Source organism: Adiantum capillus-veneris, chromosome 13 (assembly GCF_014529385.1).
Source record: "Adiantum capillus-veneris isolate H3 chromosome 13, ASM1452938v2, whole genome shotgun sequence".
Taxonomy (NCBI): domain Eukaryota; kingdom Viridiplantae; phylum Streptophyta; class Polypodiopsida; order Polypodiales; family Pteridaceae; genus Adiantum; species Adiantum capillus-veneris.
This window is the reverse complement of record NC_140943.1, coordinates 65087721-65159809: the sequence shown is the minus strand read 5'-3', so window position 1 is coordinate 65159809 and position 72089 is coordinate 65087721.

The window sequence follows — 72089 nt, the reverse complement described above, 5'->3', positions numbered from 1 at the left end:
GCAGGGCAGCAAGGCAGCGCGTGGCAAGCAGCGGGCGGGCGGGTAGGCAGCGGGCAGCAGAGGCGGGCAGGCAGGCAGCGCGGGGGCAAGCTGCGCAGTCAGGCAGGCAGGCAGCGGGCAGCGCTAGGGGGGGGGGGGGGGGGGGGGGGGGGGGGGGGGATGCGAAGCAGCAGCAACGAGCCCAGTTCGTCAAAATGACTTTGGAACTACTCCAATAGTAATTCCTTCAAGTCCTTCTTGAAACCATCCTCCAAATGAGCACTAACTCTTACCATCTTTGGATGATCCTCCGTCCCCAAATTCAGATCCTGTAAATCATCCTCCTTAACTCAAGAAACTTTCTTTATCATCTTATCATACAGAGCCTCCGCTCTCTGAATTGCCTCCTTTGGCTCCAACTCCGAATCCTCCATCACGGTTTCTTTTTGGATTTTCCTATCTTCTAAATTTTCCTATTCCACACCATCTGTATTCCTCTCCAACTGATCAATTCCCAAACTGTTCTCTTTCACTACATATTTGACAATGATCCGCTCCACATCAACCTCGAATACCAGAATAATTGTTGGATTTGCTGCTAGGAAATATGCTTCTTCATCGTCCTCCAATCCTTCAGACATGTTAATTGCTTGTGCCAACATCGGCTTCGTCGATTCTGACAATTCCTTCTTTGGTCCCATTGGTAATGTAACTTTTCTCCTTCCTTTCTTAACCGTCACTTCATTTTTTCCCCAACCCTATTTTAACTTAGCCGTGTGAAACCATGGCCTCCCCAACAACATAGAATAAGTATTTTTTGAATCCTTCATCTTGATGACTACAAAGTTTACCATAAACTGCAATCCATGAATGATAATACCCTACCTCCTTAACATGCCCACTGGTTGAACTCTACTCTGATCAGCCATGCGCACTTGAAATGGAGTTGGTTCCAACCTGACATCTTGCATCCTTAGAAATTCCGGTTCCAAAAGTATGTTGACACCTGATCCACCATCCAATAGAACATCAAAAAATTTGCTCTTATTAAATTCCAACGACAGTGTCGGTACTGAAAAATCCACATCCTCCAGGCTAACCTGGCAACTGTGAACTGTCTGCTGCACCTCATTCATACTCGGATCAGTCTTTGACCTCCGCATCACTGTATATAATTTATCCCTGAAAATTGGAACTAATGACAACAACTAATCCAAGGTAAAATGTATAGAGGAATTAGTTAACTCTTCAAAGAAGGCATCCGTCCTTTCTCTTTCCTTCTCCTCCTTTTTTACCCCTTTCTCCTTTGATTTCAGCTTGATCTGTAATTGATCCTTTTCCATCAGATCTTCAGCTACCTCATCACGAATCTCCTTCTGCTCCTCTTAGTCCAATGGAGGTTTCAACCTTGCTTTTGACCTTGTTGTCACTAACACATCTACTTCCTCTTGCAAGCATTTAGAACAGTCACATTCCGGCTGACAATCCATAGCCACTTCATTCACCCCCTGATCCTGAAACGATTCTACTACTATCAAACTACTTCCCGGTTCTTTGTTTGCTTCGGTTGATTGTGCTGGTGGTGCTGGCAACTGCGGCACTTGCCCCCTGGGCTGTTGCTGATTTCCCCCTTGATTATTCCAAACCGGCTGATTCCATCCTTGTGGTTGTGGCTGCCAATGCTGTTGCTGATCCCAATTTCCCCCCCATAGGGGGTCTTGAATTCTGCCATCCACCATATCTTGATCCTCCTCCAAAATTGAAATTTCCTCTAAATGATGGTATCCCTTGATTAAATTGTGTTCTCCACCCAGAATATGGTTGTTGCCTTTGCCAACCTTGATTGTTGAGCATCCTCTGCCTTCCTAATGTCTCTGGAAACACCCCATGAGTTTGAGGTCCTTGTTGCTGAATCTTCTACTGAATCCTTTCTGGTACAACACCCGTGAAATTCGGATTAAAACAACATTCCTTTGTCCAATGCCCATCCTTAACACAAATTTCACAATGAGGGGATTTTGATTCCACAACTTTCTACACTCCCAACTTCTTCAATTTCTTCTCCACCAATTTTTCCACTCTATCATCTTTCCCTTTATCCTTAGACTTTTTCTTCAACTTCTTCTTGATTTTCTTCTTCTTATCCTCATCTCCTTCTGAATCCGAATCATCACTGGAATCCTCTTCACTATCAGAATCCGTTTCCGTATCTGAATCAATATCAGTTTCCGAATCCGAATCGGTGTCTGAATCCGAATCATCTAACCTCTTCTTTTTCTTTGGCCTGCTTTTCTTCTTTTCTTTAGATGACCTCTTGGCTGCTTTTCTATCAGAGACCCCAAACCTTTTCTATGCTCTTTGAGATGTTTCCACTAATGCTTGTAATCCACCCGCAACATCAACTCCAGAAACAACATTCTCAATTCCTTTCTTAATCCGTTCAAAAAATACCCAACAAGCATTTCATCAGTTGGCCTTTCTTGAGCAGTCAGCCTTCTCACATATTGGTTAAACTTTTGTGCATAATCCTCAACAAACATTTTCCTTTGTTTCACTTCCCTAAGCTTGGTCAACACATCATGTGGAGTCTTTTCCCTTCTGAACCTATTCAAAAATGTTGTTTTCAAGCCATCATAATCAGCAAAATGACATGCTGAAAAATTACTAAACCATTGCATAGCCTTCCCATCCAATGTAGCCTCAAACTGGCGCATCTTAGCCTGGGCATCGTACACTCCGGCAAATCATCTGGCCTGCCACCTTGTCTCGTACTGAGATATGTGGCAATTGGGGTCTTCCTTTGACTTTCCCAAAAAGGTCCGGAATTTGACGCGCATATCCTACCTAGCCGCCGCCATATTTGTAAGTCCACCTGGTTGTACAAGATTTTCTGCATTGTTACTTCCCAACGGATCAAAAATCAATCTCCTTCTCACCACTAATGCATGCTGAAAAATTGCAACCGCCCAGTATTCAGACCCACAGTTCAAAGCCATGGTGAACGGAAAATTCAACGATATGCCTACAACGTGAAGTCAACGAAGAGGACTTTTGACTGGACCTTGCGGCATGGGAATCCAGTCCTTCAGCAAAGAATGACAAGGTGTCAAAGTTGTGGAGAAACAATTTTTTTTTAAAGAAAATTTTGAAGAGTCTCCAGAGCCTTAGAAGGCCAGTCGAGGGGGGTAGTGCCATGTGGCACGTTAAATGAACCCATATGTGTTGTATAGGGCTGGTGGCAAAGGATTTAAATCATAATTTGTGGCCCTATATGGAGTATCAAATGGGGAAGGAGCTCGCTTGAGCTCACGAGCTATGGCGTTCATCTTGTGGCTCTACATGCAGCATCACTGACGGGACTAAGTGCCTGTTTTGGTCGATTTTGGTGGAGGGGTAGTGGTCCGGGCCAATGAGTGCCCCTTGATGGAAGATGGGTGGTCATTGGCTACACGCATTGCAGTGATGATGTGGTAGTAGTGACCAAAAGGGGTCGGGTTCACACGGGACCTTGGCCACCCAACTTTTGAAGGAGAAGAGCGAACCACTCCACTAGCAATATCGCTAGTGCTTGGGGTGAGGGAGGGAAGCTCATGTGAGAGAGGATCTTGGGGTCAAGACAGAGAGAGATAATATGGACACATTTAAACACATTTAAAGGGCTCCAAGGCAATTGCAAAGTCGCCCAATACGATCAAAGGGCCACTCAAAGCAAGCCTCGAGAGTTGGACAAGGGAAACTCAAGCGGGTTGCCAAAGTTGAGCAAAAGGGGAAACTCAAAGGTGAAAAGGCGATAAAGAAAAGAAATAAAATGAAATATAAAAAACCAAAAATGCTAGGGGCACTAGTGACATTGCTAGTGCACCCCCCCTCAAGTGCAAAGAGGTGAAGAGCAAAGAGCAAGCGAGAGAGCAAGCAACCGCCTCCCGAAGCTTCCAAATTGAGATTCCAAGTGGACCAATCAGGCAATAGTTTCCAAAGTTAAAGGATCGCCCATGTAGAAGCTATTTTTTAAATCAAATGAAGGGGTTTTTTGTGTCGTTTGAAGCTTGTAGAGTGGAGTTTTTTGACAGAGGCCTTTCAATTTTTCTTTGAAAATGTCCACTGTGATGGCACTGCAATCTTTGCATGTGTCTCTTGAAGTGTAATCAAGCCACTTTTGCTCAGTTCTTGGTGTTGTTTCCCCTTCCATCCTTCTCTTTCTCCTATTCTTGTGTTTCCATGCAGTGGATAGTGTGGATGTGTGCCCCCCTGGATCGGTGGTGCTTTGGGTAAGAGAGTGAGATTGAGCGGCTATGTGCATGTATAAGGGTTGAAATGGACTGTGGCAATGAGTATGAGTTGCATGGTGGTCTTGAGGAGTGTGTGAGCATTGGAAAGTGAGCAAGTGGTGGTTTGCTAGTACAAAGTGCATCTTTTGAAGGTGTTTTCCAAGAGGATAGGCCTGTTGTGAATGCTCTGAGCTATAGAGAGTAATTGTGTTGTGTATTGGGTTTGTTCCCCCATTCCCCCTCTCCAATAGTACAACCACTGGTTTTTGACATTTTTGGCAAAGCAAAATTCTCAAAAATAGAGAGCTCATAACCTTGTCATGAGAACAGTATATCTCAGCCCTAGCTTTGAGCCGACAAGAAATCTAAAATAGAGGATAGTGAAAAAGAAACTTTTGGGGAGATTTTGGAAGAAAAATAGTGTTAACATAGCTCCTCGATGTACTGACACTATTCTCCCTGCTTCACCTTAACACTTTGGCAGCCCATTAAGCCTCTTCTTGGCCATTCCATTGCCACATTGGGTGCTCCCATTGCTGCCCATTATTTCCTCCATCTTCATCTGTATTTCAACCCTTCATTCCTCTCACATGGATGTGCAAATCAGCCCCATATCTACCCCTTGGTGGTCGTCAACAACCCCTTATCTAGGAGGTGTACCTCATCGAGATGGATCCAAAGGTGCATCAAATCAGCCCGCAGGTGCTTCTTTTGGAAGAGTTATGTTGCGGGAGCGAATCACACCACCCATAAAGTGCATGCAACACAACCTAGATCAACATAATTTCAATCGAGGACACAAAAGACACGATAGGTGCACAAAGGAAATCTCTTTAGCTTGTCAAGCTGAGACCATCCCACATATACAACACTCTACAAGGCTAACTAAACCACAATCTGGAATCTTTGTTTTGTTTTAGGAGACCATTTGGCACTCCCGGTCACTCCCCTCATACACCAAAAAAGTGCACAAGAAGAACGACTAGGACTATGCACCTAGGCTCCTAGGGCAGACGCTTTTGAATCTGGAATCTCACTACTCTCAACTACACCACCAACCCACAAACACACAAACAGAAGAAAACTCACTAAACCATACCAAAATCGTACGAAACTTAAGGAACACCATCCCCTCACTAGGATACACCTGTCCAAAGCCTCTACACTCAAAACCGTTGCTCTAAACCCATCTACCAAAAACATGTATAAAGACAAAGCAAAATTTTTGAAATGCCTGAAACTGAAATCTCTGAGTACCTATGTGTAGCTTATGTCGCCAAAATTCTAATGATTATTTGCATGCAGAAAACAGACATATCTCGTGTTGAATGCTTGGTGTTGTCGCGTAGCTCTCCTCGAACCTACAACAATGGTGTAGTCAGATCTCCAATGTGATGAGCAAACCGAGTGTAGCATGAGGATGTAGCTCACACTTACTCTCTTTCTCTCTCACACACACAGTAGACGGTAGCGCAAAACATCAATTATGATTAAGTGTATTTACAAAAGTGTCCTAGGTACCTTATATACTAAGGCTACCTTAGTTTAACCAAAAATAGAGTTTGAGGGGTCAAATGGCTTGGTATTTGCAATATGGAAGTGCCATTGTTCCTCGGCTTCTGCAACTAGACTATGTACTTATTACAAATGATGCCATAATCCTCAACATTCCATAACTCTCAAAAAATAAGGTTTTCTTGAGTTATGTCATGTTGTTGACCTAGCGGTCAACACTCTCCCCTCCAAATTCATGTCGTCCCTTGTCATAAAATATAATATCTAACTTTACCAAATGACTTTCTCATATTAAACTGATCATTTAATATGGGAAGATAAAAGGGAAACAAGAGTTAGTATATAGATATGTGCTTCTAGATCTATCTCAACAGGAGACCAAAAGGAGAAATGGTTGCATCTCAATAGGGGTCCAAAAGGAGATGGTCTACCAAAGAGTAATGTGCAATAAGTACTTCTAGATTTACCTCAGCAAGGGTCCAAGAGGAGAGATGGTTACATCTCAATAGGGGTCCAAAAGGAGGTAGTCTATCAAAGAGAAACGTGCATCTAATGGATCTTAAAAGACCTTAGGGTTAGCTTCAGTAAAGACCTTCAAATGTTAGTGTTAAAAAGTCCTTTGACCTTACACAAGCTAGGGCTAACCTTGAGAAAGGAATCCTACCCAAGCATGAGGTACTAAGATGCTTAAAGTGGTTGTGGGAACCTTGCCCAAATCTTGAGGTGATTTTTATGCTTAAGTGACTAAGGTTTTTTGAACTGTTAAATTCAAAGATAAATTTTGAAGAGGCATGAACCTTTCCCTGCTTGATTGACTAAGCCTTTAAGTATTCAATTCACACATGACTTAAGAAGCATAAAAGACACATGCTTGATTGACTAATTGCTTAAAGTATTCAAATCAAACCAAATGACTTAAGAAGCATAAAAGACACATGTTCAAAAAAATTTCCACATGTGGCTCTCTTGATGTGCTTGAATCTTATTGGATAGGCTTTAACACTAGAATGGTAACCTAACAGGACATAAAAGTGTCATTTCAGGGTTTTGGGAAAAAATTCCAAAACCATAGTAGATCCACTCATTTTGAAAAATCCTTTCATAAGCTTATAGTTCAATAACTACTACATATGGAAAAAATGAGAAACTTGTAATTTTTCTCATCCCTTGGTCACTACAACCCTCCAAAGTTGATGGACCAGTGCATTTTGCCCAAAACAGCAATTTCTTACGGTTGATTGCATATAAATAAGAGTGGAGATTTTTGTAGGACATGAGATAAAATGCCCCGTTAACTTGAATGGGTTGGTGAACAAAAAATATGGTTGCTTTTACCTCACTAATTTTTTTTGGGCAAAAAAAATAGGTACAAAAAAGTTGCATTTTTGCCATTCTGTGGACCTATCATCAAAGTTTCTATAGTCACGCTCAATACAGATACTATATACATGTTTTCTTAGTTCCCTTTGGGCCTCTGGATTCAAAAGGAGCCATGGAGCATGTCAAAAGGATAATGGATCTCTTACAATTGGAACCTTGGGGGCAATGATAAAGTGCTAAATACAGCAAACATGAAAAAACTGGGTTTAGCATTATGACCTCTAGAAACCCATAGACACTACTCAATATCTAGCCAAGTTTGTAGTCTATGATTAGATATGGTACTACCTACAAAATACACACAATTGCCCTAAGAAACTAGCAATATTGAGATAGTTATACTTGCTACTCTAAAATGTATCGTATTCTTCAGCAATCAAAAAACTCAACCATCATCATATACTATGCTATATAGCATATTAGGTCCCCCAAAACTCAAGGAAGATTAGCTTTATGTTATACATTACACTTACACAATCAAAATTGAATCTGGATATCAAGAAAGCCACCAAAAAATCATAAAAGTGCTAATTTTGGCCAAAAAAACAGGATTATGCAATTCTTGTAAATTGGTCATAACTTCCAATTTTAACACTTAGCTCTCCCTACAAGCATCAAAACATGTTTAGAACTATGAAGGCCTAACCTCTAGCCATCTAAACCTCACAAACATGAAGTTTAGAGTGGTATAGTTGCCAAAAATTGAAAAAAAGCCAAAAACAGGACCCGTTTTTTCACAAAGTTTAGGTTCAAAAATGTTGTGCAAGAGTAAGGTTAATGGTGAGATCGATACTAAAAAACAAATGCTAAGTTTTTTTCAGCTCATAAGGCAAATTTGTGGATATATAGCACCTAGAAATTCATTTTCATACTCTTCAAATAATTCAAGCAAAATGGTCACTTAACAGGACATAAAAGTGTCCTGTTACCGTTCTAGTGTTAAAGGTGTCCAATGAGTATTTACATGCATAAAAATAAATAATTAAGTTCTTTCTCTTAAAGAGGAAAAAGTGGACACATGTCCCAAATGATATAATTAAATATTATGAGAGAGAGAGAGAGAGAGGTGGACCAAGCATGAGAGGGGGGTATACTCTCCCCCCCCCCCCCCCCCCCCCCCCCCCTCCACACACACACACGCACATTATCTCATTGTGTGCAGTGCAAAGTGCAAGAGCTCCATTTCCTTATCCAAGCTGGTTGAGAAGTGGAGAGCCTACACCAACAATCTTGGTTATGGAATGCAAATCCAACCAATAGACATGCTTCAATGCTTAAGCTTGCCATCTTCTTCATCTTCATTACTATGCTATTATGCTATGCTAGGCAAGAAGAGTGATGATAAGTGAGGAAATATTTATTTCTCCTATGAATGATTCTTCTTTCTCTTCCCTACCCTCATTCCCCGCTAGCTCTCTCCACCTTCGAAGGTGTTTGAGGCCTTGGGACTCAGATTTAGGATAGTTAATGCTTTTTGCAAAGTTTATGTTATGCTCGTGATGCATGAATCTTTCCATATTCATGGCATCACCAAGGTCACAAGGAACACCAATATTGTATTGTACGGAGTCTCTCTTGATGGGAGAATCTATAATACAAACACCTTTCGAAGGGGGACCGGCTCCAAGTAAATCCGGTCCTCAACTATTGTCATGTTCTCTAATACCCTCTCTCTTGCAAAAGTATTATTCATGCCAAGTTAATTAAGTACTATGTTCATGTTGCTACCATCAATTAAGTTCACCCTCTATGTTCTCAAAGTAAGCTCATAGTAATGCTCACTCTAATTCTCTTAATTCCGCTAGTATTCTCAACGTTCATAGGCCATTCCCATTACATTGGTATCAGAGCATTTGGTTTCTCTTTTCTTGATTAAGAGGAGAGGTCCTTAAGTAGCCTATTAATAATTGATTTTGTTAACTATATTAGGGTAAGTGGGACTTGGATCTATTATTGGTTTTGTCGAGCCCACTATGTGGGATATGGTGCACACCTCGGGAGCTTTGGTCTTAATAAAGGGGTCTTTTTAGGCTTGCCTAAGGCTTTACCATTATTGAGCCATAAGAAGTCCAAAAGGAGCTATCCTCGGCAATTCTTCTATGTTAGACCCACCCTATTACTCTCTATAATTAACCGATTCCAACCGTGGGTGTAGATACTTAAGTGCTTATTTTCAAAGGCTAAGAGGAGTAGCAACTAAGGTTTTGAATTGCCAAAGGATACACTAAGAAAACACATAAGTATAATTACCATGGTTGACAATAACCAAGAGAGTAGAATGAACATTAATAACTTTGATTTTGCACATGAAGGTGCTAATGATGATGCCCCCATGTTTATCAATTATCTTGTTACTAGGTTGCATCAAGCTATGGGCAACACTACCTAGCAAGCCCAAGTTACTCAACAACTTTGTGCTTATGGGATTTCCCTTTCTCTCCAAGAGGAGAGAGAGAGAGTTTAGGAGGCCTCTTGATGAGACTCCCAAAAGAAGACTCTCTCCCATAAGAGAGGAGGAATCCAAAGAACAAGAAAGAAGTGAATCCCTAAGTTCCTCTAAGATGGGGCTCCATGAATATGGCGATGTAGACTATCGCCAACTCCTCCTAAGAGGAAACGGTCAACCCATAGTCCTTCTCCTCATCACTCCAAAAGGGAAGAGAGGAAACAAAGGAAGAAAAAGGAAAGAAAGAGGTCACCCTCTTCTCCTTCTTCTTCACCTTCCTCCTCTTCCGACAAAAGCAATAGTTATTCTCCTAGAGAATACAAGAGGAGAGGACATTGCAAAACTTAACCTCCATGGTGAAGGTCCCAAAAGCTCAAGAAATTGAAAGAGGGAGGAAAGAGCATCTCTTTTCTCACCTATGACGGCACCTTTGGTGCCATTGACAAAGTATTGTCCTTCATCCAACAATTTGATGTGGCCTTTGGAGACGAGGGCTTCACAGAGTCCTCCAAGATACACTATGTAGCTATGCACTTCCAAAAATTTGCTCGTCAATGGTGGGCTAGCCTTCATGGCAATGGCAAAGTCCCAAAGACATAGAAAACTCTACAAGTTTCCATAATAGTGAAGCAATTCCTTGCAAGCAATGCCAAGGACAAAGTGCTCACCAAATGGCAAAGTTTGAAGCTACTCTTAACCGAGTCTATTCACAAATATGTAGAGAAGTTTTGGGATTTACATCTCAAAGCTACAATCTTTCAAAGGATAGACTTCTCCAAACAAAAGCAACAATTTTGTGCGGTATTACCTAAAGAAATGGCCGAGTATGTCAACTCATAACGTCCTACCACTATCACCGAAGTCATCCACCACACTATGGTTGCTTCAAGGATAAATTTCCAACAAGGGGTGAGAAGAAATTTCAATCCCATGGAAAACAAGGATCAAAATGAAGCTAAAGCAAAGAGCAATGCTCAAAACTCTTCCCAAGGCAGGACCAACACCAACAACAACAAAGCCAAGAAGAAAGGATCTTACAAAGGTAAAAATAAGCTCTCTTTCAAATAATTAGAGGCCTTTCATAAAGACCATAAATGCTTTAAGTGTGCGGAGCAAGGACATGGTTATTGTTCTTGCCCCAAAAGAAATGTACACACTGACACTCCTAGAGCTTCCATGGTTGAAGCTCCAAAACAGGATACACATTGCAAAGGCTCATACCACTCCTATGCTTGGGGAAAATTAAGGGAGCATGATGTCCTTATTCTCTTTGACCCTGGATCTACTCACAACTTCATATCAATGGAGTTGGCCACCAAGTTGGAAATTCAAGCTTTCGAGATGGGAGATATTGTAACGGTTGACACAGCTTTCAAGGGACAACAAGCCTCCGTTACTCCCTTGATTGGGAAGTTGAGGCTTCATGTACAAAGCTATGTCAACAAAGAAGAATTTTTTATCTCTCCTCTCCAACATGAGGATGTTATCCTAGGGGCACCATGGTTCAACTGCATGGTTGCCAACATGAAGTTCCCTGAAAGGAGAATCTACTTCAGCTATAGGGAAAAGAGCATGTACATAAATGCTAATGAGTCAAGGAACACCATATCCCAGGTAAATACGCTTGCTTTTATTAAGTCGATGAAAATCTCTATTTTTGCGTATATGATTTTTGTTAGAGAATCTGTAAATGATTCTAATGTTTTCACAAGTAGCAATAAAGGGAATCAAGAGGAATTAGAGTTGTCTAATTTTCTAAATGGATTCCAAGATCTTTTCATAGATGACATCCCTAGTGAGCTGTCTCCAAAACGACGGGATGATGACCATGCAATAGAGCTTCTACTAGGAAGATCACCACCTAATAGACCTCCTTATTGAGTTTCACAAGCTCAACAAGAGGAGATCATGAGGCAAGTGCGTGCATTGGTGGAGAAAGGAATGGTGAGGCCTAGCTCCTCTCCATTCTGTTCACCATTAGTTTTAGTGCAAAAGAAAGATGGAACATATCACATGTGTGTTGACTATAGAGCACTAGTTAGGATCACTATTATAAAAAAAAAATCCCTTTCCACGACTAAAAGATCTATTTGATAAGTTACAAGTTTTGACCTGGAAAATGCTCCAGCCGCATTCAAACTCACAATGGTCAAAAATCTTCAGGCCAGTCAAATTCTCTTGAGGAGTACAAGTGACACTCCAAGTAATCCTTTAAGCTGTGAGAGAGAATATGCTTTTCATTAATCAAAAGAAATGATTTTTTTCTACAAGAGATTCAATATTTAGGTCACATTATCTCTCAAGATCGTATATGTATGAATCCATCAAAGTTGGAGGTAATAAAAGCATGGCCTAAGCCAAGGAATCTACATGAGGTAAGAAGCTTTATTGGTATGTATGGATACTATAGACGCTTCATAGCAAAATTATCTCAAATAGCAGGACCATTGCATGACATAACAAAGAAGAATGCTAAGTACTCATGGGTTGCTTAAGAACAAAATGCTTTTGACAAGCTCAAGGAGAAGCTTACCTCCCAACCAGTCCTTATGCTTCCGGATCTCTCGAAGCCATTTGAAGTCCAATGTGATGCTTGTGGTGATTGACCTAAACCAGTTTTGCTTCAAGAAGGGCATGCCATAGCATATGAGAGTCAAAGGCTCAATACGAATGAACGGGTCTTTGGCATGCTCTACACGCCCTAGACACATGGAGGCACTATCTCTTGGGGGCTCCATTCATCCTCGAATGGATCACAAAGCCTCAAGAAATTCATGATGCAAACTAAGCTCTCCTACAAACAAATGAGGTGGGAAAATTTTCTTTTGCAATTTAAATTTCATATTGCTCTCATTGTTGCAAGCACAACAAGTGGTTGATGCACTTTCACAACGGTCAAGGGTAAATGTGGTGTCTATAGCAACTCACAATGATCTATCTTTTATGATAGATGAGTATGCTATTGACCAAGACTTTAAGTAGGTAATTCTAGCCTTTGCATTAGGGAAGAAAAAAAAAGAACCATTCACCTTGAAGGATGGTTATCTTCCAAACGGCAATAGGCTATGTGTTACTCGCCAATACAATAAGAAAGTCATGTATGAATCCCATGCTTCTCGTTATGCGGGGCAAAGAGGGATTCCAAAATCTACTCTTCAAGGAGTAGAAATGTATTTTTTTTGGTCTACCATGAAAAGTAAACATATAAAAGTATGTTTCAAAATGCATGGTATACCAAAAATTGAAATTTGATCGAGGGAAGCAACTTGGATTGTTTCAATCGACAGGCTTAGAAAGAAAACACACTCTGTGCCTTTCAAACGACTATTAAGGCACATCAAATGGAAATCCTCTTTAGATCTCAAATTTTCAAGTATCATGGCTTGCCAACATCCATAGTGCCGGACAAAGATCCCAGAATGACCATTAATTTCTAGAAAGGTCTCTTTGAGAATCTCGGAATTAGATTAAATTTCTCTTTTGGCCTATCATCCACAAATGGATGACCAAAGTGAAATAACTAATCTAACGATTCTTGAATCTACTAAAAGTCTATGTCATGGAAATAGATCAATGTTCTCAATGAGAGAAGTATCTACCTCTTATAGAGTATGCGTACAATGACAGTGTACATACTTCTATGGAGAAAGCACCTTTCGAGGTTAAAAAGGGAAGATCTAAAAGTCCCTTACTACTTAAAGTACATGGGAAGATCTTCGCTGATGCTGATGAATATAGTCGAGACTCACAAGAATCTTTTCCAAATATTAAAGAGGTTATATCCATCTCAAAGGAAAGGCAAAAAGGTATGCTACTAATAAGCACAGAAGAGCCTTATCCTTTAAGGAAAATGATTGGGTCTTGCTAAAGTTTCTCAAGGCTCGTCTAAGGCATACTACGGGCAAGAAACCTACGGGCCACAAGGAGTATTATGCTAAACTAGCAAAAAGATACTATGGTCCTTTCTTTTAAAATTCTTAAGACAACCAATGAGATGGCTTAGGTTAAAGTTGCAGAGCCATTGGCTCATTCACAATGTTAACCATGTGATCCCAAAACTGCATTTTTGGGCTTCTTCCCAAGAAAAGGCCTTACCTTTTCCTTTAAGTTGATCCGTCATAGGAACATCAATTTTGGCATAATCACAGATATATTGTCAATAAAATCCATCCATGCCTAAGAATATTTGAAGCTCCTTAACTGTGTTGGGATGTGGCCATCAGATAATGGCAACGACATTGTCAGTGTCCATCTTGATGCCAAAATAAGAGATCACATGATTGAGGTAATGTATCTCTGTTTGAAAGAAATCGCACTTGCTTTGCTTAGCATACAGAGTGTGAGTTCATAGCTGTTCAAACATTGATCGTAAGTGTTCTATGTGTTCATCTTCAGTCTTACTGTAAATGAGAATGTCATCAAGGAAAACCACAACAAATTTTTCAAAATAGGGACGTAAGACACTATCCATGAGTGTCATAAATGTAGCTAGAGCATTGGTTAAACCAAAAGGCATAACCAAAAATTCAAAATGCCCGAACCGTGTTCTAAAGGCCATAAAGGATAGCGAGTTGTGTTCATAATTGGTGTGCAATGTGTTTCCTAAACCATGTAGTCACTCCCAGCATAAAACTACATTAGGACGGTCCATGTTCATAACTTGAAAGTCAAGGGTCATAGTATGATCTTGAACAATAATCTCAACCCCTTGAACTACCGTGTCCCATACTTCTTTATCATTCCCAAACATCTGCTCTATCACATACTTGTGGGAGCAGGGAGTCTCTGTAAGCTTCAATTTCTTAACTAGCTTATAGTTCAGGAACTTATGAGTTGCACCGTCATCCACTAAAATACAAACTCGTTGTTCGTTAATAGTGACATGCATGCGAATCAAGTAATGGGGTCCAAAGGTGGGCTACCACATTGAAGCAGGCACACACCATTTGTGCTTTTCTTCCATATGAAGAACCTCTATAGCACAATATTTAGGAGATGAATCTAATGTGAGGTGTTGCATCATGTGCATGGCCTTTTCTTTGCCTTGCAAAACAAAACAATCTTTCTTGTTATGTTGGTTCGAAAGACATCAAAAACACAAATTGTGTTTCTTTGCACGCTCAAAATCAGTAGTGATGAGAGACCCACGTGGAGGATCTCATGATTGATTAGGCTTCTTAGCCTCTTGTGGGCATGGAGAGATAGATTGTCTCTTATTCCTCTTGGAACGTGTGGGAGATTTACCTCGCCATTGGCTCTTAGCCACATTGCTCTTAGCCAAATTATTCCTACAGTAGGGAATATTTCCTTTCCTCTCTTGGTCATCATCATATCTTTGGGCATGACCCATGGCTTCTTCCAAATTTTTTGGATTTTGGGTCTTGACATGAAGACGATGGTTTTTGTCAAGACCCCTATTAAAACCCCGTATCTTTTGGAATTCATCTAGACCTTCTTGTTGGAATTAGGGTTGCAGAGAAACGCACACAGCTTGGAGAAGAGGAAGGAAGCTCAAGGCACACAATAGAGAGTGTGTTACTTAGTGTGCAATGGAAAGATGGATAGCCCTAGAGTGATGGGCGTATATACAATGCTCGGGGGAGAAAAACTCCTAAAGAGGTAAAAAATGCACTGGCGGTCCTAGTGTGTTCACACACATCACTACCACATGTATATGGTAACAAATCCCCCCTAGAGTGATGTGGTGAAGGAGAGCTGGCACATGAGTAAAGGGAAGTGCCATGCCCTGAGGACATGATCAGTCCACAAAGGGGAGTAAGCCCAAAGCTTTGCGGAAAGCTTCAAGCTTCTCACGAGACAATGCCTTTGTGAAAAGATCTGCAAGGTTGTCCTGTGTTGGCACATAAGCCAAGATGATCTCTCCTGCTGAGAGCCTCTCCTTGACATAGTGGTAATGCACCTCAATGTGCTTTGTGCGAGCATGAAAAACTAGGTTCCTCGCAACTGCCAATGCGCTCTGACTGTTACTGTAGATAGTGTTGACAATGTCCTGTCCAACACCCAAATCATCCATAAGGAGTCTGATCCATACACACTCAATCGTAGCTGTGAAGACTGCCCAGTGTACTCAGCCTCAGAAATCGAAGTGGCCATAGTAGGTTGCTTCTTGCTCAACCATGGTATACATGAACTGCCAAGCATGAAACAAAAACCACTTCTGGACACTCGCGTGTCAAAACAACCAGCCCAATCTGAGTCTGAAAAATCATGTAAGTCTGGCGGCAATGATCCCCCCTTGGGATAAAAACAAGCCAAGATGTAAAGTGCCACTAAGGTAGCGGAAAATCCTCTTGACAGCCTGCCAATTCTTAGACCCTAGGCTATGCATAAATTTGCTGACCTTTGAGACTGCAAACTGAATATCAGGCCTGGTGTTGCATACATAAATGAGGCAGCCAACAACAGTTTGATAAAGAGTGACATCAGCAAGATCACCAGCATCATGTAAACTCAACTTTAAACCCGTTTCCATGGGAGTGGCAATAGGTTTGCAATCCTCAAGTCCAAACTTACATAGCAATGTCTCTATGTAACTTTTCTGACACAAGGCGCAATACCACCATCACACTCCTTAAAATGTATACCCAAGTAATGATGCAACAGCCCCAAATCTTTCTTCTTGAAAGTAGCATTCAAATCAGCCTTAAATTCAGCAATATCTCTCATTTGGTTCAGTGATCAGCAAATCATCAACATAAAGAACCACAATGAGAAGTACATCACCCTCACGCTTTACATACAATGTGCTTTCTGTTGGACTATTACGAAAGCCTCGTTTGACCAAATGAGTGTCAGCTTTCTCATACCAAGCACGAGGAGATTGCTTCAACTCATACAAAGCCTTCTTACATCTACACACTTTGTTTTCGTGTCCTTTTATGACAAAACCACGAGGCTGCATTACATAAAATTCCTCAAATATGTCACCATTCAAGAAAGTAGTAACAATGTCTGATTGATGTACATCCCAACCAAAATGAGCTACCAATGCACATAGAAAATGCACAGTAGTCATACGACAAGTAGGAGCAAAAGTCTCTTCATAATCTATGCCTTTTTGTTGTGCATAACCCTTTGCAACAAGTTGAGCCTTATGGCGATAGATCTCACCATCCGGCTTGCGTTTCAACTTGTAAACCCACTTCGTACCAATGGCCTTTTTGCCAGGAGGCAAATCACAAATCACATAAAGTCCATGTGTCATTTTCTATAAGTGCATCATATTCTGATTGCATGGCAGCCATCCAATTTTTTGAATTTTGTACTCCATTAAAAGATAGAGGTTCCTCAACATTGTGTAAGCTAGACACAGCCAAAGCATAACAATCTGATGCATAAGATGCATGGCGAGAGCCTGAACGAGTACGACTAGACAAAGGTGCATCCAATTTACTGTCACGCAAAGTGTGCACCAGCCATTTTGACATACCTCTAGCCTGCTCATTTTCAGTCCTTTCCTCATCAAGTACATCATGTACATCTCCATCAGTAATAGGTTGATTTGTAACATTTTTAGAAAACCCCATAGGCTGTACATTTTCCTCGTTCGAACTTACATTCGTATTTTCACCTGAAAAGAGGCAACAAAGTGTCATAAATGTCCTGTGAGCGTACATTACTATCTCTAGTACATGACAGCAAGGGTTGAGCAGAATCTTCCACAAACACTACATCCCGTGAAACCAGAATTTGTTTTGTTTGTGGATTATACAACCTGTAACCTTTGGTTTCAGCACTATAACCAACAAAAATATATTTGACAACCTTATCATCCAATTTTCTGTGCTGTGTTTGTGGCACCAAAGCATATGCCAAACAGCCAAAAACATGCATGTGCTCAATAGAAGGCTTTCTATCATGCCATGCTTCATATGGAGTAATAGACTGCAAAGCTTTGGTAGGACACCTGTTTAGTACATAAGTGGCACACATGATGGCCTCAAGCCAAAAAGAATGCGGCAAAGCTTGACTTTTGACCATACATCATGCCATTTTCATAAGTGACCTGTTTTTCCTCTCAGCAACACCATTTTATTGAGGTGTATAAGGCACTGTACATTGGTGGTTTATCCCACGACTAGCCAGAAATGCATTGAATTCACGCCCCCCCTCCATCGGAACAAAGGGTGCCCATAGTACATTTCGAGACATTTTCAGCCATAGCCAAAAATTGTTTGAAGCACATAAAAACTTCGGACTTTGCTTTAAGCGGAAATACCCATGCATGCTTGGAGTAATCATCAATGAGTCACAAAGTACAGGTAATTGCCCAACGACGGAGTTTGCATGGGCCCACAAACATCACTATGAACAAGCTGCAATCTGCATGTGGCCCTAACTGAACCATCCTTTGGAAACTCAGAATGCTGCATTTTACCCAGAATACAGCCTTCACAAACATGTTTGACAGGTGCTTCAAGAGGCGGCAAAGAAGCAACCATATCAGGTTTCTGCAAACGCAACAAACTGGCAAAATTCAGATGACCAAAACGTGCATGCCAAAATTTTTCATCTGAAATAGCCCTTGAATCTGCAACAGCATTTGCAAAATTTTTTCACACTTGTCATACAAAGTGAGCTTATACATTCCACGGCACAAAAGCGCAGATGCAACAATTTTATCACCAAAACTAAGATCATGAACTGTACATCTGTCATCCATAAATTTGACTACAAGTCCAAGTCTAGCAAGTTCAGATACAGACAAGAGATTCTTCTTGATCCCAGGTACATAAAGTGCATCAAGAAGTGTGAAGAAACTGCCATTTGCAGCAGTAAGCACAATCTTTACAACTCCCTGAACTGGATAAGAGGCGTTGTTGGCACAAGTGATTGAATTCCTATGAGGAACAGACTCGAGAGAGGTGAACAATTCACGATGTGAGGTAATGTGCTTTGTAGCACCATTGTCGAAATACCACACATATGAATCTGCAGCAACTGACAAGCATGCATCATGGACAGCAGGATTGTAAGTACATTCTACACTAAAAGCCCATTCTACATCAACATCAGCATTACAGTCTCCTTTCACAGAAGACTCAACAATGGCTTCATTTGTAGTGGAACCAGCATTTGCAGTGGAACCACCCTCTTTCTTCTTAGCCTCTTTGGCCTTCAGCTTAGGACACTGCTTGATCAAGTGATCATTAGCTTTACAATAATGGCAACACATCTTCTTTTTGCCCTTATCACCAGAATTGCCAGACGAAGTGCTGCCAGCAAAAGCATTGGGAACATAATTTTTGCCACTCGCAATAGAACCGTAAGAAGTGGCTGCATTGCTGTTACCATCCTTTCTTTGAGAGGCAATGAAGGCATGTTCAACTGCATGCTGTCTAGTCCTATTTTTTCTCGAAAGTGACTCTTGCAAAACAGCAATGTGCATAATGCATCAAACTTGATAAGTTCTGGATTTCCTTGGGTCATAAGTCTCCAAGTACTAGCAAAAGTCTGGTAAGAATCTGGTAAGGTATCAAGAACAGTCTGCACAAGGGAACTGTCTGAAATGACTTCACCTGCAGAAATAAGTTGCTCGTTGATATCCTTGACACTAGCAAGGAAAGTTTCCATATCATTTTCGTCATGCATAATCTTCGACTCCAGCTCTTTACGCAGCAAAGCAATTTTAGCCTCATTGCGGCTTGCATAAAGACCAGCCAAAATATCCCAAGCCTCTTTTGCAGATTTTGTTGAATGGATGTGAGGAACAATGGTGTGCTTCATAGACAACGCAATCAATGGATGAGCTTGCACATCCTTTACATCCCAATGAGCTTGTTCTGTCATAGTCAAAACAACTATAATAGCAGCAATCCTTGTAGCAATACCTGCAACATCCTCAACATCGCCTACATCCTCAGAACTAGGACGTACATCAATGCCATGCACAATATTCTAGACGCCCTTTGACACAAGAACGTGTTGCATCATATAAGCCCACATAGGGTAATTGTCCACATCCAACCTATCCTCATCAGCAAACATCTTGAAGACATCTGTGTTGTTGTCAGCCATGCTAAATACTGCACTTGATGTGAAAATTGCCCAAAAATAGGAGAAACAGAGCAAAAACAACATGTGCTATATAGCACAAACCGTAGAAGACTATAAGGCACCTAATATGCAGAAAATGGCACTGAAAATAATTCTGCACAAAATGACAAAATTGTATGTGCAGACCTACCTGTAGTGAAAACGAAGGCTGAAATGAGCCCGAATCAAAAATCTGAGCAGAGTGAGCTCTACGAGTTCTCCTAAAATGTTTGTCGACCTACGAACACTCGCCAAACCTCACTATAATCGAAGAAAGTGAGTAGGCGTGTGCGGGAGTAGCTGGTGACTAAGCCCGGGAGGACGTAACCTGCTCTGATACCAATTGATGGAATTAGGATTGCAAAGAAACGCACACAACTTGGAGAATACAAAGGAAGCTCAAGGCACACAATAGAGAGTGTGTTACTTTGTGTGCAATGGAAAGATGGATAGCCCTAGAGTGATGGGTGTATACACAATGTTCGGGGGGGAAAACCTCCTAAAGAGGGAAAAAATGCCCCGGAGGTCCTAGTGTGTTCACACACATCACTACCACATGTATATGGTAGCACTTCTAGTTTTAATATGATTTCTCGATACGTGGAAAGGTACAGCGTGAGAGAGAGGCCAGACATGCGGCATGCATCCCATGCTAACCAATTCTTATCTTCTTCATTGGAGTCCAAAAACTCTTTGGAGAAAGAATCTTAAAACGCAGCCCAAGATGGGAGAACGAGCATCTATTGAAAATGTCATTTAACGCTTACAGGCCTTGCCTTTAAGAGATAGGTTTGTTTCCACAGTCGTCTTTATATCCAGGGTGTGTCTCAACCTATAAATATCACTCCATTTATGTAAGAACGTATTGATCGCATCCTTGTTTCAATCACGCTCTTCCCCGTGAAACTCAAAAATGGTGATATTCTTAAGCAATGTGTTGCTACCTTCTTAAGCATATTAGTGTCGAAGCACGTCTGGTGCCTTGATTTTGATCTACGTTCTCAAAATCAAAAGTTTACCTAGGTGGGATATCCTCATTGGCCATGGTAAACACACACTAGTGTAAAGAGAAAGAAAAAAATGTCAGCTTGTACCTTGTAAAGCTTGAAGTCTTTGTGTTTTTTACGCTCAATAATTTGTGTTGCATGTGAACCTCACCTTGCAAAAATTGTAGCACTTCACGTGTTGTTCGTCTCGTAAGAACACCTTCATTGATTCTTCACAAAAACTCGTCGTTTTTGTGAAGGCTTTTGTTCACTTTGAAGCTTTCTCCTTGAGGAAAAAAGAATTTTTGGAGGAAGACCTCCTTGCTCCAAGAAGTGAAAAGGAAGGGTGAAACTACTTCCTTGAAGTTTGAAGCTTTCCTTTTCATTCTAGCTTTCTTGTCAACACAAGTATGCTATCTTTCCTTGTTATACACATCAAGGCTCAATAGCTTGATGGTAGAGTGTTGGCCTCTTACCCTCATGGAGTGGGTTCAACCCTTCTTCATGTAAGGGTTAAGAGGGCCTTCCTACGCATAAAACCAATGGCGCCAATGGAGCCTTCGAAGCCTCGATGCCATAGAGTTGTGGGTCGAGTTTGCCTGGGTTGCCTACCTTAGTTGTGCGGTCGGGCTATCGGTGTTTGCCTTTGTGTACTGTGTTTGTCTTCTTTTTCCTGCACAGCGGAGACGTCTCTATCTACAAAACATGGTAAAGAAGCAGCACAACACATGCACATGCAAGCCTCTTTTCCCCTTTCCCAAAAATAGCTCAAATACCAATGAAAGGGTGGTGGTAATGTGTGTGCTAGTTTCCACCCAACCATGCTATCTTATAGCCTCCCCCTAGCGTACACAATATCCGACCGTGCCGGTGGCCTTGCCCGTAGGACCCATGTTCTTACATGAATATAGGATTTGCTAGCTCTTTTCAAACCTGTTTAGAATGTCCAAGCGGTGGATCTGAGATCTCACCCTCACAAAACTTGGTGAAAATGGGCAAGTGATAGATCTTTGATACACACAAACTTTGAGACCTTGATGAGAATGGCCAATTTATAGAGTTGGGATGATCCATTCTTACAAAACTTATTTAGAGTGGGCAATTCCTAAATGTAGTATGCTTTCTCTTTTTCACAACTTGTTTAGACTACTGCATCACCCTTCTATGAACTTGTTTAGAATGGCTATGTGGTGAATCTAGGATACACTTGATCTTCCATAGCTATTACAGAATGGCTAATTGATGGATTTATGATGCTCTATTTATTTAAAATCTTTTTGAAAATTACCAAATGGTGGATCTTAGAGACACTCTCTTAAACAACTTGTTTAGAATAGCCAAGTGGTGGGTGTGGGATGCACCCACCCTTTCATAACTTTTTGATAATGGCCATGGTTGATTTAAATACATCACCCTTCTAGGAAGTTTTTTAAAATGGCCATGTGGGGGACCTATATCTACTTGATATTCCATAGCTAGTTTAGAATGACTAAATGGTGAATTTAAGATGCTTCTTCTATTCAACAACTTGTTGAAAATGGCCAAATGGTCGATTTAAAATGTGATCACTCTTATATAACTTGTTTTTTATGGCAAAGTGGTGGATCTAAGATACACAAACTCTTTCATAACTTGTTTACAATGGCCAAATGGTGGATCTAAGATGCACCGACCCTGTCACAACTTATTGAAAATGGCCCGGGTGGTTGATATAAATGGGTTTCCCTTCACTTGTTTATATTGTCCATGTGGTTAATCTAAGATACACTTGATCTCCCATAGCTTGTTTGGAATAGCTAAGGAATATAGATAAGGAAACTAACTCTAATTTAGTTGCGAGGATGCTGTCAATTCAGTTATCATTTTAGAATGGCTAAATGTTAGATCTAGGATGCACTTGAAGCCTTACAAAGGAGAGCCACAAAAAGAACCAATAATTGAGGACCCTCCAGAGATCAAAGATCAAGAAGAGGTGTTGCAGCTCGAATTGATTCTTCAACACGAAGACAAGGTACTACAAAACCGTAAGATTATCCAATGATATCTTGTTAAGTTTAAGAATTATCCTTTTAAAGATGCTAGATGAATGCAAGAAACTTAGCTTAAGGATAATATGAACCTTGTTAATGCTTTTAATGCTAAACTAGAGTAAGCAAATGAAAATGCAATTTAAATGAACAATGTTTTTTTCTTATGAGTCTCATTCTCTTTCTTTTATTGTGCACAAAATTTAAGAAGTATGCATGCTTAGGATCATGTTTGTGGTGACGACGTCTCCCAAACACCAAGTAGAACTTGTCACTCTACTTTGGAAGTATGATATGGATTAAAGAGCTGACGTGCTTGCGAAAGCTAAGTCTCCCGAGCACCAAGTGGATTAGTCATCCATTCTCGAATGATTTTGTAGGGTAAAAAGGGATCCTCTACCTGCTAAGAAACATGGACTAATGATTAGGCTTTATCTTCTCTACCTCATAGTCAAGGATGACTATGATTTCAAGAGAGAGGTAATGACATAAAATATAATATCTAACTTTATCAAATGATTTTTTCATATTAATCTAATCATTTAATATGGGAATGTAAAAGGGAAACAAGAGTTAGGATATAGATATGTGCTTCTAGACCTATCTCAATAGGGGACCAAAAGGAGAAATGGTTGCATCTCAATAGGGGTCCATAAGGAGACGGTCTACCAAAGAGTAATGTGCAATAGTGCTTCTAGATTTACCTCAGCAAGGGACCAAGAGGAGAGATGGTTACATCTCAATAGGGGTCCAAAAGGAGGTAGTCTATCAAAGAGCAACGTGCATCTAATGGAGCTTAAAAGACCTTAGGGTTAGCTTCAGTAAAGACCTCCAAAAGTTAGTGTTAAAAAGTCATTAGACCTTACGCAAGCTAGGGCTAACCTTGAGGTGGGAATCCTAGCCAAGCATGAGGTGCTAAGATGCTTAAAGTGGTTTTGGGAACCAGAGTCTAATGAGAATTTAGATGCATAAAAATAAATAATTAAGTTCTTTCTCTCAAAGAGGAAAAAGGGACACATGTCCCAAATGATATAATTAAATATTACTAGAGAGAGAGAGAGAGGTGTGGACCAATCATGAGAGGGGGGTATACTCTCCCCCCCCCCCCCCCCCCCCACACACACACACACATATTCTCTCATTGTGTGGAGTGCAAAGTGCAAGATCTCTATCTCCTTCTCCAAGCTGGTTGAGAAGTGGAGAGCCTACACCAACAATCTTGGCTATGGAATGCAAATCCAACCAAGAGCCATGCTTCAATGCTTAAGCTTGCCATCTTCTTTATCTCATTACTATGCTATTATGCTATGATAAGAAAGAAGAGTGATGATAAGTGGGGAAATATTTCTTTCTCCTATGAATGATTCTTCTTCCTCTTCCCTACCCTCATTCCCCGCTAGCTCTCTCCACCTTTGAAGGTGTTTGAGGCCTTGGGACTGAGACTTGGGATAGTTAATGCTTTTTGCAAAGTTTATGTTATACTCGTGATGCATGAAGCTTTCGATCTTCATAACATCACCAAGGTCACAAGGAACACAAAGATTGTATTGTACCAAGTCTCTCTTGATAGGAGGAAAAAGCCTTTTGGAGGGGGGACCGGCTCCAAGTAAATCCGGTCCTCAACTATTTTCATGTTCTCTAATACTCTCTCTCTTGCAAAAGTATTGTTCATGCCAAGTTAATTAAGTACTATGTTCATGTTGCTACCATCAATTAAGTTCACCCTCTATGTTCTCAAAGTAGCCTCACAAAAATGCTCGCTCTAATTCTCTTAATTCTGCTATTCTCAAAGTTCATAGGCCATTTCCATTACATCCCTGACATGACCTGGTTGTCAATGTCAGTGCGGTCTTTGTTGTTGTTTTGCTGATGTAAAGAAAGTACAGGTTGTAGCCTTTGCACGAGCTCGTTCTATTTGTCCAATTCAACGTACATAGTCTTCACATCATTCAAGAAAATCATAATAGATTACGAACTTTATGTCCTTCACATCCATGAAATGCTACAGTAAATCTTCCAATTTTGAATATTTCTCATTCTCAAAAACAACTTCTACAATCTGTAGGGTTAAATGATTGGCTTTTGGATTTTTTCAACCAATGACAACTTTGTAAGGATTCTGTAGAAATTGTATGGCTAAACATTCAACTTCTTTAGGCCAATCAAATCTGTCTACCGGGTCGAATCTGGGAGATATTCTTTTTTATTTGAGGTTCCAAACCCATGTTCAACATTCGATGTGCTTCATCAGGGACAAGATATGTAACCCTGTAAAGGTTGATTTGTCTACCAGTTATGTTTTCTCTTCTTCGTTGGTGAATCCTTTGTTCTTGCATCAAGGTGATCAAAGTCGCATTTGCCATTGTTAGCTTTTCTGTGCTGTGTGAATTAGTATACTGCTTCTACTTGATACATGACTAAACTAAAGCCTGACAAACCCCAGTTGATTTCCCAAGCTAGTAACTTGATTCAAGAAAGGGCTTTTCCCACATCATGTGTGATAGATTACCATCTATGAGCTATCATTGTTGTCCAATATTTATCCCCAAAACTCATATACATGATGTACATGGTATGTAGATGTCTATCATGGCTTCAAATTTGGAAACAATTCTAGCTTTGGCTAGCTAGGTTTTTTTTTTTAAGTAAATCAAACCCTTAGCTTGTATCCTCTATTCATAGCCTCTTGACAAGGTTTGGCTTAATTTAGATTTGCATTTGGCTTTCCAAGCTTAAATTTTTGAAATTCATTCTCAAGAATGACCGATGGGCATATCTAGCACCTTATGTTCTTGTTAGTACTATCAGTGCCTTTTGTTTGTTAGTCTTCATTAAGTCACACACAAGATAGAAGATTTATAGTATAAAGATCTACTTCCTGTGTACGGCCTTGTAGTTGCATGAAGTGGCTAATAGGAAACCTTACACGATGGCTGCTTTTGTTCGGTCGATCACCAACTTACTTTGTCCTTGTAGTCCATCCCGGAGTTTGATGACCATTCTCGATCATTTTTGGCCTCATGTTGTTGTTGAAAGCTTATCAACATTCTTTCTTACCTCTGACATTCTAGCCTTGTGCATATGGCTTTTGAGACTTATGTAGTGAATTGTCTCATTTTACTGGGCCTTCTTCTCTTTGTACTACTCGACATTGCTTCAGTCTATTCTTCATCTGGATTATGGATTTTTTTTTGTTTTTCTCAAGAAAATCTCAAAAAATGATTATATAAAACCAAAAATGAACTTGACAAAAAGAAAAACCATTTGAATAGAATTATAAATGCTATGTACAATGTAGAATGTCCCTAGGGGCTCATATATGGTTTTTGTCCCCGGAATCCTCTTGTAACGCTATTATGAGGGCATTTATTCATTGCCCTCTAATATTCATATATTAGGTCCGCATTTAGAATGCCTCCCCCCCCCTCCTATTTGGAGTCCTCCTCAATGATAGGGTATTGCCAAGGGTATGTGTTATACTTCGGCAATCAAAAAATGTATCTATGCAGGTCTTGTAATGTAGCCCTATTATGCATACACAGTCAATGCATGGAAAAGATTTATGATGTGCAAGATGTGGGTATAAGAAATTTGATTACTGACATTTGCTGGCAAGGCTTCCTATTCTAAGCATTTATGATGTTTGAAGCTCCTATGAAGTTTGCTTGATTGAAGGTTGTAGAGCTTTTTCAAAGGCTTACTTATCTATTTGATGCTTCTTTGGAATTCAGTTTAGCCTTGTGGTTGGTTTTTGTATTGGGCATTGTTCCGCAGTAGTGGGTTCTCTTCTAGCTATACTATAATTGTAGGAGAAATTAAAAGAATTCAAGTAGTGATGCAATGATAGTAGATTTATTGGCTACCTTTGAGACCCACTTCTTAGTGATTACTGGTTGATTCGTTGATTCTGCTCGTTTGGAAACCCATACTTGTCCCTGCTTTGTTTGTGTTTGAAGAGACTTCTTGGATCCACCTTGTCTTTGTGTGAGTCTTTAGTGGTCTTTGCTTCAGCTCTTGTACTCTTGGTTGAGGACAAGATTCAGACATTGGGAGTTAATACTTTGGAAGTTGAAAATTTAACCGTCTCGAAATCCAAATGAACTCCTGACCTCTTTGTGCTTGAGTCAACTTTTGTGGAACCCAAATCTAATTTACAAAAGCTTGCGAGTTGGTGATTTTCTTAGATGTCTTGGAGGCTTCGATTGGTTTTTTGCTGGCATTGAATCTTGTGATTTTTCATCAAAGATCTTGGTCTTCTTGGTCCATACTTGCTTTTGGCCAATCTGGCTCTTTGATATCCAGATTTGTCAAAAATTTTGGTTCAGAGTTGTTGTTCTTTTCTTTTGGCCTTCTTTGGTTGTTATGAAAGTTGTTAATGATGGTGATGACCTGAGTTTCTGGTAAGTCATGTCATAAGAATCATCACTATCGTTGCTATCCTTAGCAAGGTATAGAGGCTAGACTTTGGTATCCACTTGATTAGAGCGTTGGTATGGTTGTGTTCTTCTTGGCTAACTCTTTTCTTCATGTATGGGAGCCACATATGAGGGTGCTTGTTGCAATTGCATTTCCATTGAGGATTTTGGAATCCACTTTTGATGCACTTTATTCTTGACATTGTTTCCTGGGTCTTTGATCTGGACAATCATAAAACCGTGCATTAGTTAAAGTGTTGTTCATGTCACCTGTTAGGTCATCCAAATTTCCATTGTTTGCATCTTCTTGAAGCTCCAAGTATTCTACGGGGTCATAGAACTCGTCTTCTTCTTCGTCTTCATTTTCCTAGATCACACTCACTGCAAAGGAAGGAACGACATCATAGCCATTTTCATCACAAATCTTTGTTGTTAGATCGTCTTGAATAGCACACACATCGAGAATAGCCAAGATGCGTTCCCATTCAAGTGGCTCTAAAGCTTCCTCAGGAAAGGGTTCTGGGATATAATCCTTATCTTCAATATTTACCCTTGCTAGGATGCATTCCTTGTGCTTTAAACTTCCGCATTGCGAAGCTCCACACATCCACAATTCTTTCAGCTTACCCAACCATGGCACTGGAAGTCCTGTACCTGCTACAGTAGCGGAGTCAAAATCCTCCATAGGTGTTCTCGTCACATCTCTGTAAATATGGTCCTTCATATTTATCCTTGTCATGGTTTCCATATGTCTCAAGTAGATATAGTCATAACCCCAGTCCTGGACCATTTTTAGTTGTCTCATGAATGGTCTTCCTAAAATGATATCAAAGTTGTTCTTCTTGCCAAAGTCAACAATAGCAAAGGTTTGCTCATATTCAATGCCACAAGAAGTAACAACTACTTTTTCTAACAGTCCTATGCTAAGTTGCATTTATACGCTCGTATAACAAAAATTGTACGTATATTTTGGTATTATACATTGTATACATGTATTATACACGTATCTCCGAAAAAACCAGATTTTGATCGAAATGAAAAATATTTCAATTGAAATATTGTTTGCTTTATGAAAAAAGGTGTCGCCACAGTTTGAACAAATTGTCGCTACATTGACATCGCTGATAGAGAGAGAGAGAGAGAGAGAGAGAGAGAAGAGAGAGTACCCGTGCCAATAGCGACAGTGCCATCGTGATAGTCAGGTAATCTCTTCTTCTATTTTTTATTATTTTCTTAGGTAAATTTTATTTGCTAGCGCTGTTTTTATGGAGCTTTGCTCGCACCTCAGTGTTAGTTTGCAGGTTGTTTTTGCTAGCACTGTTGTTGTGGAGCTTTGCTCACACATCAGTGTTAGTTTGGGTTTGTCACTCTCTTTGGCTATGTTGACCCCCATGTCACACTGCGAAGAGAGAGATTTTAGACACCCGTCCTTAGCTGTGTTGATCCTCGTGACACACTGCAAGGGGGGTTAGGATTTAGAAGCTTTTTCCTTTATTTTTGTTGAGCCCAGTGCCACACTCCAAAGAGTATCTTAGTATGTACAATTAGATTTTTCATTTGTGGTTTTTGATGACCACCGAGTCACACTGTAGGGAGGGATTAGCTATCTTAACCATGATTTCTTCCTAGTTGTTTCTGACCATTGCGTTGCACTACTGGAAGATCGTATTTAATAGATTCTTCATCTCTGTCTGTTGTTGACCACCGTGTTTCACTACAAGGAGGGGTTTAGGATTTTTAAATCCTTTGTTATTGGATGTTGATGACCATTGCATTGCACCACAAGAAGATTCGATTTAATAGATTCTTCATTTATATCTATTGTTGACCACCATGTTGCACTACAAGAAGGGGTATAGGTTGTCAAATACTTTGTTCTTGGCTGTTTGTTGACCATCACGTCACACCACAAGAAGATTGGATTTAATAGTTTCATCGTCTCTAGTTGTTATTGACCACTGTGTCACACTACAGGGAGGGTTTAGAGTTTTTAAATCCTTCATTCTTGGTTGTCTTTTACCATCATGTCACACTACAGAAAGATTGGGTTTAATAGATTCTCCGTCTCTGGTTGTTTCTGACCACCGTGTCACATTGCAGTGAAGGGATATATATCTTACATCCTTTGATCATGAGTGTTGTTGACCATTGCGTCGCACTGCAAGTTGATTGGATTTAATAAATTTCTTCTCTCTAGCTGTTGATGACCACCGTGTCGCATTGTAGAGAGGGGCTAGGTATTTTAAATCCTTTGTCCCCTGACAGATGTGCTGACTTCCACGTTGCACTGCAAGGAGATTGGTATTACATGCTTTTTTGTCTCTGGTTGTTGCTGACCACTAGGTCGCACTACAGGGAGGAAATATATATGTCTAGGTCTTTTGTTGTTGGTTGTTATTATTTAGATCTATTTACAATCACATATGTCAAATTTATATCTATTCTAGATTGACCTTACTTATAATTTCTTCATGTATATTCAGGCTTCAGTCAGCATCGCAAAATCATTTTTGATGCTCTAGTTTTGGATTGAACTTGTGAAGCAATGTTGGTTGAAATTGTGCAGTGCATTTCCTATTTCATTTGAACCAACTCTGCATACTAATGGAGTAATGCATAACACAATAAAGCAATTATTAGGCCAGGTCACTAGAAGCTCTGAGAGTATGGTTCATCTAGAAATCAAAGCCAAACCTGGAATCAAAGAGCGAATGCAGCTTGTGGCACAGCTACATTCAAAATTTAAGAGCAAGGATAAGATCAAAGTCTCTTCAAAACATCCTAGGATAGAAGAGGATGTGCCTCCTCCTCAGGTGCCGAGCCCTTAGCTATACACCTGGATGATACTACATGTCCTCCTATCCTACACTTACTTGGGGAACATTCTATCTTTCACTTGCAAGGACCCTAATTAGGTGAAGGACATTTTCCAAATGTGAAACAAGTTTCAGTGGCCCATCCTCTCTTCAAAGATCCTGTCTATGCGGCAAAGATCTACAAGGACCAGATAGGAAGCAATCCGACATTACAAACAATGCTAAAGTAAGCAACTGCTACTACTGTTCAGCATCGTAGCATGATATTGCCTCGTGATCTTGTTTGTTATAGAAAAAGGCCTATGTTGATCTTCAAGCTTTGGAATGGAGGTCACCTTGAGTAGTGGATTCAGGCATGTCATCATGATGGAAGCAATCCTGCAATCAGAGAATTTCAACAAACATTTAGAATTGTACAACAGTTTATAGACAATATTATGTCGATCTACAATGCTCTTCTGCAGCATAGTCACGACTTCATTCACAATGATCTACACACTAGAAATATTCTACTATATTTTGGCTAGAAATATTCTACTATATTTGGCAAGCGAGGAGTGTATGTTGGAATTGCGGAATGAGGACAAAGTACATCATCAAAAACTTTGGTAACAACTCCCAACCTGCCAAATCTCAACCCTCAACTAGAGCTCAATTCGAATGAGATTATCCATGGACTGCCCCTGAAAATATCAGCACCAATCCTCCTCCTTTCATCAAATCATCTGATATATATAGTTTCTCATATATTTCTTAGATGCTTGGTTGTGTGTATTCCAAAGCCCTCTTGAGGTTCTCAAGTGCAATTTTTTGCAAAATGTAAACAAACATCTTGCCATTGGAAAATTCTCCAAACCCTTAGATAGGCCTAAAATATGGGATTTAAGCCCTTGTTTGAATGGATTCCATAATGTTGGCTATCATGTTGTAACCAAATCTGGCTTGAGACATGTTGATGATTAGACCAGTAACAATATTTTTTGTCATTCATGGTGTGCAATGTGTGGTGAATTTTCAAACTAGATCTTTAATCGTATTTTTTGTTACGTCTTTGAAGTTCTTCAAGTTATGGTTTTAAAGTATTTCAAGTTGGATCATTGAATCCTCTAAACCATCTCTCTTTTCTAAGTGCTAAGGCTTTGTTCATTAAAGTTTATTGTTTTGCATTTCAAGTATGGAAGATATTGCTCCCAACCAGAATGCACAACAGTCTACTCATCCTTTGCTTAATCATGCATTGGCACAACAAATTTACAAAGAGGAAGAGATTCGGGTGGCTCAAGGAGATCTTGGCGCTTGGCTGCATCCCAAGAAGATGAATCAAAACTTCAAGGGGAGCCACTGAATTACAGGCAATGCAGACAGCTATGCCCAAATCATTTTGTACGCAGCATTAAAAATTGTCGCTAAAGAAACTTTAGGGACCCATCTATATGTTTTCTTCATTATATTATGATGGGTCTTCCATGTCCTTTGGATCCACTTACATATTTTCCCCGCAAGGCCTCGGGTGGTGGGCCAGATCCTCAATTGGAGTACAAAGGAGTAAAGATGGTTGCGATATTAGTCAATGGGGCAGGAATCGCCATTGCAACCAAGGAGATGTAGGAAAAATGGGGAAAGTCGCTCTTAGAAGTTTAAGAAAAAGGGAAACGGACCATTTATCATTGAAGATGTATCTCCAAGTGGAGCAGTAAAATTATCCATCCTAGATGGTGAACCAGTGGATAATTGGATTAGTGGATGTCGTTTTAAGAAATACAATTTTCCGCTAACCAATGAATTGCTAGAGAGAATGCATGCAGCCAAACAAAGGAAGATGAAGCGACAGCAGGTTATTGATGAAGCCCAAGAGGAAGCTAGACTTCAGGTACTCAAGCGTAAAGCTGCTCTCAAGAATCAACAGATACCGATTTCCATCAACACTTTGGAAATAGATGATCGACAATGGGAAATACCTAAAGATGCAGTTTCAACGGATGACGACTGGTTAGATGGAATGGATCTGCGCATCCAAGTACAGCTCAACAATCATAGCACCAATGCTTTGGTAGACACACGAGCTGGAGGTCAATTTTGGATAGAATAATGTTACTTACTTGATGTAGCAGTTGTGACATTTGAACCAAGAGAACATTGTACCATGCCTTCTTTTTGACTCTTTTGTCTATGTCGGCTTGCATCCAGCTATAGAGATCACAAGGTAGCTTAGCCATGACAGCTCTTTTGGAAGCAAGTCCCATTACCCGCACCATCCACAACATGTCTGTGTAAGATGTGCTAATGTAGCTTGTGTTGTTTAATTTGCAAAATTATGGAAAACAAAGGCAAAATAATATATTACTTCCATATCTGCAAACAATATCTTTTCAAGTGGAGGAGAACTGTCACAGAACCCTTCACTCATCTGATACGATTAGTGGACAAAGAAGCCTCTATGTTTGGACGGGTTTATTGGTACATGCTCGTAAGTTAAAAGATGTACATCTTATGCAGGAAAAGAGAAATCCATGATGATCTCATTTGTCAAAAGACGATGGGAGCAGCTGCATACTCCTTTACATGGAGTAGGGTTTTTCTTAGATCCCAAGTTCTAGCTGCACAATCAATCTTCAAACAATGAAGTGATCAATGATTTCAAGAAAGTGTGTGCCTAGCTATTAGGCAATGTGGATGGACATGTGGAATACACACAGGAGATGGCATATACCAGCAGAGAAGGAATGTTTGGGGATCTTGGCCTAAAGATGGTATCAAGACAATGAGCATACCAGTTTGGTGGAAAGAATACGATGGAGAAAAAGTGGAACTTCAACATGTGGCTATGAGAGTATTGCCTGTTTCCACCTCAAGTGGTAGCTGTGGCAGAAATTGGTCTTTGTTTACTTTCATGTATACTAAAAAATAAAATCAATTAATTCCTAAACGAGATGCGGACTTGGTGTATGTATTTTGTAACATGCAACTTATGCATAAGCTACCAAACTTAGCCACACATGCCACAGAAGAAAGCTTCATGCACTTTCAAATACACAAAGCAATTGCAAATGAGCTCAACTCCGACGATGAAATGGAATGGAACCCGGAAGATATTGATCTAAAATGTTCAGATGTCGAAGAAATTGATAACATGGTGTCTGTGATTGAGGGGACGGATGAGCTATAAAGTTTGTACTTTATTCTCAATTAATTTTGTAATGAGAAAGTTGTGCGGAGTTTAACTTCACAATCTCTCTCTCTCTCTCTCTCTCTCTCTCTCTCTCTCTCTCTCTCTCTCTCTCTCTCTCTCTCTCTCTCTCTCTCTCTCTCTCTCTCTCTCTCTCTTCCTCTCTCATTGTCTCTCTTTCTCGCCACCTTCTTTCTATCATTGTCAGAAAAAGGGAGGGAGAGAGATTTAAATTTACACAATTGCAACAACATCTGACAGGTTCATTTGTTCCTACATGTTTGAGATTTACATATCAAAAAGAGGTTTTAGTTACAAATCTTGAGATTTAAGATACAAAAAGAGCTTAGTATTGTTTGGAAATTTTAATTTAAATCATGGGCTGGATCCCCTAAAAGATGAGATGCGCGAAAGATTGAATTGCCGAATGAATCACTTGGACCCGCATTGCCTATCTCTTCTTCGATAACACGCCCATATCTTGCCTCATATCATGCCAACTTTCTTTCTAGCTCTGCTATATGAGCGCACAGCATGACTGGGATCTCTCCTTGACTTGCCAAATCCACGTTTTGAGTTGTGAGCTATTGAATGACTTCGATTTCTTTTGGGCAAATATGTGTAACCTCTCTTGCGAGAAGGGTCTTCTTTATTAGCTTCTTGTGCATGAATATTCTCAACTGGGCATCCTTTGCCAATGCCTCCTGTAGTGGGACGATTGTTCCAATCTACTTTGAGCCACAATACATAATAACAATAGCATTGTTGCACAAAGTAAATTGCCACTTGATTTTTATTTGGTGGTGATCTATATACTTGGATAAATCTTGAAAGAATATTTCTCGCAAGGACAGTGTGTTGCAAATTTGAAATTTTCAAGGGAGGGGAAGCCTTAGCATTTCCACTAACTCAAAATAATGTGCCTACATTTCTCCAAAAAATAGGAGAGTTTACAAGCTGATAGCATTTGGAAGTAGCAGTTTCATACTTGGCATATTTATCAAGCCAAATGTCCCATCTTCTATCTGCCATTGTTTCAACAAGGGTTGATTTAACCTATGGTAGTGTAGAGAGAATGTAATACGTTGTCGCAAAATTGGTCACACAAAAAATTTGTAAACTTTTTGTTGGGGACTTTGTTCTAAATAAAGCGTAAGAAAATGAATGCTCTCTTATAAATTTCATCAAGCGGTTTGCAGCTAAAAGAGTTTTCTTAATAGAAGGAACTTTTCCAAAGTCCTTTAAGAGTAGATTCAAAGTGTGCATAGCACATGGAACCCATGTAATCTGTGGATACTTTGCTTCGATTGCTTTTCAATTGCTTTGTAGTTAGATGCATTATCTGTGACAATGGTTGTCACATTTTAGGTCCCCCTGCTCTTCTGATTAAATGCCCATATACACCAGCAAGATATCCACTAGTTTTCTCTTTCAGGTATGTATCCATCGCTTCAAGAAAGATGGAACCTCTTGGACAAATCAACATCACATTAATCAATGGTTTCTTCCGACAATTTTTCCAACCATCTAGAGCAATTGTGCATCCATACTATGGCACATAATCAAGAGCTCTACGTTTTAAAATATTCTCTAATGTAGTTTTCACTTTATCTAAATATTCTGTATGTATCTTATTATAATCAGGTACCACAAAACCCTTCTTTGTTGTGCTCATTAAAGCATCTATGAAGATAGGATTTCAAATGACATTAAAAGGAATTCTACATGCAACAAATGCTTGTGTCCACTTAAGATGGCATTCAAGCAGCCAATGTTTATCAAACGCATGATGCAAAGTAGAACCACTTGGTGCAGGTTCTCCTCTAGTCCATGCTTCACTTTGGCTTATGCTAGTAGAGCTGGTGGTAGGATTAGAGCTACAAGCCCCAGCAAAGGATGAATATGATTCCTCTTCTAGATTCATTTAAGATCCAGCCTCAAATTCCTCTATTGATGGAAGAGACACTCCTCTTCCATCACCCATCTGGTTTACTCGTCTACTTATCTCACTTTCTTCATTGTCCTCTCTGACTTGTTTCCACAATTTTTCAAGGCCATCTATTTCTTTACAGCTATCAAGTATAGCTTTGTGAAATCCCTCGAAAGAGTTATCCATGGTATTCAGGACTATCATTGGTTGTAATCTGGGGTCCTTCATCTTTTGTCCGTGCTCGTGACTAGAATCTAGCTCTTTTTGTTCCTGGTTTGGTGGGATTAATGGTGTAGATGGGACAAGGATCACACCCTTAGGTTTTCCAACTTGTGGCTCTAGTAAATCTTAGGCTTTTTGAATCATTTTATTTTACATTTCAAGCCTGTCCTTTTCCAGTTCCGCATATGGATATGTCATCCACCTCTACTCTTGGGTTTGATTGTTTTTGAACCGTATTTCATAGGCTTTTAGGAGGGAATCTAATGGCTCATGAACCTTTTCTATCAATACTGATCCTCCTGAACTAGCACTTCTTGGTTTCTCATATGTGGATGGTTCTTCTGGCAGTTGAGTTGCCTCTGTAAGAGAAGGTGCAACACTCTCCTCATGTTGTCTTATTTTCTCTTTAGCTTGGGTAAGCTCCTAAACTAGGGATTTCTTCTCTCATTCCCTACGTGCTTTCATCCTAGCTTTTCTAGCTTTTCAACTATTCCATTTGCTCTTGGTTTTATGACTAGGTGCATCGATCTTTGGTTCACCCATCTCTAGACTCGCGTTAGTTTCTGTTTTCTCTATCTATGGATCCTTAGCGGCTTCCTTTTGAGCTTGAGCTCTCGTAACTACCTGATTGTACGACGGTTTCATTTTTCGAGCTACTAGGTAGATGAGCAATTCTTGAGACATTCGTTGCAATCTTGATGGCTTGGATTGGATTTTTTGAATAGTCGGGTATCAAGTGAATAACACCACAGACAAGAAAATAGGAATTTACTTGTGTGATCTTCGTCTTTTGTGGACATTGTTTGACCAAGTGGTTGCCACGATTCTTCTTGCAATTCCTATTGGCTATAAATAGGCTCTAACCTAGCTAAGCCTCTATTCACAATGAACTACAATGTCCTTTTGTCCATTATAACTTCTTTCTTCAAGTCAAAATACAAGAGATGGAGGTTGTATCGGCCTCACCATTCCATGTGTTTTTTTCATCTTTTGTCGCTTTGAAGGGTAGTACTCACTTTGGTTGTTATAATACATTGTAGTTGGTACTAATGCTTGTTTATTAGATATTTCCATCATCTACATATATCTCATGTCTATAGGAAATCTAGCACTTGACAATACAGGTTGTTGTCATAAGACAATTTGTGGCCTTGCAACTCCTACTGGAGTTGGCGCATTCCCCATAGCGTACCTAGGTGGAGTAGGTGCTACTGGAATAGGTTGTACATACCTTTCCCTAGCATATTCCATGCCATAGTAACACTCTTTTCTCGTATGGTTTGTCCATTTTCTCTCAAATTCGCACCACTTAAGCTCCCTTGGATCATCATGTACAAGAGGATCTAACCTCTTGATCCTTTCGTCATCGATAAAATTTTCTTGATTGATAGGTGTCGCCAGTTTTACAATGGACTCACTCATTTGTGAATCACTATGCTGAGAGGATGTGTCGTCCTCTTGACTATTGCAATTGTTTTCTTTATATTTTTCACAGTTATCCACCAGATAAAGAGCTTCTTTGATCAATTTTTTTAGTGTCTTGCTCCTTATCATATGCAGATCCTTCTGAAGACCCGCATGTCTCATTCCTTGGATAAAGATCATCATTAACCGTGCTCTCATAGGAAGTTCCACTCTTAGACAGAACTTGACATATCTCTTTAGCCGTAATGCGGCTTTGTGTACTAATTCACCCTCTTTTTGTTTGAATCTATGAATTTGCGAGATCGTATTGTGAGCTATGCCTTTTTGTGAGAATCTTTGATGAATTCTTCAAATAGCTCGTCTAGAGTCTCAAAATCACATCTTTCCACTAAGTCGAACCATGTAGCTATGTCATCTTCTAGAGTTAGTACAAATCCCACAAACTGTGTTGCAAAATCCAAAACTTCCTCTGCTCTAATAACTCTTTTGAAAGCCTCTGCATGATCTCTTAGATCTTTATCTCCGACATATTTCCTGTTTACCCATTTTTGGATTTGGGATGGTCTAACTCGCCGATTGTCTACTAGTCTAATTATAGACTCTCCCAATCCTTCTCTCGCTTCAAGCCTTCTATCATGCCTAGATTCTTCCTCTAAGGGATTAGTCATTCTGTTGGAAATTAGTCCTTGAGAAGGCATGTTTACCATTTCTGTGATCACTTAATTCATCTCTCGTTATCTCTCTAGAAGGAAATCAGGTGGCTCCCTCTTTGGAATTCTCGTATAAATTCTCATGTTTGGTGGAGATATATGTGGTCCTTCATTGACCAAATATCCACCTATTCCTAATGCATTCCATGGATTTGTGACATATAAGAGCTTGTAATCTGTCAACTCTTTTGGGTATGGCTTTGAGCACCTATAAAGATTGACCGTACTGTCATCAATGTATCTATGCAATCCTTCACTCTCATGCTTGGTCATCCAAATTCTTTCAACAAACTTGGTCTTTATCAATTGCAAGTTTGGAAGATCCATTATGGACGGATGTTCCTGTATCGCTGGATTCTGAAGCTTGTATAAGCTGAGTTTGACTCTAAAAACAACATGATCTCTGGGCTTAGCAGCTCTAGCTTGATGTAAGAAGGCTTGTACCAATGTGTTCAAGTGCTTTGGTTAGGGAAAATTTGAAACTATGTCCAAAACCACGATCATTTTCTCAAATTGTCAGTTTTAGACACCCTAACTTTCGGATGAATTTTGAGGCCTTAAACGACGTTTTTTCGGGCGCTGACCAACAATGAATGACCCCATAGGGATTTTTTATTGTTCTACAGGGTTTATACAAAAAGTCGTAGAGCTACTCTGAAGCTTCGTTTTGATAAAAAAAAGTTTTTGAATTCGATACCAGAAGCTCAAGTTATGGTCAAAACAGTTTTTTTCTGACTCAACCTATGCCTGGAGACTTTATACACGTACAATGTCTTTTGACTCAGATTTGCTCCAAACTTTGACATTTGAGATATTATATGCATATAATTTCTTTTGTGGCAGACTGAGGTGATTTTTATTCCCAATGATTCCTTATCACTCAAGCGACTCTCAACAACTTTCAAAATTTAATGTGGACATTTTTTGGGCAAGTTATGATCAATATAAGCATGACTTTGTCCAGATCTGTCTTCTGGCTTTTACAAGCTCAAATGAGCTCTAAATGCAATCAAATTTTGACTAGGGACTTTTTTTATGCTCTAGGACACTGAGGTATGCCCAAATGTTTGTTTTGACCTAGATTTGGCCACTAAGACATTATACGTGAATAATGTCTTTTGGCTCAGAATGACATGAAATTTTGCAAACAGGCTTAAAAAATCATTTCCAACCCTCCTATGTGGTCAAAAGTGAAATTTGACTTTCAGATCTTGACATGAGACATTATACACGTATAATGTCTATGTACTCATATTTTGACAAAATTTGGTCTGTGATGTTGTCTTGTGGTGCTTAACACCCTTTTTTAGAAGAACATTTTGAAATTCTTGTACTTGAGACCAAACATTGGACCATCAAGATACTTTGACACATAGTGGTATGCTACATCAGAAGTATTTTCTTAAGTATAATAATCATGGCCTTGAAAGCATCAAGTGGATGCCAGAGAGGATTTTTTTCTCTTATCCTAGTATTGTGGAAGCATACCAAACTTCTTGAACCTGAAAGTTTTCATTCTGTACTTGAGGTTTTCCCTTTGGTTGATGACCGTGGTATTTCATACATAAGATTCGTCCTTTGATAGTTTATTTAGAGGTAATTTGATGTTGAGGTTTCTACTTTGACTGTTAGTTTGTGGTACTTGGTACTTGAAATTTACCCTTTGACGGCTATTTAAAGCATCATTTAGAGCAATACTTGACTGAGGTTTTTCCCTTTGAACAATGTAAAGGGTAATTTCTTTTCAGTATTGTCATTCTCTTCTTGTCTTTATTAGAGGGTTTGCAATACTTGACTGAGGTTTTTCCACTTGAACAATGTAAAAGGTTATTACTTTTCACTATTTTCATGATCTTCTTGTCTTTGTTAGAGGGCACGCTAGCAAAAATCTCTTTCAGTTTAATCGATATTTGGATAAGTGGATTGCACTTACCTTTTTGGTTTCCTCTTTTCAAGATATTATTATGAGAAGTGGGAAGTTCCTTTGAGTACTTTACTTGATTCAACATATATCGTGTGAATATTTGCCTTATCTTTGCATAAATTTTGAAGATTCCTAGTTTTCTCCATTTTTTGTAATTGAGGGTAATTGCTTCCCTATCGGGGAGGACTGTTATCACTATTACTACTTTTGGACATTTTATCGATTTTGCTTATGTTTTATTCTCAAAAACCATTCAAAAGAAGAAATGTAAATAGAAGTCTCCTTTACCTACTATTCTTAGAGTTTAGGTGAAAAGCAACAACTTCTATTCTTGGGTGCATGCATGAAGAAAGAAAGAGAATCCCCAAATCATATCTTTGTGTATACCCTACTTGTTCAGCAAGAATCGGCTTCTCAACTCTTCATGAGGAAGAGAGAGCTCCGAGAGCATCCGCACTAGGAAACTTGGTGAGGAAGACAGGCACTCCGAGAACATCCACATCAAGAAACTTGGTGCTTTACCCCCTTTTAAAGCCAGCGGAGCCATTAAAATCTCCACCATAGCAAAATTGCAAAAGATATGTTTTTGTCCTTCTTTATTCTAATTTTCTCTCTTAATCATGGCATACACTCTCTTGATTGCGTAGCTGATTCTCTCTTATCTTTCATACATTTATCTTATTGTAATTCATGTTCCATGAGATGAATAAAGAGGTGAAAGGAAACTACTTAATTATATTGATTGAGGGGGATAGTTGGTACCGAGTATGGTGTCTTGTATTTTGATGCTTGTTTATGTTGCTCTATTTGTGTGTTGTGATTATTCAATCAATCGTTTTAGTAAACTTATATTTATTTAATGAATCAAAATTGTGTTGAAAGTGTTGGGAAGATTTCAAGAAGCCAACATTCCTTGAACCAATTTCTCGATTCACAACTAAAACTTGTTTCTCATGGACTACTCTAATCAAATCATATTTTAGCTTGTAATTGGGAAGATTTTGTCTTTGCTTCTATACTAATAGCTTTGACTGTTGGAAAAATGTGGATAGTGGGTGCCTTACCAAATGCATCCTTCTTCCACTTTGGCATGTCATATGCTGAGAGTCCTACACCACAAAGTTCTTGAGTGAGTTGTTGCTCTCTTTTTTTTGCATCGGATTTTCCCAAGGATGATTCAAATCTTTTGGGATGAATTCAGGCATGGTCCTTTGCTATTGCTCTTGCAACTCTTTCCTCTCTCTAAAAAAACCAGATTGTGTCATTTTGCAAATCCCCGAAGTGAACCATCTAGATATAGCAAGATATCTATTAGCTTTTAAGATAAGGTGTGTACATAAAAAAGAGAAAATTCTCAAGCAACTGTCTATTTACTATGTGATTTATGTGTTAATGTTTCCATTTGCAATCTTTTTATCTGTTTCCTCTAACATGCATGCACAGTACATGTTCTAATGATTCTGTGTGAAAGTGCCACGGGAAGCGTGTGCGAGTGCAAGTGCGAGAGCAGAGAGAGAGAGAGAGAGAGAGACCCGGAGTGAAACACGGGATTCCTTGCCAATGCAAGAGCACTCTGACTATCACAATATATCATTGAAGTCTCATCAATGCCAAGATTTCTGACCAAGTGAGATAACCATATAGCCTCTTCACTTGCATCCGATAATGCAATGTACTCTGCTTCCGTAGTGGAAGACCACGTACAATCTTCAAGACATGATCTCCAAGATAGTGCTGCTCCCGTCAAATATGAAGACATAGCCAGATGTCGATCTCCTGTAGTCGACACAACCCGCATACTCTGCATCCGCATAACCCACGATGGATGTATCATTGTTCCCGAAGCTAAACACCTACCGATCGTACCTTTGAGGTACCTAAGAATGTGCTTCACTGCTTCCCAATGCTTGCTGCCAGGATTTTCCATATATCGGCTCACCACTCCCACTACAAAAGTAATGTATGGTCTTGTGGCCACCATAGCATACATGAGACTGCCCACTGCCAAAGAATATGGTAGCTTAGCCATTTCAACTCGCTCAGCATCAGATTTAGGTGCATCTTCCTTGCTGAGTTTCAAGAATGCTTGCATTGGGGTACTCAATGCTTTCCCTCCGTGCATATTGAAACACTGCAAAACTTTCTCAATGTATGTTTCCTGAGATAACTCAAGAATACAACGTTTGCAATCTCTTCTGATTCGCATGCCAAGAAAGCGTGTAGCATCCCCCAAATCTTTCATTGCAAAATTATTGCCAAGTGTTTTCTTCAAGTTGGCAATTTCCGCAATGGATTTCCCAACTATAAGCATGTCATCAACATACAAAACTAGAAAGATCATCAAGCCATCATCTAGCTTTCTTGTGTACAAGCAGTGATCCTCTTCGCTCATTATATATCCTTGAGACCTCATATATGCATCAAATTTATGATACCACTGCCTTGAACCTTGTTTTAAGCCATAAAGTGCCTTTTTGAGCTTACATCCTAGCTCCTCACAAGATGCGTTCTCCTGAACAAACCCTTCATGTGCTACATGTAAACATACTCATCGAGATCCCCGTGAACAAATGCTATCTCCACATCCATTTGGACAAGTTCCATGTCCTCAATCGCTACAAGACAAAGTGCGGTTCTAAGCATTGTCATCTAAACCACAGGCGAGAAGATTTCATCAAAATCGACTCCCTTTTGTTGTTTGAACCCTTTGGCTACAAGTCTAGCCTTGTACTTTGGATTTGGATCACCTGAGGTAAATTTCTTCTTGTAAACCCATTTGCAAGGTAAAGCTTTTGCATCATTAGGCAGTTCTACCAAGTCCCAAGTGTCATTAGCCAGAATCGAGTTATACTCAGATTGCATAGCCTGCTCCCACTTCACCACATCATCCGTCATCATGGCTTCTTGGTAGCAGCTCGGCTCACTGCAATCGGTCAACATGATGTAATCAAGACCTGGCTCAACGCGCAGGTGGACGAGAGACTCTAGTAGACCATCTCACTCCTTGACCATTGCTATCCGCTCCCTTTGGAGCATTGCGAGTGGAAGGTACATCACTAGCCCACTGAGTTGATTTCATTGTCTCTGAGGCAACATCCTCAAAAGTGACTCTCCAAATTTATATTTCCTTGATATGTTGTTTATGCATCTTCGACTCATTGAAGATCACATCTGAACTACGGATGACTCGACGAGATTCCGGGTGCCATAGACGATATCCCATCTCTCCATCTGCACCATATCCAATGAAGATACGTTTCTGTGACTTTGGCTCTAACTTTTGGCGAAGTTGTTTAGGCACGTGAGCATAAGCTTCACAACCAAAAACATGTAGATGGGCATAGTGAGGCTTACGTTTAGACCATAATTCTTTTGGAATCTCATAATTCAATGGCGTATTAGGCGAATGATTTATAATGTGCATTGCGGTCAAGACGGCTTCTGCCCAAAAGCATGGCTATGACTCTTTCCTGAATCATACGATTCATGCGCTCAGCAACTCCATTCTGAGTTGGTGTGTATGGTGAAGTAAACTGCCTTTGAATTCCCCTTTTAGCATAGAAATTGCCAAACTCCTTGGAGACATACTCTCCACCGTTGTCAGTCCGCAACCTCTTGAGTTTCTTGCCAGACTGATTCTCAACGAGTGCTAAAAAAGATTGGAACACAGGAAGAACTTGATCCTTATGTTTCAAAGGATATGCCCACACCTTTTGAAGTAGAGTCATCTATGAATGTCACAAAATAGATGGCCCCCCCTAGAGATTTGGTTGACATAGGACCACAAACATCACTATGCACTAAATCTAGAGGTTCAGCTCGCTTTTGACCCAATGGTAAGTGCACAGACCTAGTCTATTTGTCATAGATACAATGTTCACAAACAGGAAAGTCAACATAAGACAAGACTGGTAAGTAGCCAAAATGAGTCAGAGTTCTCATTCCTTTTTGGCTAATGTGACCTCGCCGGCAATGCCACAACTCAATAGACGGCAGCTCGGCTATAGATATGTAATCATGACCAGCATCTGACACATGCATGGAATACAAGGTACCGTGCTTATGACCTCTGAGTACAACAAGATTACCTTTGTGTACTATCCACGAACCATTGCCAAATGTGATGTTGTAGCCCAAATCATCAAGCTGACCAACAAAAATCAAGCTTTTAGTCAACTTGGGTACATGTCTGACATTACATAAAGTAAAGTGCGTGCCATTCCTTAGATGAAATTTGACTTTTCGGACACCCTTAATGTCTAATTCATAAGCATCACCAAGTCTCACTTTGCCACAAGAGTGAGAATAAGTAAAGAACCACTCTCTATGTGGTGTCACATGTAAACTCGCACCAGAATCTACTATCCATTTTGTGCATACTACGCATCTTCTGTAACAAGAGCCTTGACAGGTAGATCTGCTGTGAAGATCAATACGTCAGAGGTAAGTGGCATAACAACCTCTAGAAGAGTCTCTACAATAGGAGCATTTGAGGACTCTAGCACATTGATCTCCTCTAACTTTTCTTTGCCCTTGTTTGAATCATCAGACTTAGAAGTTTCACCGGATTGTTTATCCTTCTTGCTTTGCTACCATTTCCAACAATCCTTCTTCACATGCCCTTTTTTATGGCAGTGATAGCACTCGACATTACGCATAGAACCCCGAGACTTACTGCGTGAGCCCACGTTCCTTGCTTTTGGCACAACTTTGAGTGCGACCCCTCTGTCTATCACTAGCAACATACGCATCACCATCCTTCTTGCCTTTGAGAGATTTCCTACGAATCTCCTCGGTAAACAGACTCCCAAGGACTTCATTGTACACTAGTCCGGTACCAGGTGATGAGTTGCTGATCGTAGTACAAAACGTATCCCAAGACGAGGGTAAACTGCATAGCAAGAAGATACATTTGATTTCCTCATCGAAGACCAAACCCTAAATGGTCAACTGAGTGAAAATGATATTGAACTCATTAATGTGAGTAGAAATAGTGCCCTCTTCCTTCATACGAAGGTCAAATAGATTCTTCATCAAGAAAACCTTACTAGTGGCACTTTTGTTCTCATAACTGGAACACAACTTATCCCATACATCTCTAGCAGTTCTTTCTCCACCTATAGTAAAGTACACAAATTTGGCCAAATGCAAACATAGGGTAGATTTGGTCTTAGCATCAAGTTTCTCCCACTCAACATCTGTATACTCGCCCTCTGGGTGCTCCATGATAGGATCCAGTTGGCCTTTTTGTATAAGAACATCTTGAATCTTCTCTTTCCAAATAGCAAAATTCGTCCCATCAAATTTCCGGATATTGTAGCAATTTCCTTTTCACGACTAGATGACATGGCTGCAAGCTAAAGATAATATGGCGATAAACACTGGTAATTCTGGAAAAAATTTGGTAGAGTTTCCCCAAAAGAACTGACAGAATCTCAATCCAAAACTGTCATAAGAGATCAATAACGCATAAAAAGTAATGCTCTCAGAGCATAAGACAGGCGCATCAACCACTAACTGTGCATAAAAATTCAAAAGCTAACCCAAGACTGCCAACACGGCGTCAAATGCACCTAGCCCTCTCTATACATGTCCTATGGTGAGGCCACAAAAAAGGGGTACTCCAGCAACCTGTATCACCGAAAGGATCTCAACATTCGAGATCCCCCAGCTCAAGAAAACCTCACGCTATCGACCCTCACAAAAGGTTACGCAGAGAAGAAACCAACCCAGTCTCAGAAAGGGCCTCCGAACCGAGTCTCAAAAACGGTCGGGACTGCCAGAAATAAGCCAAATCGGCTCCACAAAAGGTACATATGGCAGTTTCCGCAACTCAATGTACATCCACTGTCAACAATACTACAAGGTGCAGTATACGCGCTCAAACAGGCGCCAAACAAAATGTGCAAGCAGTAAACAAATTTCTACGGGGAGTAAAATCGCTCTCAAAAGAGCTCAAGCACTATCAAAAGTACCAAAACAATGCATATGTGCATCAAATACTCCCACTGAAATCTGTGCTGATGTTAAACACTGCAACCTATAAGAAACCTGGATGTCCTGTATGTATGCAAGAACCTGTGAGGAGATGGATGCCTGAAAAACCCGAGACAATGTCGATGCCAAAAAGTGCTCCTAATCAGCCCATAAACACCATCTCAATAGCACATAATAGCCATAAAGCAGCTATATACCATCCCAAAATAGTCTTTGAACAACCTTCACCTGTGTCATGTACCTGTACTTGTATCTATAACAAAAGTGGAGTTGAAAAAATACAACTCCTGAAGCGTAGCTCGGATGAAGCTTTCGACTGCATGAACAGCTTCGAAAGGGGGGTACCCCAAGGATGCCTGATGGAAACGCTGAATCTGTTGATGCCAAAATCAAAAACCTGTTTGCACTTTTGAAAGTGCGCGTGCGCGGATGGGAAAACGACAAGCACAAACCCTGCTCTGATACCAATTGAAGGTGCCACCGAAAGCGTGTGCGAGTGCAAGTGCGGGAGCAAAGAGAGAGAGAGAGAGAGAGAGAGAGAGAGAGAGAGAGAGAGAGAGAGAGAGAGAGAGAGAGAGAGAGAGAGAGAGAGAGAGAGAGAGAGAGAGAGAGAGAAGTGCTTTGGATGGAGCGCACATCAATGTTATCCTGTTGTTGCAGCTCCTTATTCTGTTGTATTAAAGAATAAGTGTATACATGGTTAAGTTAGTAGATGGGTTAGTAGTAAGTGGGATGTCCGGCTAGTTGGCCTGAATCCCAACATGTAGGGACATCACTACATGTGCACCTTGATTTTGAGCATCCACCGCATGCGCTTACAAAATTCATGATGCAATAGGAAATACTGGTCTGCTTGATTTTTTAAAGTAAAAGCTAAAATTCTTTGTTTTCCTATTTTTAATAGGCAAGAAATTCCAAAAGAAACCAAGTAGTTGTAAGTCATGCATTTCTAGGTTTGATTTCCCCTTAATTTTGGTAGAAATATATGGAAACATGTAGATGCAACATATGAAGTACTCTCTACACCAAATTTTGCCAATTGATGCAGTGTCTTGGACATTGTAACAATTCTCATTTAGCTTTACACGTGGTAACCTTTTGCTTCATAGTTAGTTTTAAAGAAGAAGAAGACAATGAATTTTGTGGAATTTTGGAACAAGGTGCGATTGCAGAGTCTGACCTTTATTTCTCATTACTCTCTAATATTGGGAAGCTCGTGACATTGTGGTCAAGAAAAACTATGGTTGTCAGTGAGAAAAAAATTCAACAAATGCTACATGAGAAAAGCAATAGATTTTGGAATCTATACAAAGTACGCCACTGAAAGGACCGCTCGTAAACCTGTGTGCTAGTGACATAGTTGAATCACTCATGGGAACTTAAACATCTTAGAAAAACCCACCAAAGATAATTTTAGAAACGCTCATGATAAGGGACGGTTAGAATATGTACGTTTGTTTGCGTTTGTGCACCTTGAAGGCCTTTGGCCTTACGCAAATCATTGATATACTCTATAGGATGTCATCTATGCCCAAAATGGCTATGGCAACAAAGCTCTAGGTTGTTTTAGACAACTGTGAAGGGAAGGCCTTCTCTATATCCAATCACTTATACTCTCAACTTGAACTCTTGTTGCCTTATGCCATTTTTTGACATGAGTGGTGAGAGAATTCACAATGATATTGCTAGGTAGCCGCTCATGGAGAAAGGTGTCATGCTTGGTACTTCTTTGGTTGATATGTATGCAAAATGTGGTGCCAACATGTAGTCACACAAATCTTGATGGCATCCTCTCTTGGATGTCTCTAAGAGCAAGATGATTGCAAATATGCCCAACACTCAACATGGTTGTGGAAAGGAAGAATGCCATGAGAAGGTCTTTCTCTAGATACAATCTCCTTGGCCATCTAAGATGGTTGTCAAACATGTTGTACTTTTTTGTATTTTTCTAGTTCTTTATATTTCACACTATTACAAATCTTGATTGTCTTCTTTCCATAATCAAGGTTGTTTATACTTTGTCATGCAAGCTATATTTTGTCATCTTGTGCATTGCAAACTGCAATGATTGTCCCTATTGTTATGTTCTAAGGGATAGAATTTGTTGCTAGAGAAGGTATTTAAGGAAAATTAGGATTAAAATGTTTGTTCATCCTAGTATGCAAATAGAAGTTTGAATCTAACAATCCTAGATATAGAAAATGCTCTCAATGACAAAAAGATAATACGACATCTAGAGTTTTTGCTCATACTCAATAAGCTCACTTCCAACATTGCCCAAACCTAGATTCTAACACTAGGACTTACCTATGCTAACATAAAGGAGGGTGTTCTTGTGATTATTTTAATAGGGGAGAATAGAACCAACTCCACATGCGCACTCATCTAACAATGGTATGTGTAATGTGTCCAATCTATAATAGCTTGTAGCATAGAACGCATACAAATGTGACTAGCACTAAAAACATTCAGTCATAAAATGTGTACAAGAAGCAACACTTACATTTTTTTCTTTGTTTGTCTCCACAAGGTGGAAGTATGACTACAAACAGTTAATGTTATGTAAGAAGCAATTTACATTCTTTTCACACACTTATAATTCACATATAAGTGCCTCTTGATCCATCTATACTCATCTTCCATAGCTCCCATATCTCTTTGTGTGCTACAACTAATAGTTAAGTCAAAATCATGCATGACTTGCAACCCTCTCATCTCCCCTCATGATGCTCCTTCCCGTGTGTTGGTAGTTAATTCTTGCTTGATCTTTAAAACTTTGACTTTGTGAGCAAAAGGAAATTACGATACAAGTCTTCAAGGTTCATTATCCCTTGCAGCCTTATTGACATACAAAAATAGGTTCATATTAGAATGGATTAGTGGATAATTTCTAACTAATACAACAAAAAATCATTGATGAAATTCTACAGCTTAGCATTCTCAATGACTTCTTACATTTGGGCTGCTAATAGCTCTTCAAAGGCTAGTTGTACCGGGGGGTTTACTCCCCATAGAAAGTAAATGTCATCTGAGAGTGGAGAATTTGAGAAAATATCCTATTCTAAGGAAAACATGACCTTTTTTTTTGTACACGTATCAATAGTGATATCAAAATCTATATCAACAATTATACAAACAACCAATAATGCTTTTTTTTGGGAAAAATGGTATGGTATTTCCTGTTTTGCCTGCTATAGGAGAAAAATCTACGCCATTTTGTCTACCATCAATCACACTTCACCATAAGAGGAGGAAGCATTGTGCTAGTAATGACTAGATTAACACAAGAATAACCATTTTGATGAACAAGTATGCACCATAAACATAATCATAGCATACAACTTTGTTCCCTTCATTTCACATTGTAAATTTTCTTGTTTGCTTGATTTTGGACATTGAGTTGCTCTTCTAAGTCTTCCTTTGATTCTTTCTTTCTAGTAAAATCCTTGTTGAATTCCCTTTGGAATACTTTCTCTGATTTTAGCTCCTCTCCTATTGGGATTGCGCTTTAGAATCCTTTCCATGGTCCTACTCTCCTATTGAGGGGCCTTCAAAGTCCCTTCTTCGGTCTTGAGTTACCTCCTTTGTGTTCTCTACTTCAAATTTACCTCCTATCATCCCTCCTTCCATATCCCAGCGAGTTTGCAATCCCCTCTTTATAAAGCTCCTTGTTTTCAACCCTTTTAGGCTGCCATTAATAGTCCATCAGCTTTTGCTTTTCAAAAGCTTTGTGGGAGTGATGTGGTACGTGGATTTTGAAAATTGGCCAATTCTTGGCTCAAAGAACATTGCCTTGCTATGGTGAGACTTTCTAATCTCTAGAGAACATCTATCTAAGCTTTGTAGCCATTCTATGAGCTCAAAAATAGCCCACACCGTATACATTCCTCACTGTTTAAGATTTTTAATACCCTTTATTTCAAATTACATAAGATTTTTAAGCATTTTGGACACCTTCTAATGCCCAAAGCCAAAGCCTTAATATTTTGGGTAGCCTTTATGTGGTCCTAAGCCTAAAGAGGTGCCAAAGTGGCCAATACTCCAGTGTTTCCATGGAATAAACTATCTTTGTGCCTACCTGGGGTGCACAATTAGCCAAAACTTCAATAGTTTCCTCAAGCGATGTGCCAAAACCATAAAAAATACCAAGCTTATTATAATGCCCAAGGTTCAAAGCCCAAAATAGTGTTTCAAAAACCTTTACCCCTCTAATTAAAGCTTGAGGCTCTTCTTGCAAGATCCAAATGAAATTTTTCCTTTTCAGATTGCTTCTTAACTCGTTCATGGGAAAAAAACTAAGACACACTTTTCCTTGACATTGTTTCCAAAGTGGCTATTTCTCCTTGACACATGAAATGACACAACAACGATGCCCCTCTTATGTGAAAACTAATGGGGAGCTCCCTACATCTAACATTGTATCCTTACCAACTCCTCTTGATCAATACATATGAGCTTTGCATGCTTCTCTCTATGCAGAATCTCTCACCTTTGATCTTTGATGTGCCATCGTTGAGTGTGCATGATTTAGATGTTTGACACTACACCATATGTGTGTGCTAGTTGATGATGTAATAGTCCATATGATGAACTTCTTTCACTTGTTGTCTTAAGCATCTCATGCTCCATGACAAAGTGGCCAAATAGTATGGTGCACAACTGGCAAATATTGGCTTGCATGGCCTTCCAACCTCATCCATGGTATGTGCCCCCATCTAAGGTCCTATACATCTTGGATTCATCATGCTCATGTGCACCCCTAGGTTATATGATGATCCCATTGGTGTACTATCCATAATGAAAATGCGGATGTGTTGCCTTCACATTGTTTATTCATTTGTAGCATGAATATCACAAGAACCATCTTCTAATGATCTACCACATGATGAGATTCTCATGGCATCTATGGTTGATTGAGAAGGAGATAGTAGACCATGGCTAGTGTGAGGTGACGGAATAGGTGTACTACCTCTAGGGATGATTAAAATAGATGTGATCAATATAAGAGCTTCCATCTCTTCTTGAGAGGGATAAGTAGAGCTCTAGTCAGTTTGGGGTAGGTAGACACAAGCCTCCCCTACACACACAAGTCTTCTAGACACAAATGTAGACACTCAAGTTTCCCTACACAAACAGAGGGTGGTCACAAATGAATTCTTATGTCACAATGTTTGAAATTTGATTGTATACTGAGAAGTTTTTCCTTTGAACATACCTTCAATTGTTGTTGTTGTTGTAAAAAGGATTGGCAGGTTATTGTTGCTAATTCTTCTTGTGTCCATGTGGTTGTTGTTGCTGATTGTTGTGGCTAGGCTTCATTGATTTTCTTTTGATTCTTTTGGTTGATGTATTTAGTTGAATAGTCAACTAGGTTGTTGAATCATAGGAGGCCTTGAGAGGCATGATATACATATCAAAAGCGGCCCATGAGTAAGGTCTTATTATCGTTGAGATGGTGTCTATTCCTTTGACAATGGACACAAGTGCTATTGCATCACAATAATGTGCATAAATTTCTTGATGTTGATGCACGGTGTAAAGAGTGGAGTTTAAAGAGAAATACAAACAAAGGCGTGGGGGTTTCACATGGATGTGAGGTGCACCTAACACCTACCACCACTTTGACTTGGCAAGTAAAGTTTTGGAGTAAACAGAAATACAAACAAAGTCATTCACATGAAGTGGGGGTTTCACATAGATGTGAGGTGCACCCAACACCTACCACCTCTTTGACTTGACAAGTAAGGTTTTGGACCAATCGTAGTTAATGCCATCTCCTTCACACATAAAAGGAGACAATAGGCACATTCTATGGGGGAGATTGTGGGAGAGACACCTATACATATTTAGAGAGAGACACACTCTTTGGGTCTCTTTGCCATGCATGATAGTATTTCTTTGAACGAACTTTCTTATGGAGATGATAGCACTTGACATTGCATAAAGAATCTCTAGACCTTCAAAGATGATGGGTGACTAAACCATGATGGAAGATTTTGTGTACCAATAGACACGGACATTCGGTGCCAAATTATTTATGAATGTCACAAAAATCGACGTGTATGGCACCTAGGCATAAAGAAAACTCATGCACTCGTACGCCAATAGTTTTACTCACCATGCTTACATGGGTATGTTCAATACTATGTCTTGCATTGCCAAAAATGTCAAGTAAATAAAGCAGAGCACCTGAAGGCAAGAGGTCTCTCTTGCATCCATTGGAGATTCCTAATGGTAGATGTGAAAATATCTCTATGGATTTTATTGTAGGATTACCAACCATGTACGAGGTCATGACTCAGTATGGGTGATTGTAGACCGATTGACTAAACTTTTCAAGTTTATTTCAAATAGATTCACAGTTATGACTCCAGGTTAGCTAATTTATTTGTGGATATAGGTTTTGTGGGTTGCCCAGTAACATTGTGAGTGATCGCGATCCAAGTTTAACAAATTTTTGGCGGGTTGTGTTTAAACAATTGAAACATTAGTGTTCTTAAGAAGAAATTTCCCACTTTTCTTCAAGGATGAAAACGCTTCTCCAAGGGGGGAGTAATTTCAGGCCAGGGGCCGAGTCTCAACTCAATCGGGGGATTACCTATTTAATGGCAAGAGGTTGGGAGGAGAGTAGGAGTTCAGATCCCCTTGTCTCATAAGAGCATCCACAAGAGAAAGCACATCAATGTTATTTCCCACTCTCAATGCCATATTCTGCACAAATGTACCACCTCTTTGGCTCAGGGAAGCCTGGTACTAACATTTGTGGACCTATGTCTCCTTAACTTAGGATTTATGTCCCCCAACAATTGATCAAAACTGATGTTTTCCTTTTGACTTTTGATGTAATGGAATTTTCCTATTCAATTTGAGAATAGCGGAATTTAATGAGAGTACTTTCAAGAAATGATTTTGTGAGCATAGCGGGTAGACATAATTGAAGATAGCAACATAATCATAGCAATTAGTTAACTTGGCATAGACAATACTTTTGCAAGAGAGAGAGTTTAGAGAACATGACAACAATTGAGGACCGGATTTATGTGGAGCCGGTCCCCCCTCCAATAGGCATTTGTATTATGATTTCTCCCATAAAGAGAGACTTGTTACAATACAGTCTTTGTGTTCCTTGTGACCTAGGTGATGCCATGAAGATGGAAGGCTTCATGCACCACAAACATAACATAAACTTGAAGAAAGCTTTAACTATCCCAAGCCTCAGTCCCAAGACCTCAAACACCTTCGAAGGTGGAGAGAGCTAGCAGGGAATGAGGGTAGGGAAGAGGAAGAAGAAACATTTCGTAGGAGAAAGAATTAGTTCCTCACTTATCATACTCTTGTTGCTAGCATACATAATAGCATAGTAATGAAGAAGAAGGAGATGGCAAGCTTAAGCATTGAAGCATGGCTCTTGGTTGGATTTGCACTCCATAGCCAAGAGTGTTGGTGTAGGCTCTCAACCTCTACTTGCTTGGAGAGGGAGCTCTTGCACTTTGCATATCACACAATGAGAGTGCTTGTGAGTGTGTGTGGGTGAGTATACCCCCTAGGAACCCCCCTAGCTTGCTTGGGTCGACCCCCCCTTGTAGCTCATGCCTGAAGCTCATTGGACCCCTCCAGGCCTAGCCAATCACAAGCAGGAGCCATTACAAGCAACATGGGTAGCCTTGGGACAAGTGTCCCCCTTTCCCCTTTGAGAGAGAGGACTTGATAAATGCTAAAACAATTAGATAATTCATGTAATTTATCATTGGACCCCTTTGAAGCCTAGCCAATAGGCTTCAAGCAACACATGAAGGTAACATGGGTAGGGGCCTGACATGTGTCCTTGCTGCCTCTTCAAGATGGGCTTCCCTTGTGTGTGTGAGTGGGTGTTCTCTCTCTAGGCCCTAGGAAAAGGGCTCGCCCCCCCCTCTTGTAGGAATGCTTTTGACTTTTAGGTGATCAAGCACCTTACTCACCAAGCATGACAAAGCACTTGAACTAGGGGGGGGTTCCCACAAGCATCTCAGGCAAGCTTCTCAAGGCACCTCAAGTACTTTAATCATGCAGCAAGTCAAGCACCTCAAGCATGGAGCCAGTCAAGCACCTCAAGCATCTTAATCAAGCACCTCAAGCATGAAAAACACCTCAAGCATGACAAGCACCTCAAGCAGGACAAGCACCTCGAGCTTGGGCCGGGTTCCCACCTCAAGCTCAACCCTAGCTTACTTAAGGTCAAAAGGACTTTTACACACATTTATTGGAGGTCCTCAATGAAGCTAACCCTAAGGTCTTATGATCCATTGGTTAGCCTTGCTCTTTGATAGACCATCTCCCTTTTGGGCCCCTTTACATTGGCCCCGTGTTGAGATAGATCTAAAAGCACATACCTATATCTTAACACTTGTTCCCGTTTATTCTCCCACATTAAGTGATCAATTTAATATGAGAAAATCATTTGGGTTAGTTAGATATTAGATTTTATGACATTTGACATCACCTACCAAATCATACTCTGGATGACCTTGTCTAAGTTGGAATTTGTCTTGCTTCATCCTATGGTGCCTTCTTCTCTTGTTACCTTTATATCTCAAGGCTCTTCTAGTCCATACTTGAAGGAGAAAAAATGAGGCAACCCCCCCCCCCCCCCCCCCCCCCCCCCAAAAAAAAAAAATAAAAATGACACCAAGCAATAAAAGCAAGTCTATTAATAGAAAAGAAGTGGGTGACCAAGAGGGCAGTGCAAGAAAGAAAGATGCAAGCACATCACCGGCAGTAGACTTGTTGGAATTATGGTTGCAGAGAAACGCACACAACTTGGAGAAGACTAAGGAAGCTCAAGGCACACAATAGAGAGTGTGTTACTTAGTATGCAATGGAAAGATAGATAGCCCTAGAGTGATGAGCGTATATACAATGCTCGGAGGAAAAAACCTCCTAAGGAGGGAAAAAATGCCTCAGCGGTCCTATTGTGTTCACACACATCACTACCACATGTATATGGTAACAAATCCCCCCTGGAGTGATGTGGTGAAGGAGAGCTGGCACATGAGTAAAGGGAAGTGCCATGCCCTGAGGACATGATCAGTCCACAAAGGGGAGTAAGCCCAAAGCTTTGCGGAAAGCTTCAAGCTTCTCACGAGACAATGCCTTTGTGAAAAGATCTGCAAGGTTGTCCTGTGTTGGCACATAAGCCAAGATGATCTCTCCTGCTGAGAGCCTCTCCTTGACATAGTGGTAATGCACCTCAATGTGCTTTGTGCGAGCATGAAAAACTAGGTTCCTCGCAACTGCCAATGCGCTCTGACTGTTACTGTAGATAGTGTTGACAATGTCCTGTCCAACACCCAAATCATCCATAAGGAGTCTGATCCATACACACTCAATCGTAGCTGTGAATACTGCCCGGTACTCAGCCTCACAACTCGAAGTAGCCACAGTAGGTTTCTTCTTGATCAACCATGATATACATGAACTACCAAGCATGAAACAAAAACCACTTGTGGACACTCGCGTGTCAAAACAATCAGCCCAATCTGAGTCCGAAAAAGCATGTAAGTGTGGCGGCAATGATCCCCCCTTGGGATAAAACAAGCCAAGATGTAAAGTGCCACTAAGGTAGCGGAAAATCCTCTTGACAGCCTGCAAATGCTTAAACCCTGGGCTATGCATAAATTTGCTGACCTATGAGACTGCAAACTAAATATCCGGCCTAGTGTTGCATACATAAATGAGGCAGCCAAGAACAGTTTGATAAAGGGTGACATCAGCAAGATTGCCAGCATCATGTAGACTCAACTTCAAACCTGTTTTTATGGGAATGGCCATAGGTTTGCAATCCTCAAGTCCAAACTTACATAGCAATGTCTCTATGTAACTTTTTTCTGACACAAGGCAATACCACCATCACACTGCTTAAACTGTATACCCAAGTAATGATGCAACAACCCCAAATCTTTCATCTTGAAAGTAGCATTCAAGTCAGACTTAAATTTAGCAATATGTCTCTCATTTGGTCCAGTGATCAGCAAATCATCGACATAAAGAACCACAATGAGAAGTACATCACCCTCACGCTTTACATACAATGTGCTTTTTGTTGGACTGTTACGAAAGCCTCGTTTGACCAAATGAGTGTCAGCTTTCTCGTACCAAGCACGAGGAGATTGCTTCAACCCATACAAAGCCTTCTTACATCTACGCACTTTGTCCTCTTCTCCTTTTATGACAAAACCGCGAGGCTGCGTTACATAAACTTCCTCAAATATGTCACCATTCAAGAAAGCAGTAACAATGTCTGATTGATGTACATCCCAACCAAAATGAGTTGCCAATGCACATAGAAAACGCACAGTAGTCATACGACAAGTGGGAGCAAAAGTCTCTTCATAATCAATGCCAGTCGCTGTGCATAACCCTTTGCAACAAGTCGAGCCTTATGGCGATCGATCTCACCATCCGGCTTGCGTTTCAACTTGTAAACCCACTTCGTACCAATGGCCTTTTTGCCAAGAGGCAAATCACATAAAGTCCATGTGTCATTTTCTATAAGTGCATCATATTCTGATTGCATGGCGGCCATCCAATTTTTTGAATTATGTGCTTCATCAAAAGATAGAGGTTCCTCAACATCATGTAAGCTAGACACAGCCAAAGCATAACAATCTGATGCATACGATGCATGGCGAGAGCCTGAACGAGTACGACTAGACAAAAGTGCATCCAATTTACTGTCACGCACAGTGTGCACCAGCCACTTTGGCATACCTCTAGCCTGCTTTCAGTTCTTTCCTCATCAAGCACATCATGTACATATGCATCAGTAATCGGTTGATCTGTAACATTTTTAGAAAACCCCATAGACTGTACATTTGCCTCATTGGAACTTACATTCGTATTTTCACCCACTGAAAAGAGGCAACAAAGTGTCATAAATGTCCTGTGAGAGCGTACATTACTATCTCTAGTACATGACAGCAAGGGCTGAACAGAATCTTCCACAAACACTACATCCCGTGAAACCAGAATACGTTTTGTTTGCAAATGATACAACCTATAACCTTTGCTTTCACCACTATAACCAACAAAAATACATTTGACAGCCTTATCATCCAATTTTTTGCGTTGTGTTTGTGGCACCAAAGCATATGCCAAACAGCCAAAAACACGCATGTGCTCAATAGAAGGCTTTCTATCATGCCATGCTTCATATGGAGTAATAGACTGCAAAGCTTTTGTAGGACACCTGTTTAGTACATAAGTGGCACACATTATGGCCTCAAGCCAAAAAGAATGCGGCAAAGCTTGACTTTTGACCATACATCGTGCCATTTCCATAAGTGACCTGTTTTTCCTCTCAGCAACACCATTTTGATGAGGTGTATAAGGCACTGTACATTGGTGTTTTATCCCCCAACTAGCCAGAAATGCATTAAATTCATGAGACATATACTCCCCCCCTCGATCAAAATGGAGGGTGTCCATCGTACATTTCGAGACATTTTCAGCCATAGCCAGAAATTGTTTGAAGCACATAAAAACTTCGGACTTTTCTTTAAGGGAAAATACCCATGCATGCCTGGAGTAATCATCAATGAAAGTCACGAAGTAAAGGTAATTGCCCAAGGATGGAGTTTGCATGGGCCCACAAACATCACTATGCACAAGCTACAACCTGCATGTGGCCCGAACTAAACCATCCTTTGGAAACTTAGAACGCTGCATCTTACCCAAAATATAGCCTTCACAAACATGTGTCACAGGTGCTTCAAGAGGCGGCAAAGAAGCAACCATATCAGATTTTTGCAAACGCAGCAAACTGGCAAAATTCAAATGACCAAAACGTGCATGCCAAAGTTTTACATCTGAAATAGCCCTTGAATCTGCGAGCGCTTGCCAAACCTCACTGTAATCGGAGAAAGTGATCAGGCGTGTGTTGGAGCAGCCAGCGAATAAGCTCGGGAGGACGTGACCTGCTCTGATACCAATTGTTGGAATTAGGGTTGCAGAGAAACGCACACAGCTTGGAGAAGACGAAGGAAGCTCAAGGAACACAATAGAGAGTGTGTTACTTAGTATGCAATGGAAAGATAGATAAAAAACCTCCTAAAGAGGGAAAAAATGCCCCGGCAGTCCTAGTGTGTTCACAACCATCACTACCACATGTATATGGTAACAAGACTATGACTATGCAAGAGCAGGTCGTAAAAGAGCAGGAGATATAGGTCTATGTGATGGGTCCCTTTGGTGGGCCATTTTTAGCAGCGCCTTGTGCGAGTTATCTACGTTGTTAAGGTATGTGGCTAATGGCGGTCGTGATGAGAGTTGGGTGGAAAATCTTATTGTGGGAATGGAAGTGAATCCACTAGTGGTATTTGAGTTGAGCCAGGAAGTGTATGACAAGAGCAAGAAAGTGCTTGGCTGTTGGATGATTTGAAGGCATGACAAGTCCAGCTTCTTTCCTGTGTTCAAGCATTGCAACACTCGGCTGAGGTTCCTCTTTATATTTATATATGCAGGTACAAGTGTTGTGGAGCCAATTGTATTGCTTGGTTTCTAAGTCCACATTGCAACCCAATGAGCCATCTCTCAGCATGGTTCTTGTGTGTTGGGTATGAGGTAGAGACGGGTTAGAGCATCAAGACCTGGTGTGCAGTCCAAAAATATTTTATGCAATACAAATGAGGAGTAGATTCATAAAACAAGCTTAGCATAATCGGGCATTGGCCCTCTTTTTACTGGTCGGCCCCCTTTTTACTGGTCGATTGGTAGTCATACTTTTAATCAAAATTGTATTGTCTTTGGGGCTTGCCTTGTGACTCCCGGACCCTCTGGGTTGCGGGCTTTTCAAGATCGAGGTATGGATGAGGTACTGAAAGGGTTGTTACCAGTCTCCATGGAGCTACCTACATTATTAGCCTGTAGGCCGTGCTACTAGTATTGAGAGTGGAAAACAACAAACAATGTGTCTAATATTGTTGCCGCCATCAGTAATAGCACTATAACCATTACTAGTAGTAATACAAGCACATCTTCTGATACCTCCATGCTCAAGTCAATAGATTGGCTGATTACAATTAGAAAGAGGATGAGGACAACGAATACAGCTAGCTCTCGCAGTCACGAAGTAAGACGGATCTCACAACAGTTGGCCTCAATACAATGCCATGGACTCAAGGCAATCTCTTTGAATTTTGCAGGGTCTCTCTTTGTACGCCTACCTTGTCACCATGCTATGCAAAGGGCTGCAAACTTAGGGGAGGCTCAATGAAGGTTGGACTAGGGGCTGATCAATGTGGGTGCTGATTGTCGAGCTGCCATATACTGAGTTGTGGCATAGCGACTAGGGCATATTAGCGAGAAGGGAATGAAAACACCTCAACATTTTGGCTACTTACCCATGCTAGATTACACAAATTTTTCATTGTGTGAGCATTGTCTATACGGCAAACATACTAGGTTGACATCTTTGCCATTGAGCAAGAAACTAGGCAAACCCCTAGATTTAATGCAATGTGATTCATGTGGTCCAATGCCACATAAGACTCTAGGGGGGGTAAACTACTTTCTTACGTTCATAGATGATTCTATCATAAAGGTGTGGATGTATCTCCTTAAACGTAAGGAAGAGTTCTTTTCTATGTTCCAGAAATTCCTCGCCATGGTTGAGAACCAATCACAGAAAAAGCTCAAAGCTTTTTACACAGACAATGGTGGAGAATATATCTCCACGGAGTTCAAGGATTTTTGCAATCAAAGAGGCATTTGTAGGCAATTTACTACTTTGTACACACCTGCTCAAAATGGGATAGCTGAAAGAAAAATTCTCACGATTCAAGAGTGAGTTATCCCTATGATTTCTATGGTAAAACTTACTCCAAAATTTTGGGGGGAAGCTATTCTAATAGCAGTGCACATCATCAATAGGTCACCTACCTCTCCTTTGAATTTCAAGATTCCAGAGGAATTGTGGACTGGGAAAATGCCAAGCTATGAGCATTTATGTCTATTTGGATGTGAGGCATATGCACATGTGCCCAAAGAACTTCATCGCAAGTTAGATCCCAAGTCACACAAATGCATTTTTATTGGCTATGGTGCAGATGGACAATGGGCTATCATGTCTAGCACCCAAAATCCCACAAAGTCATTCACAGCTCACATGTGATTTTAATTGTATCAAAGATGCACAAGAAGCCCATCAAAGAAATTGAGTACATACGCATTCGATTTGAGAATGTAGCCTTTGAACAACTCAGTTTAGTAATGATGCACTTAATCCTCAAGTGCAAGATACTAGTATTTCTCCAGAGATAGCAGAGCCCAGTAGCCAGGCACTGAGACGCCCTATGAGAGTAGCACATGCATCCATAGCCAATTATACACCACATTTTGGTCACTGACGCTAGGGAGCGACCCTGCTATAAAGAAGCTAGATGGATGATAGCGTTAAGTGGGAGAAGGCTATGCAATTAGAATACAATTTGATTTTGGCTAATGACACATAGGATTTGGTCGAACTACCATAGGGAAAACATGCTTTACCTTGCAAGTGGGTATACAAGAAGAAGTATATAGCAAAAGATCTCGAGTCTAAGTACAAGGCTCGTCTAGTTGCCAAGGGCCCTTCAAGCAGCAAAAAGGTGTGGATTTTGACGAGATTTTATCTCCACTAGTCAAGATGACTACACTTTGCACCGTGCTTGGCTTGGTTGTTATCCAAGACATGGAACTTGTCCAAATGGACGTGAAAACAGTATTTCTTCACGGGGATCTAGATGAAGACGTCTACATGAAATAGCCAAAGAGTTTCGTATGTGAAACTCAAAATCCAATGAGGGAAGAATTGGTTTGTAGACTTAAAAAGGCACTCTATGGCCTCAAGAAAGGTTCAAGGTAGTGGTACCAAAAGTTCAATAAATTCATGCAGTCTCAGGGTTACATAAGGAGTGAAGAGGATCACTGCTTATACACAAGAAAGTTAAACAGTGGTTCTTTAATCATCTTGATCTTGTATGTAGATGATATGCTCATTATAGGGAAATCAATAGATGAAATCAATCAGTTGAAAGAGATGCTAAGCACTCACTTTTCCATGAAAGACTTGGGAAATGTCAATCACTTTCTTGGTATGCGCATCAAGAGAGACAAGCAATGTGGAATTCTTGAATTGTCTCAAGAAAAGTACATCCACAAGGTCTTGTAATGTTTTAGTATTCAGGGTGGGAAGTTATTGAGTACCCCAATGCAAGCATACTTAAAACTTATCAGGGAAGATTCTCTCAAGACAGATGCTGAGAAAGAGAAAATGGCGAAAGTGCCATATTCTTCAGCAGTTGGTAGTTTGATGTACGCTATGGTAGCCACAAGTCCAGACATTGCAGATGCAGTGGGAGTGGTTAGTATGTACATGTCAAACCTTGGCAAGAAGCATTGGGAAGCAGTGAAGAAAATTCTCAGATACCTAAAGGGTACAGCTAGAAAGTGTTTGCGCTTTGGGAACAGTGATGCATCGAACAGTGATGCATATATTGTGGGTTACACGGATGCAGATTATGCGGGTTGTGTGGATAATAGAAGATCCACATATGCCTATGTGTTCATGTTTGTTGGAGCGGCTATCATTTGGAGATAGTGTCTCCAAGACTACACGTCTTTATCTACCATTGAGGTAGAGTATGTTGTTGCATCTAATGCCAGCAAGGAAACCATATGGTTTGCTTGTCTAGTGGGAGATTTAGGCATTCATGAGAATCTAGTATTGCATTATGATAGTCAGAGTCATTGCTTTGGCAAAGAATCTTGTGTTTCACTAAAATTTGAAATACATAGAGTTCAAATACCATGTCATTTGAGATGTATTGGTTGGCAAGCGCATTGAGCTTGCCAAGGTTCACACTGACAAACGACAACCCGCAGATGCTCTCGAGCCTAGCCTCGGAGCATTTTACACATTGCATAGAGCTTATTGGTGTAGGATGAAGCCTAGGAAATTCTTTATCACCTTTGTGTAGACTAACTATACTGACACCACTATTGGCCACCCTGACCTTCAATGGGAGGTTGTAAGGGTGTAGGCCAGGTGGCCATGGGAACCACCCCTATCATTACTTTTATCTCTAATAAATATAGGGAGAGAAAGTGAAAGTTGACTACAACTCTCACTTTCTACTCCACTAATCCAAACTTTGATGTGTCTGCTTCATCCCCTTCCCCCTTTCTCTCCTTCCTCTCATGCACCACACGCATCCACTCCTACAATATTCAAGAACATCAAAATCAGGTTGAAAAACTTCAAGTGCTTAGAAATCAAATTCAGGCTTTGAAACTGCATATGCTTGAAAAACTTTTGGTAATTGATAACTGACAACTTGAAGTTGTTTTATGTTAAAACCACTTATATGTTGATAAAAAGACAATTGGACATCACCATCACTAAGATAATCATCAAACCATCTTCATACTTCTCTGAAAGACCTTCAATCGCTTCTTGCAACATTGATATCCACCTTACGGTTGAGCATGACTTCCTCTTCTTACCAATTCCACTATTATGCCACTTTTGTGCATCATCAAGAAAATTAAAAAACCAATCTAGATCCTCTTGAGCATCACACATGTCCTGATGACATGATGCATCCCAAAAAATCTGCATAATTTGATAAAACTCCCTGCACAATTTTGGCATGCAATACTTGACACAAACATCCTCTTTCTGACAAGGCTTACACATTAAGGACATCGCTTTTCACAGTGCCCATCTGTTTGACAAATAGCGCACTTTTTCTTCTTCTTCTTTGCCAACATAAATCAAAGATCAAAGCAATAGAGAACAATAATAACCGCTTACTGAAATAACCTTCAAAAGGCTGCATTAAACCATGTATTGTATAAAATGCATACTTTCAAAAACTGAAAACTTCCTGCAATAGCAGACTGTAATTGCCTAAATTGGACTGTAACTGATTCTGCAACAAACTGCACAAAATTTTCACAGAAGCTGGGATGAATTGCACAAAGACTTCACAGGAAAGATATGTGGATTGAAAGATAAGTTAGGTGTCCTTGATGGTATAAACTGCAACTATCTTCTTGTCCCTAAGAGTTTCCGGTTAGCAATACATTAACCGATAGTCCCAAGAGTGGTTCTGCTATGGGAGGAGTTGTTTGTTGGCCTTCTTGGTTTATAGGTGGTGTCTCCAAGACTACACGTCTCCAAGACTACACGTCTTTATCTACCATTGAGGTAGAGTATGTTGTTGCATCTAATGCCAGCAAGGAAACCATATGGTTTGCTTGTCTAGTGGGAGATTTAGGCATTCATGAGAATCTAGTATTGCATTATGATAGTCAGAGTCATTGCTTTGGCAAAGAATCTTGTGTTTCACTAAAATTTGAAATACATAGAGTTCAAATACCATGTCATTTGAGATGTATTGGTTGGCAAGCGCATTGAGCTTGCCAAGGTTCACACTGACAAACGACAACCCGCAGATGCTCTCGAGCCTAGCCTCGGAGCATTTTACACATTGCATAGAGCTTATTGGTGTAGGATGAAGCCTAGGAAATTCTTTATCACCTTTGTGTAGACTAACTATACTGACACCACTATTGGCCACCCTGACCTTCAATGGGAGGTTGTAAGGGTGTAGGCCAGGTGGCCATGGGAACCACCCCTATCATTACTTTTATCTCTAATAAATATAGGGAGAGAAAGTGAAAGTTGACTACAACTCTCACTTTCTACTCCACTAATCCAAACTTTGATGTGTCTGCTTCATCCCCTTCCCCCTTTCTCTCCTTCCTCTCATGCACCACACGCATCCACTCCTACAATATTCAAGAACATCAAAATCAGGTTGAAAAACTTCAAGTGCTTAGAAATCAAATTCAGGCTTTGAAACTGCATATGCTTGAAAAACTTTTGGTAATTGATAACTGACAACTTGAAGTTGTTTTATGTTAAAACCACTTATATGTTGATAAAAAGACAATTGGACATCACCATCACTAAGATAATCATCAAACCATCTTCATACTTCTCTGAAAGACCTTCAATCGCTTCTTGCAACATTGATATCCACCTTACGGTTGAGCATGACTTCCTCTTCTTACCAATTCCACTATTATGCCACTTTTGTGCATCATCAAGAAAATTAAAAAACCAATCTAGATCCTCTTGAGCATCACACATGTCCTGATGACATGATGCATCCCAAAAAATCTGCATAATTTGATAAAACTCCCTGCACAATTTTGGCATGCAATACTTGACACAAACATCCTCTTTCTGACAAGGCTTACACATTAAGGACATCGCTTTTCACAGTGCCCATCTGTTTGACAAATAGCGCACTTTTTCTTCTTCTTCTTTGCCAACATAAATCAAAGATCAAAGCAATAGAGAACAATAATAACCGCTTACTGAAATAACCTTCAAAAGGCTGCATTAAACCATGTATTGTATAAAATGCATACTTTCAAAAACTGAAAACTTCCTGCAATAGCAGACTGTAATTGCCTAAATTGGACTGTAACTGATTCTGCAACAAACTGCACAAAATTTTCACAGAAGCTGGGATGAATTGCACAAAGACTTCACAGGAAAGATATGTGGATTGAAAGATAAGTTAGGTGTCCTTGATGGTATAAACTGCAACTATCTTCTTGTCCCTAAGAGTTTCCGGTTAGCAATACATTAACCGATAGTCCCAAGAGTGGTTCTGCTATGGGAGGAGTTGTTTGTTGGCCTTCTTGGTTTATAGGTGGTGTCTCCAAGACTACACGTCTCCAAGACTACACGTCTTTATCTACCATTGAGGTAGAGTATGTTGTTGCATCTAATGCCAGCAAGGAAACCATATGGTTTGCTTGTCTAGTGGGAGATTTAGGCATTCATGAGAATCTAGTATTGCATTATGATAGTCAGAGTCATTGCTTTGGCAAAGAATCTTGTGTTTCACTAAAATTTGAAATACATAGAGTTCAAATACCATGTCATTTGAGATGTATTGGTTGGCAAGCGCATTGAGCTTGCCAAGGTTCACACTGACAAACGACAACCCGCAGATGCTCTCGAGCCTAGCCTCGGAGCATTTTACACATTGCATAGAGCTTATTGGTGTAGGATGAAGCCTAGGAAATTCTTTATCACCTTTGTGTAGACTAACTATACTGACACCACTATTGGCCACCCTGACCTTCAATGGGAGGTTGTAAGGGTGTAGGCCAGGTGGCCATGGGAACCACCCCTATCATTACTTTTATCTCTAATAAATATAGGGAGAGAAAGTGAAAGTTGACTACAACTCTCACTTTCTACTCCACTAATCCAAACTTTGATGTGTCTGCTTCATCCCCTTCCCCCTTTCTCTCCTTCCTCTCATGCACCACACGCATCCACTCCTACAATATTCAAGAACATCAAAATCAGGTTGAAAAACTTCAAGTGCTTAGAAATCAAATTCAGGCTTTGAAACTGCATATGCTTGAAAAACTTTTGGTAATTGATAACTGACAACTTGAAGTTGTTTTATGTTAAAACCACTTATATGTTGATAAAAAGACAATTGGACATCACCATCACTAAGATAATCATCAAACCATCTTCATACTTCTCTGAAAGACCTTCAATCGCTTCTTGCAACATTGATATCCACCTTACGGTTGAGCATGACTTCCTCTTCTTACCAATTCCACTATTATGCCACTTTTGTGCATCATCAAGAAAATTAAAAAACCAATCTAGATCCTCTTGAGCATCACACATGTCCTGATGACATGATGCATCCCAAAAAATCTGCATAATTTGATAAAACTCCCTGCACAATTTTGGCATGCAATACTTGACACAAACATCCTCTTTCTGACAAGGCTTACACATTAAGGACATCGCTTTTCACAGTGCCCATCTGTTTGACAAATAGCGCACTTTTTCTTCTTCTTCTTTGCCAACATAAATCAAAGATCAAAGCAATAGAGAACAATAATAACCGCTTACTGAAATAACCTTCAAAAGGCTGCATTAAACCATGTATTGTATAAAATGCATACTTTCAAAAACTGAAAACTTCCTGCAATAGCAGACTGTAATTGCCTAAATTGGACTGTAACTGATTCTGCAACAAACTGCACAAAATTTTCACAGAAGCTGGGATGAATTGCACAAAGACTTCACAGGAAAGATATGTGGATTGAAAGATAAGTTAGGTGTCCTTGATGGTATAAACTGCAACTATCTTCTTGTCCCTAAGAGTTTCCGGTTAGCAATACATTAACCGATAGTCCCAAGAGTGGTTCTGCTATGGGAGGAGTTGTTTGTTGGCCTTCTTGGTTTATAGGTGGTGTCTCCTGTAGCCTGTGTTCAAGTCCTTGTAGTTACTCCCCACTCCAACAATTTCAACTCTTGCAGCAACTCCCCTTACATGTTGTTCTTGGTCATCACTACCATACTCTTCTTCCTCTCTTCCCCTCATAGAAAATTCTCTCCTTAATCTAAACCTTGTACCATATGAATGTTGTGGTACATTCAACCTTTGCCCTGGCTCACTCATGCATTACTTCTTCTCTTCTGTCTTAAGTGTTGTACCAACACTTTCCTTTCATACAAGTGAAATGTGAAGGCCAATTGCAGGCACCAAAAGGTAAAAATGATGTAACTACCTTGTCACCAATTGCAATTTTGATTTTCCCTGGCATCTTTGGGAAGCACTTCTCCAAGAACTTTGTTGCATATTCCTTAGACGCTTCCTGCGGGGTTACCCAATTTGAGAATTCCCTCAGGTGGTCTATGTCAACCAACATGTCAATAATTTATTGTCTTCCTAAATACCATATGGTTCACACTGAATTCAAAACAATTGTAGGATCTCCAAAGTGTTAGGGCTCACAACCCTAACAGATATTTAGTACAAGAAACATGCAGTATAAAGGGAAATGACTATAGGAGACTACACATTTAGTTACAGAACTGCAAAGCATATGAACAATAGAAATCATGATTGAGAGAAAGAAGGTATTTCTTCACTGTGTATTCATCATCATCATTAGATTACTGAACCAAAACAGTAGTACGACTGCAAGAAACCCAACTACAAACTGCCCGTTGGTTACACCAAAAATTGCTACATGCCATGAGACAACTCAGGTATTTTTAAACTACCTAGGCATTAGGCACTTCTGTAAACATGCCCCTAAGGTTTAAAACTAAGACCTTAGTTACAATAAAAAAGGTAAGTACCATGACACATCAGGCACTAACACCTACAACCATAGTACAAAGAGATCTTGCAGTGCAATGCACGATTCCAAGCAATGATGGTGCAAATATTAAAGAAGAGTAGCAATGGTTTGAGTGATAATAGGCCCTATATTCCATAATCAAATTAATCCATAAGGAGATGCTAAGAGAATCAAAAGAAATTAGCCTTACTTGGGTGTGCCTAACATGCCAATCGCTTTAGCATGGTTTCTGTTGCTATTAGGATATTGGGACCACATTCACTCAAGATGCCTTTATGAGGATTTAGATGTTTCTCATTTCATTGCTTTCATGATACACACTTTTGAGATAGCTCTTGCACATCAATTGGTGTGGCCAGCCAATTGACAAGGAGGAGGAAGATGGTAACTGGCTGCCATCGCATTGATTTTGAGCACAACAGGGTTGCCTGCCGAAGGATCAAAGGTCAAGAAAATGTCAGCAAGGACACAAGCATGCAAGAAGAGAATGTAGAGCATGGAGCAAGCTTGATGGGAAGGGTGAGCCTTGGGCTACACCGGACAACCAAACATGGTTTGAGCACAAAAAATTGCTCGCCATGTCAGCACTCACACCTACAGACCTCAATTCAACTAGCTAGTTGGAGCCTATGTACTCGTGATCAGAGGCTCTAATGTATCAATTGGTGAAAGGTAAATTTATTTGAGAGGCTTGAATGTGTTATTCAACAAAGTTTGCAAAGGTTCATAAAGGAAGTTATTGAAGTTAGCTACTAGCACAATAGAGGCATGAGTGAGGCTAAGAAATTTTTTGTTAGTAGTTATGACAACTGGTCAATTGGAGGGAAGGTAGATAGTCGAGGGCTAGGCACTTTGTCAAGGCAAGGTGATGTTGCCTCATTTCAAGGGAAAAACCCAATTGAGGGCCTTGGGAGGAATAGGGAGGGGGAGCCAAGTGCTTTGAGATAGTCATCTTCATAGTTCTCTATTCTTTGGGCCTATATGTTTGTCTATTCATCCAATTACAAGCAGTTCACTAATTTCTAGAAGAATATCTATTCATTCTAATTATATGTGATGTTAGTACTTAATTCAAGAGACATGATCCTATGAGAGTGGCTCTAGAATGCACCCTTACACACCAGCCCAACACCCTTGTCTTGATTTAGCTTGTATAGATCCTGGCTTTGTGACCTTTTGGGCATTAAAGGACCCTCTTATGGATGCAAAAAAATTCAAGCAAAGATTTGGGCACAAGAGTAGCTGCGAGATATGTTTGTATAGGAGACACCCATTCTCACGTTTGCCTAGTGTACAGTAGGAGACCATGTGTCCATCACAGTCATAAAATTTGATTGTTGTTTGGAAATTTTCTGGATGAGCACTAGAAACAATCACCATCTTAAGGTTCTCTCAATGGACCTTGAAGGCTATTTTGTTGGTAGATGTGTAGGTGTCATCCTCATTCATTGCTTCCCAGTTAGTGCAAGGCCTCATCACTATGGGTCTTTCCATGCCCTTTCAAATCTCTTAACCTGCCTAATGTATGTACAACCCATGGTTCTCTCTCTCTCTCTCTCTCTCTCTCTCTCTCTCTCTCTCTCTCTCTCTCTCTCTCTCTCTCTCTCTCTCTCTCTCTCTCTCTCTCTCTCTCTCTCTCTCTCACTCACTCACACACACACACACACACACACACACACACACACACACACACACAGTATGATTCCTTTGCTAATCTACACTTACATCACTACAAGGCCTCTTAGTAAGTAGGGAACGATTGGAAAATTTACAAGTGTCACTTAAGCAACACCCATGAATTTGCCCAAAATAATAATAAAAGTGTCACTCCTAGCATCACTTAGAGTGTCTCTTAGAGCATCGCATGATGTGATGCTCATAGTGACATTTACAAACTATTGTGTGTCACATAAGGAATGTCAAAATTTTTAAAAAAAACCAAATTTGTTGCGAGAGCCATTTTTGCCCCCGTGGCATTTGAGCAGAAGCATTTCTCCTACACGGAGACCCTACCCCCTACGTGGCTTGCTACCCTAAACTTATTTCTCTCCTTTGCTCCTGCTCCTTGCCCCCACAAGGTCTCTCCCTCTCCATATCTCTTCAGTGACCATGTACACACACACACACACACACACACACATAGATGAATGAAGTGAACTGTTATATTAAATGGAGAGAGAGATGAATTAAGTGAAATGTTATAGAGAGAGAGGTAGAGAGAGATGTTATATTAACGTCTTCAAAAGGCCAAAATGACCTATGAGAACAAAAGGTTACAACCATGTCTGACTCTTTATAGTGTCAATGGAAAATAAAGATAAAAATAAATGAGGGTGCCTAGAGTGGCCATGTATGCAAGCCTATCCTATATCCTCATCATCATCAATGTCCTCATCACATACTACATCAGCTCAAAACATATGGGGAGTGGGTACATTCACATGAGGGCTAATGGTGTGCACAGCTCGAGGGAAGTAGACAATGGTGATCATCCCATGATCTCTCTCATAGGTCTCTATAGTATGGCCTCAGTGTCCTCCATGGTCATCTCTCAAGGGGACGTGCTCGATGTTGCTCAATGATGTCTGTAGCCTCCTATGTAGACCTCATCTATGGTGTGAAGATCCTCACATCGTCGGGCTTCATTAGCAGCCAGTCTCCTCCATGGTCATCTCTCAAGGGGATGTGCTTGATGTCTCTCAATGATGGTCTATAGCCTCTGATGTAGAACTCATCTACGGTGTGAAGATCCTCACATCGTCAGGTGTTGTTAGTAGCCAAGTTGGATGGCTCGATTAAGAAGAACCCCCTGATGAGGGTGTGATTGGGTTGTTAAGTATGGAGCCTGATTTACCCCTTGTAACTTTCTGTGGTAAAAACGCACATTTGTAAGGCTCCCACTATGAGGAGAATCCATCGTGCGTGAAGGAAAATCACTCGCCGGAAACCAAAATTTTCATGGCCAAAAATCAAGGGCAACTTTAGGGGCCTCGGGGGCGGAAGCCGCCTGAGACTTTTTTTTCCCTCGCCGGAATATTATGGCCGGACGGCGGCCAGAAAGTGGTCAAAAAACGACCGGTCGATTGGCCGGTGGTCGGAAGTCAATAGCCGGTGGCCGAATTCAAAAGCGGATTTGTCTACACAAGGGCGGCCACACATGGGCGGATTGGAGGGTTCGATTTGGATTTATTCACACAAGGGCGGCTACACATGGCTGCCTCTCATAAGAGAGGGCAACCCTTTTGGCCTATAAAATGAGGCCATTTCTACACACATCTCATAGTGTGTGAAGTTGATGCAACAAGGTGAGTGTGAGGTGGTGAGAGTGAAGCAAGGCGGGAGCTCCATTAAGGGTATAATCCCTTTGTAAACTACTTGTTTTGAAGTACTAAAGCCATTGAGTAGCTGCTTTCCCGTGGACGTAGCCCACATTGGGTGAACCACGTATATCGTGTGTACTCTCTCTCTCTCTCTCTCTCTCTCTCTCTCTCTCTCTCTCTCTCTCTCTCTCTCTCTCTCTCTCTCTCTCTCTCTCTCTCTCTCTACTCTATAATCTCGTGTGTGTAAATCTGTCTCTCTCCATTAAGTAATCTACTCAATTATCTATTTAGCTACGTCTTATTTCCTAACAACTGGTATCAGAGCAAGGTTTGCTCGTAGCTAAATTATCTCAAGGAAAGGATTCCTTGAATCAAGTGGGAGTTATGGTGGAGGAAGGGAAGCTCAAGATTGAGAAGTTCAACGGCAAAAACTACCAACATTGGAAGATGCAAATTGAAGACTATCTCTACCAAAAGGACCTCTATTTGCCACTAGGCGGTCTTGCAAAGAAGCCCGCAACGATGGCAGATAAAGCATGGATTGTCCTTGATCGAAAGGCCCTGGGAACAATCCGGTTAAGCTTGGCGTCAACGGTGACCTTCAATGTTTCGAAGAAGAAGACCACGGAGGACATGATGAAGTCACTTGACGACTTCTACGAGAAACCATCGGCATCCAATAAGGTATTTCTTATGAAGCGCTTGTTCAATCTAAAGATGGCAGAGAATGGTTCAGTTTTCAGAACACCTAAATGACTTTAACACAAACATAAGTCAACTTCGATCCATGAAAATCAATTTCGATGACGAAGTGCGAGCTCTCCTTATACTATCATCTCTACCGGATAGTTGGGACAGCCTTGTGATGGCTGTAAGTAATTCTATTTCTGGCACAAACACTCTTAAGTTTGATGATGTTGTGGGTGTTCTCCTAAGCGAGGAAATACGAAGGAGAAGCACAGGAGAATCATCAAGTGCTGCATTGTCAGTGGAAACAAGAGGAAGGCCTAAGGAGAGGTTCAAAAACCAAAAGGGTCGTGATCGCTCAAGGCGGAGCAAGTCACGCACAAAGTCAGTTCTTGAATGTTGGAACTGCGGCAAGAAGGGCCACGTCAAGAAGGATTGCTGGTCCAAGAAGAAGAAGGAGACAGAGTCTCAAGACAACAAGCCAACATCGGAGGCCAATGTGGCAGGTAAAGTAGAGCAAGATGCTCTAATTCTCTCATTAGACAATGTGTCTAATTCCTGAATAGTAGATTCCGGGGCTTCATTCCATGCGACACCACACAAGCAACATTTCCAAGACTACACCAAAGGTAATTTTGGGTATGTATACTTGGGAGATGATGAAGCTTGTGAGATTGTCGGCAAAGGTACAGTTTCTGTCAAAACTGCTAATGGAAATGAATGGAAGCTTAAAGATGTTAGGCATGTTCCTTCTCTTTGCAAAAATTTGATCTCTACAGGACAATTGGACGATGAAGGTCACAACATTGCATTCGGAAACAAACGGTGGAAGATCTCAAAGGGATCTTTGGTGGTTGCCAAGGGAGAAAAAGTCGATACACTTTACTTGTGTACTGTTAGCACGCAACCTTCATCTTGTGCAGCAATTACAGAAGTTGACAGTGCGGTGTGGCACTACCGACTTGGGCATATGAGTGCCAAAGGAATGCAAATCCTTCAAACAAAGAAGCTTCTACCAGGTTTGAAAGAAGTGGACTTAGAGTTCTGTGAAGATTGTGTTTATGGTAAACAAAAGAGGGTAAAATTTCAAAAATCAAGAAATGAAAGAAAAAATAAAAAACGTGAGTTGGTTCATTCTGATGTTTGGGGTCCTGCAAGTACACCATCACTTGGTGGCTCATTGTACTATGTAACATTCATAGACGATGCGACTAGAAAAACATGGGTTTATGTCATGAAGAATAAATCCGATGTATTTTCCATATTTCAAAGGTGGAAAGCCTTTGTGGAGAATGAAACGGGTACCAAGGTTAAATGCCTCAGATCCGACAATGGAGGCGAATATTGCAGCCAAGCTTTTGAAAGCTTTTGTGCTAGCAATGGCATTCGAAGACAAAGGACAACCCCAAGGACACCTCAACAAAATGGGATTTCAAAAAGGATGAACAGGACAATCATGGAGCGAGCACAAAGCATGCGGCTACATGCAGGCCTACCGCTTGAGCTTTGGGCGGAAGCTGTAAGTACGTCTGCGTACTTAATCAATCAATCACCCTCAACGGCATTGGATGGGGGAGTTCCAGAAGAGGCATGGACAGGTG